Raw genomic sequence first — 72,089 nt, forward strand, 5'->3', positions numbered from 1 at the left:
CTCGGCAGGCAATACCAACCGGTGTCTCTCTGCAACGCCTCCTCAAGCCATCTATCAAGCCGTCTCTAGAGTCCGATTCCATCTTCGTGTCGCCTGACCCCGACGCGGCCGGGTCCGGCTCGAAGAACCAAGTAGGTGACCCGGGGACTTCGATAGTCGGCCCGGGGACGTCAGTAGGCGGCTCGGGGACTTCCATAGTTACGCCCGACCCGGGGACTGCCACACCCGGCTCGGGGACTGCGGTAGTCGGCCCGGGGACTGCACCAACACAACAGGTGGCGGCCGACTCCAGCATTTCACCACCCAGCCCGCCCGCCCTGGCCGCAGTAGCCGTGTTGGCAACAGAAGAAGTCGCAGCTCCATCATGGGCTCAGTCCATCCTCAACTTCCTAATAAACCAAGACCTGCCGGCTGATGAAACAGAGGCAAGACAAGTCCAACACCGAGCCAGAGCATACACAATCGTCAACAGAGAGCTCATCAGGCGCAGTGTCATTGGAGTCTTCCAGTGATGCGTCGAGCAAGAGAAGGGCATTGCAATCCTCAGAGACATCCACCAAGGAGAATGCGGCCACCATGCGGCCTCAAGATCACTCGTCGCCAAAGCTTTCCGCCATGGGTTCTTTTGGCCGACTGCTTTGGATGACGCCAAGGAGTTAGTTAAACATTGCAAAGGGTGCCAAGTCTTCAGCTCCAAGCAACACATGCCGGCTTCGGCACTCAAGACCATTCCCCTCACTTGGCCCTTCGCCGTTTGGGGACTGGACATGGTGGGCCCATTCAAGACGGCACGCGGCGGCATGACACATCTGCTTGTCGCCATGGACAAATTCACCAAATGGATTGAGGCAAAGCCGATCAAGAAGCTGAATGGGCCGACGGCCATGACATTCATCGCAGATATAACAACTCGCTATGGCGTGCCACACAGCATCATCACCGACAACGGCACGAATTTCACCAAGGGAGCATTGGCATGTTTCTGCGCGACGCAGGGCATCCAGTTGGACTTAGCGTCCGTTGCCCACCCGCAGTCAAACGGCCAAGTCGAGCGAGCCAACGGCCTCATCCTTTCCAGCATCAAGCCCGACTGGTCATACCACTGGAACGTTCGGCCGGCTGTTGGCTCGATGAGCTGTCGGCCGTCCTCTGGAGTCTATGCACTACCCCAAACAAGTCGACCGGCTTCACTCCTTTCTTCCTCGTGTATGGTGCCGAGGCGGTCATCCCAACTGACATCGAGTTCGACTCGCCTCGGGTAACCATGTACACAAAGGCGGAGGCCAAGGAAGCACAAGAAGACGGCGTCGACCTGCTGGAAGAAGGCCGGCTGTTAGCCCTCAACCGGTCCGCCATCTACCAGCAGGGCTTGCGCTGCTACTACAGCCGGAAGATCAGACCAAGATCTTTCCAAGAAGGCGACCTCGTGCTCCGGCTGATCCAGCGAACAGCCGGCCAGCACAAGCTCTCGGCCCCTTGGGAAGGCCCCTTCGTCATCAGCAGAGCGCTGGGAAATGACTCCTACTACCTGATCGACGCACAGAAGCCGAAGGTACGAAAGAGAGACGACTCCGGCAAGGAGTCAGAACGACCATGGAATGCCAACCTCCTCCGAAGATTTCACAGTTGAAATGCAGTATGTATCATGCTAACTTTTGTACTAAGTACGAGACAATAGGCCCCCCGAGGAGAGCTCGGGGACTGCCATCTTTTATCTATAAATGAAGAGTATCATGCTTATGATCATGTCATTACATTCACTTTCTTCGTCCGGCACCGGGTTCGACTAGTCGGCCCGGGGACTAGCCGCCTTGAGTTATATTAGAAGTCCTACCCGCGGTCAGACAAGTAGTGTGCCGGCACCCAAGCCTTCTCTTGCCAAAAGTCGCAGTTCGAAGAACCGGCTGTCCGGCTGGCAAGAGTTAAAGGCAGGAAAGGACGCCCACACGAAAAACGGCTAGGGATTGACGGACTAATATAACAAAAGCCAGTTTTTATCCCACCACCGACCGACTACCAGAGTAGCCGGCCGGCCGGCTCCCATTCACCTCGCTTCAATCTAAGAAAGCTCGAGTACTTGCCTTCCCCAAAAAAAATATAGCCAAGTTCTTCCCTAGCCGCAGGCTGCCGAGCAGCTGCCGGTTGGGAAGGCAGCAGCCAGGGGAAGGCGGCAAAGGAAATAGCCTAAAGATAAAAAGCATACGCGAATGGAAGCCAAACACATACACGATCATATTTACACAAAAGGCCTTCGAAAGGCCAGCATTCAACATAGTTTGAATACACCCCCAGTGGGTGGAACTGCGCAAGTTTAATAAAAATTGTTCAAAGAGTAACAAGCAAGAAAAGCAAGGACGGCAGATTAAGCCAAGGGAGCGACTGGCGAGTCGGGCAGGTCGGTAGAGACGGCAGTGCTGGCTAGAGGAGTGGCCGGCTGGCGAACCTCGGCATGATCACCACCTCCCGCAGAGGGCACGCTAGCACGCGCCTCGTTGCTGGAGGCACAGTCAGGCTGGGGCTGGCTGGCCGCTTCACCGGCCGGCTCGACGTCTTCGCCTTCCTCTCCGTCGTCGTCTTCACCTTCATCGCTGGAAGCGATCTCCTCCGCCGAGTCCTCACCCGCTGCCGGGTCCAGCTCGAACCATTCCTTCGGCTGGGCAACGCCGTCGTCATTTATCTCAGGAGCAAAGACGCTGATGTCAGTGCACTCGGCGATCGTCGAGGCACGCTGAGCGATAGCCGGCCGCACCTCCTCCATCTCCTCGTCGGCCTCCAGCCACCAGGTGCGCAGCTGGTCCAGGTTCAGCCCGGGATACCAGGCTCAGACGAACTCCAGCGCCCGCCCAGCTCCAAGCCGGGCCGCCGATGCTTTCCAGGCCTCGAAGCGGCCAACCGCAACCTCCAGCCAGTCGGCAGTCCGACTCGGGGTGCGGGGAATCGCTTCGCCTGGCCAGAGGGCGGCCAACATCTGTGCCCCGGCGCGCTGGAGGCGGCGGAGCATGTGGTGAGCCGGCTGCAGGCGGGCTTGGACCGCCAAGAGTTGCTCCTCAAGCGTCCGGCACGCGTCCGGCACGATTTCAGCCCCCGCCTGCTGGCGCGCCTCGCGGTGGGCCTCGATGGTCTGGGTGGCAAAGACGGAGTAGCCGGGGAAGTAGTTTGCACAAAGAACAAAAAGCAGCACAAGTCAGAACACAAATCAGGGGGCAAGAGGCAAGCAAGGATGAGGAAGGAGGCTTACCATCGATCAGATCCTCAACCCGGCTGAAGCCCTCGCTCAGCGCTTGTTTTGCCTCAGCCCAGCCCGCCGCTTCGGTCTCGAACTCAGCTTTGAGGGCATCCTCGCTGTCCTGCGCCTTCTTCAGGGCCGCCTTGTGGCTCTCCTCCTGGTCGGCCAACTTCTTGGCCAGGCGGTCACGCTCCAGGACCAAGGCGTTGTACTCGGCTTCCTTGGCGCGAAGGGCGGCCTGGGCCCCGCTGAGCTGCCCCCTCAAGTCGGCATTGGCTCTTGCAAGCATGAAGACAAAGGAAAAATCAATAAGGAAGAAGTCATCAGGGAAGATCCGACCCGACTGCTCAGCAGTTGGCCCGAATCTCGGGGACTACAACCAGTGGGTGCGCTGACGCGCCCCCACAGGAGATGAACGAGACAAAGCACGCACTCCGGCTGTTGGTCAGGTCCTCGGTTTTCCGGCCCAGCTCCTGAGCCTAGGAGTTGAAGGCAGCAGCGCGGAGGTTATGGTATTCCTGGAAGATCAGACAGGATGCGAGGATAAGATAGCTGTCAGGACCTAGTAAGTTCCAAGCCGCCTGCTCAGCAGCCGACTCGGAACTCGGGGACTACACCCAGTGGGTGCGCTGACGCGCCCCCATGGAAGAAATCAAAAAAGCAAAACAACCAAGGCCAAAAGACTCACCCGGATGATGGCCCGCGTCATGAGGAACTCTTGGGTATATCGCTGCAGCGAAGCGGCCTGGGCTTGAAGCCGGTTCCGGACCTCCTGGGCCGCCGTGTTCAGCTCGGCCGTCCCCCCGCTGGGCGTCCACTCGGACGTGCTGGCGCTGGCCGCCTCCAGGGCTTCCGCCGTCTGGCTGGCGCCCGCAGCTCGGTGCGGCTCCGGCGCAGAGGTAGCTCCTCCTGCACGCCGGCGAAATGCCGGATGCACCTCGAGGCCGGCCCCTGCCTCCGGCTCGCCCCCGGACGGCTGCTCTGGCGCCACGGCTGGTTCGCCGCTTTGGCCCGCTCCAGTCGGCGCCGTCTGTGGCGCCTCCTCCACGAAGACCATGTGGTCCTCCCTCCTCTCCATCACCGGCGGGTCTTGGTCGACCTCCTCCGACGGGGGCACGGGGATGTTGGGGGCCACGGCGCGGAGGGGAACGACGAGCAGCGGAGGCTAGTTGTGCGAGGCCTCCGCCTCCGTCTCCACGGCTGCCGCCTCCGCCCGGGCCTTGGCCGCCGCGCCGGCCTGCTCCTTTGTCGCCTGGGCGGTCCTTCGCTCCGCCGCCTCCCGCTCCTCCCGCGCCTCCCATGCGTTCCGCTCCGTGGCCTCCATGAGGTCGGCGCGGGGATCCACGCGGCGGGAGCCTGAGGACCCTCCAGTCGGCCCGACTACGGAGCCGCCAGGACCTCGCTCGAGGGAAAGCGGTGCCCTGCCCGGCGGACAAAGAAAGGTTTAGAAGAGCTTCAATCGAAGAGGACAAAAAAATACAAGGCGTTTGACGACTTACGTCGAGATCGCCTGCGGCTGTTTCACCGCCTTGCGGAAGCGGGCCGCCTTCACGGCCGCCTCATCCCGCGTGGTTGCCGCCGTGGAACCCTTGGATTTCTTCGGCCGGCTGCCGAAGTAGGTCGACGCGGCCCGGCGTTTCTGCACGCCGCCACGGGAAGACGGCGCGGCAGACGGGCCCGCGCCTTGATGATCAAGCGCCGGCTGGCGGTGCGGGGCGGCTTCGACCTCGTCATCGTCCGCCCAGTCCTCAAGGCCGGCCCCGAGCCCCGCGCCTCCTGCCTCGTCGCCTTCCCCCACGATGGCATCTTCCATGGCGGCCGCTCCCAGGTCCGGATCATCGACGTCGTCCACCGTGCGGTCGGGGAGGAGCTGGCGCTCTACCCCTGCAGCCCCGGCCGTCGGTGGAAGAAGAGGGTTCTGCTGAGGGCAAACCAATTGATCAGAAGTCGGCCATCATGAGGCTGGCTACAAAAAGGAAGAAAAGAAGAAAAACTTACGACAGGCGGAGGGTTGGCGTGAGAATACAGCCCCTTGCCGTATCGCCAATCCTCGGCGAGCTTGCAGTTGGAGATGTAGTTCACCATGTAAGACACCTCGGCATGAGGCATCTCCCTGGTGCTCAGCCGGCACGGGTCGAAGGGGCCGCTCATCTGGCAAATCATGTGAGGCCGGCCTTGGAGCGGAAGTACTTGGCGCTCCATGAAGGCGGCCACCAGGTCAGCTCCGGTCAGGCCCTCCGACTGGATCATCACCCGGAGCCGGGAGACGGCTGCGTTCCCGGCCTGAGACAACGACCTGGCCCGGTAGCTCCATGAGGGTTGCCTCCCAGCCGGCGGGCCGGCTACGTCAGCCGGCAGGTTGACGAAGTCACCTTGCTGGGCAATGTTCTTCACGTAAAAATAGGACTTCTGCCAGAGCTTCACCGACTGGATCAGCGGGGTGGGCGGGAACGGATTGTTCTCGCCCGTCCGCCTCATGGCAATGAAGGCTCCACAGGGGGCGGGCACGCCCGCGACAACGATGTCGAGCTTGCTCTGGAAGAATTCTCCCTAGAGCTCGAGAGTGGGGAGAACCCCAAGAAAGCCCTCGCATAAGGTGACAAAAGCCGACAGCAGCATCACCGCGTTGGGCGTGAGGTGATGCGGCTGGAGGTGGTAAAATTCAAGAAAAGCGCGAAGGAATCCGCTCGCCGGGAGGCCGAAGCCGCGCAGGTAGTGCGAGCGGAAGATTACCCGCTCGCCCTCCTCCGGTGCCGGCGAAATCTCCCTCGCCGGCGCACGACGAACCCGCACGTAGTTCTCCCGGCAGACGCCGTGTCCAGCGGAGGAACTCAACGTGGTCCTCGTGGACGTTGGAGCCATCCCACGAGCTCGACAACGCCATGGGAACGACGCGGCGAGGAACGAGACGATGCGACGGCGGAGACGCGCACGACCCCGCTACGGCGGGACCAAAGGAACCAAGAAGTCCAACGGCGGAGCGGCGTGGCAATGTGTCGCTGCGGCGGCGAAGGGAAGAAGGAAGGTGAGCAGGGGCGGAGCGAGGGAGAGCGTGCGAGCCTCTGCCGCTCCCTCTCCTCCCCCTACTTATAGACCCGCGCGGCGGAGCTGAGGAGGCGTGGTGTGGGGGAACGTGGGATCAACTGCGCCCACTCCCCCACGTCCCGCGATTATTGCACCCTGATGGCGTAATGAAACTGCCGCGGGAAGGCGAGCGGTCCGTTGTGGGCCGTAGAAGATCCGCGCTTGGGCCGAGGCCTAGGAGTGGCGGGCCCGGGCCTGCGGCGGCGTCCCATCGCGCGCGTGCGTTGGCAGGTTTTCCTTGCCACGTGGCCCGCGGAATGGCGCGCGGTCAGCTCGCAGGCCGACCCACGTTCCCGCCTACAAGAAACGGAGCTTTCCGAAGACGGCGCGCATAAGCAAGGCCGGCTCCTCAGGATAGAAAGCTGACCAAGCTTCTCGTCCCCTTTGTCAGCCTCGAAGCTCGATCAGCTTCGGGGACTACTGTCGGAGTAAATGACCACGGGTAGCCTAGCCGGCTCCCCCTGGCCCTTCTGAAAAAATTATGAGCCGATCCGGCCCTCAAGAATCCAAGACATGGGGCCGCCTTCCCTTGCCGGCTGTCTCCCAGGCCGACTATCGAAAGGCGGCCCGGCTTTAGCCCTCATGAAGAAAGCCACGGGAGGGCCGGCTCCAAGAAGCCGACCGCAAGAAGCCGACTCCCACAAAGCGGTCAAGATCGTACCCTCGAAGTCCGCATCCACATAACGGCGATGTGACGGGGCGTGGCTACAGTAAAGCCTGCCACCCTCGAATCCCGGAGCACGCCTGGCACAGTGCGCCGTACGGGGTGGCCATGACCCATCCGGCGCAGCACTGTTGCCAGGTTGACCCTGATGCCACCCACGACGGGCTGTCAGCGCAGCCCACGGGCGGTGGGCCCCTTCAGGCAGAGAGACACCCGAAGGCGGCCAGGCCTCCCCAAGTCGGCCCAAGACGGGGCCGGCTCCCCACAGCCGGCTTGCTTCATCCCTCGGAGGAGACGCCCCATTAAGGGGACAAGACGAGGCGTGGCTATAGCGATCGCCCGCCGGGCGGCGGCACTGTAGCCACGCTTACCTCGGCGAAGCCCTCGTCACCATGTTTGAGGCAACAGTGACCAGCCACCGACAAGGCCCTTGACAGTGGGGCCTGCCTGTCGACCAAGGAGCCGGCAGCCGGCGGGACCCACTAGCCGGCGGGCCCTAGCAGCCGGAGCAGAAGCCGGCGAGCATAGACACAGACAGCTAGGGCCGACGCCCATCTGGATTGCCATTGTACCCCCGGGGGGTGGGCCTATATAAACCCCCCGGGGCACCCATGCAAAGGGTTGATCTGAGCTAGTTTTAGACACCACATAGAGAGGAGAGGAGAGCTAGCCGTGCCCTTCTTCTTCTTCTCGCCAAACAGCTCAAGGAGCATCTTGTAGCCATTCGTTCATCTAGTGATCATGCGGAGACCCCGCAGAGCAGCAGTAGGGGTGTTATCTCCTCGGAGAGCCCCGAAGCTGGGTAAGATTCGCCAGCGTGCATGTCTTCGCCTCATCCCGCTTCCAGGCACCGGCGACATCTTACTGGCTCCCACAATGATAAGCCACCCATTGGCATATGTCGCACCTACCACCCGACAAGTTGATAAAGCCAAGGTTGATGCTATTGAAAAGATGCCATGTCCCAAGGACATCAAAGGTATAAGAAGTTTCCTTGGTCATGTCGGTTTTTATAGGAGGTTCATTAAGGACTTCTCCAAAATTTCTCGGCCTCTGACTAATTTATTACAAAAATATATACCATTTGTTTTTTATGATGATTGCGTAGAAGCATCTGAAATACTTAAGAAAGCACTGATCTCTGCACCTATTGTTCAGCCACCTGATTGGAATTTACCTTTTGAAATTATGTGTGATGCTAGTGATTATGCTGTAGGTGTTTTTCTAGGGCAAAGAGTTGATAAGAAATTAAATGTTATTCAATATGCTAGTAAAACTCTAGACAATGCTCAAATAAATTATGCTACTACTGAAAAAGAATTCTTAGCAGCTGTATTTGCTTGTGGTAAGTTCAGACCTTATATTGTTGATTCTAAAGTAACTATTCACATGGATCATGCTGCTATTAAATATCTTATGGAAAAGAAAGATGCTAAACCTAGACTTATTAGATGGGTTCTCTTGCTACAAGAATTTGATTTGCATATTATTGATAGGAAGGGAGCTGAGAACCCCATTGCAGACAACTTTTCTAGGTTAGAAAATGTGCTTGATGACCCACTACCTATTGATGATAGCTTTCCTGATGAACAACTGAATATCATAAATGCTTCTCACACTGCTCCATGGTATCCTGATTATGCTAATTACATTGTTGCTAAATTTATACCACCTAGCTTCACATACCAGCAAAAGAAAAAGTTCTTCTATGATTTGAGACATTACTTTTGGGATGACCCACATCTTTATAAAGAAGGAGTAGATGGTGTTATTAGACATTGTGTACCTGAGCATGAACAGGAACAGATCCTACACAAGTGTCACTCCGAGGTTTATGGAGGACACCATGCTGGAGATAGAACTGCACACAAGGTATTGCAATCTGGTTTTTATTGGCCTACTCTCTTCAAGGATGCCCGTAAGTTTGTCTTGTCTTGTCTTGTGATGAATTTCAAAGAATTGGTAATATTAGTAGACGTTAAGAAATGCCTATGAATTATTCACTTGTTATTGAACCATTTGATGTTTGTGGCTTTGATTATATGGGACCTTTTCCTGCTTCTAATGGATATACACATATTTTAGTTGCTGTTGATTAAGTTACTAAGTGGGTAGAAGCTATTCCAACTAGTAGTGCTGATCATAAAACCTCTATTAAGATGCTTAAAGAAGTTATTTTTCCGAGATTTGGAGTCCCTAGATATTTAATGACTGATGGTGGTTCACATTTTATTCATGGTGCTTTCTGTAAAATGCTTGCTAAATATGATGTTAATCATAGAATTGCATCTCCTTATCACCCACAGTCTAGTGGTCAAGTAGAATTGAGTAATAGAGAACTCAAAATAATTTTGCAAAAGACTGTTAATAGATCTAGAAAGAATTGGTCCAAGAAACTTTATGATGCATTATGGGACTATAGAACTGCATATAAAAATCCTATTGGTATGTCTCCATATAAAATGGTTTATGGAAAAGCATGTCACTTACCTCTCGAACTAGAACATAAGGCTTATTGGGCTATTAAAGAGCTCAATTATGATTTCAAACTTGCCGGTGAGAAGAGGTTATTTGACATTAGCTCACTTGATGAATGGAGAACCCAAGCCTATGAGAATGCCAAGTTATTTAAAGAAAAAGTTAAAAGATGGCATGACAAAAGAATACAAAAGTGTGAGTTTAATGTAGGTGATTATGTATTGTTATACAACTCTCGTTTAAGATTTTTTTCAGGAAAAATTCTCTCTAAATGGGAAGGACCTTACGTTATCGAGGAGGTCTATCATTCCAGTGCCATAAAAATCAACAACTTCGAAGGCACAAATCCGAAGGTGGTGAACGGTCAAAGAATTAAACATTATATCTCAGGTAATCCTATAAATGCTGAAACCAATGTTATTGAAACCGTAACCCCAGAGAAATACATAAGTGACACTTTCTGGAATGTTTTAGACTCCGAAAAGGAATAGGTATGTGGTACGGTAAGTAAACCGACTCCAAAACAGTTCTAATGGCAATTTTCTTCCGTTTTGGAATATTTAGAAAAATAGAAAAACAAGAAGCAGTCTGGGAAGGACACGAGGGTGGAGGGTGCTCCCCCTACCTCGTGGGCACCTCGTGTGCTCTTCGGACTCCGTTTTCTTACACGACACGTATTTTGGTCGGTAAAAATTCATTATATAATCTCCCGGAGGTTTTGACCTCCGTATCAGCAAATATCTTGTGTCTTTGTTTGGAGCTGTTTTCTGTCAGGGTTGTCGAGGCCAGGCATTATGTCGTCTCCCTCCTCCTCCAACCATGAGGGTAACGATGCTTGGCTAATGAAGATAGAGCTGAAGAGAGAAGAACCCATGGAGATCAACAAGGTTGAAGGGATCAAGAAGGCCACGGAGGACCAAGTTCCGGCAACAGAAGACATCCTTCAACTTGATCACAATCTTCTTACCCCAACTGAGATCGAAGCTTTCAAGATGATTGAGTTAGCTCGTATACAAAATAAGTATCTCACACATGAAAATATTTTGTTGAAGGAGCATATCATCGCACTCAAAGGCATTATCCACAAGTTAGAAGACCTCCTACGCTCGATATGCGACTATCCACTATCAACAACTCCACCTTCTTCACCATCAAAGAAGAACTGAGCATCGGGAATGGGCACTCCCCTTGGCAACTGCCAAGCTTGGGGGAGTGCCCCGGTATCGTATCACCATCACTTTTATCTTTACCGTTTTTCTTAGTTCGATCCTTTTGGTAATATCTTGATCTAGTAGTATGAAGTTTTTAGTATGATCTAGTTGTGAGTTTTGCTTTATGATCCTTCTATGTAATCGAGTCCATGAGCTATATATAATAAAGATTAGTGTTGAGTCAAGGGCTTGATTGTTTTACCATGATATTGAGTGAATAAAAGAAAAGAGAAAGAATAAAAAGAAACAAAGAGATCATATGGATCTTATGGAGAGTAATGAGCTCACATAGAAAGAGTATGACGAATAAAAGTTGTTGAGAGTTGACAAACATAGTTCTGGTCATCGTTGCAATTAATAAGAAGTAATAAAGAAAGAGAGGTCTTCACATATAAACACACTATCTTGGACATCTTTATGATTGTGAGCACTCATTAAAATATGACATGCTAAAGAGTTGACGTTGGACAAGGAAGACAACATAATGGGTTATGTTTCCCTGCATCTGAGATAAATTATATTGTCTTGGATCATCCAACATGATTGAGCTTGCCTTTCCCCCTCATTCTAGCCCAATTCTTTGCACCAAGTAGAGATACTACTTGTGCTTCCAAACACCCTTAAACCAGTTTTGCCATGAGAGTCCACCATACCTACCTATGGATTGAATAAGATCCTCCAAGCAAGTTGTCATCGGTGCAAGAAATAAAAATTGCTCTCTAAATATGTATGACTTATTAGTGTGGGAGAAAATAAGCTTTATACAATCGTGTGATATGGAAGAAAGAAAAGCGACGGACTGCATAATAAAGGTCCATATCACAAGTGGCAATATAAAGTGACGTTCTTTCGCATTAAGATTTTGTGCATCCAACCATAAAAGCGCATGACAACCTCTGCTTCCCTCTGCGAAGGGCCTATCTTTTACTTTTATGTTCTACCTTACATAAGAGTCATGGTGATCTTCACCCTTCTTTTTTACATTTTATCTTTTGGCAAGCACAACATGTTGGAAAGATCCTGGTATATATGGCTAATTGGATGTGAGTTTTCATGAACTATTATTGTTGACATTACCCTTGAGGTAAAACGTTGGGAGGCAAATCTATAAGCCCCTATCTTTCTCTGTGTCCGATTAAAACTCCATACCCATAAGTATTGCGTGAGTGTTAGCAATTGTGAAAGACTATATGATAGTTGAGTATGTGGACTTGCTGAAAAGCTCTTATATTGACTCTTTCCTTTGTTATGATAAATTGCAATTGCTCCAATGGCTGCGATTATAGTTTGTTAGTTTTCAATGAAGTTTATGATTCATACTTGAAATTGTGATTTGATTGTTACTCTAGCATAAGAGATCATATGACAAGAATTATATAAGTTGATATTCTAAGAATGATCATGATGCCCTCATGTCCGTATTTAATTTTTATCGACATCTCTATCTCTAAACATGTGGACATATTTCTTGATTTCGGCTTTCGCTTGAGGACAAGCGAGGTCTAAGCTTGGGGGAGTTTCTACGTCCATTTTGCATCATGCTTTTATATCGATATTTATTGCATTATGGGCTGTTATTACACATTATGTCACAATACTTATGCCTATTCTCTCTTATTTTACAAGGCTTGCATAAAGAGGGAGAATGCCGGCAGCTGGGATTCTGGGCTGGAAAAGAAGCAAATATTATAGACCTATTCTGCACAGCTCCAAAAGTCCTGAAACTTCATGGAAGTCAATTTCAGAATATAAAAAAAATATTGAGCACAAGAAGTTCACCAGGGGGCCACACCCTGCCCACGAGGGTGGGGGCGCGCCCCTCTACCTCGTGGGCCCCCTGGTGGCCCACCGATGGCCATCTTCTGCTATATGGAGTCTTTTGATGAGAAAAAAATCATAAGCCATCTTTCTGGACGAGACTCCGCCGCCACGAGGCGGAACATTGGTGGAACCAATCTAGGGCTCTGGCGGAGTTGTTCTGCCAGGGAAACTTCCCTCCGGGAGGGGGAAATCATCGCCATCGTCATCGCCAACGCTCCTCTCATCAGGAGAGGGAAATCTCCATCAACATCTTCACCAACACCATCTCCTCTCAAAACCCTAGTTCATCTCTTGTATCCAATTCTTGTCTCCAAGTCCGAGATTGGTACCTGTGGGTTGCTAGTAGTGTTAATTACTCCTTGTAGTTGATGCTAGTTGGTTTATTTGGTGGAAGATCATATGTTTAGATCCTATATGCACATTAATACCCCTCTGATTATGAACATGAATATGCTTTGTGAGTAGTTACGTTTGTTCATGAGGACATGGGAGAAGTCTTGCTATTAGTAGTCATGTGAATTTGGTATTCATTCAATATTTTGATGAGATGTATGTTGTCTTTCCTCTAGTGGTGTTATGTGAACGTCGACTACATAACACTTCACCATTATTTGGGCCTAGAGGAAGGCATTGAGAAGTAATAAGTAGATGATGGGTTGCTAGAGTGACAGAAGCTTAAACCCTAGTTTATGCGTTGCTTCGTAAGGGGCTGATTTGGATCCATATGTTTCATGTTGTGGTTAGGTTTACCTTAATACTTTTGTTGTAGTTGCGGATGCTTGCAATAGAGGTTAATCATAAGTGGGATGCTTGTCCAAGTAAGGACAGTACCCTAGCACCGGTCCACCCACATACCAAATTATCAAACTACCGAATGTGAATCATATAATCGTGATGAAACCTAGGTTGACGATATTCCCATGTGTCCTCGGGAGCGCTTTACATCATATAAGAGTTTGTCCAGGATTGTCCTTTGCTACAAAAAGGATTGGGCCACCTTGCTGCACTTTATTTACTTTTGTTACTTGTTACTCATTACAAATTGTCCTATCACAAAACTATCTGTTACCTATTATTTCAGTGTTTGCATAGAATACCTTGCTGAAAACCGCTTATCATTTCCTTCTACTCTCTCGTTGGGTTCGACGCTCTTACTTATTGAAAGGACTACGATAGATCCCCTATACTTGTGTGTCATCATGACGCGGCTACGACGATTACTATCTCATCACGGTGTTCGAGATAAGGATTGCCATCAATGCAAGAGGCAGTAACGGCAGAGGCTGGCGCATGTTGGCCACGGCAGATTTGTAACCCTATACGTTCGAAGACGCCGTGCGCCATCTAGGCCGCATCTTCGCGGTGACAAGCCAGGGGACTTGTTTTATCTGGTTGCCATCCTACGGTACGGGAGATTACAAACGGAATGCACAAACCATCATTTGCATCCCTAATGGCACTCCACAATTTTGCCGGGACCAGTCATCCCTCGATCAAAATAAGATCGCCGTTCCTAGATGTGCATTTGCATCCACAATTCGGTCTAACCTGGAACCTTGTAGCTGACTTTGGCATATTGGGATCAACTATTTAGCAGTCGTTACCCATGGCACCACTGATGTGCAACATGGTCACACAATCTACCACGATCGGACCGTCACCATCTACCCAGGTATTCCATTTAGTATTATATTTTTTAACTCTCTCGCCTTATCTTTCGTTGTTGTACTACTTACTAGTACTAGTAGGAGTACTTTTTACCTTGGAGGACATGTATAGCTAGCTAGGCCCTTGAAGACTTGAACCCACTACCTGCCACCATTTTTGTTTTTCCATGTCTTACTATCTCATCCATGTAGCCAAGAGTGGCTATATATAATAAGCCGATTATTTTACTTCCTCTATACCGGAGTAGTACTATTTGCTGCATAGTATTACTGACTGCCATATTTGAGCACAATACTATTATGCATGGACCTTGACTGTCTACGTCACCATGTGTCCAGATCTGAGATGCCGCGTGTATCAGATGAACGACACTGAGTTCGACCCCCGTGATGCTACGTGGGTGCCGAGGAACACTCTTGGAGAGTACTCGCTCTTCATTGGGGATAGCTACCCCATTGTGAAGCGGATGCCACCTTCCGTGCACGACACCGAAGGCCTGCCATTCATGAAGCATGGTTGTGTCTTTAGTGCGCACCATCGGATGAACGACATGCTGGGACATGCTATCCCTGATTTATGTCGCTTCAGCTTGGATGAGTCTCCATCGTGTGGAACCGGACTAGAAAGCTGTGACAATGATTCCCGTTGCCCACCGCTATGGATCGTGCCATCCATGAAGAACGCCTGGGACTGGAACCCGGATGAGGACATGTAGCCCATCTATAATGTGTAAGTGGGGTATGGTAAATTGTGAACGGTAGCACTGTGAATATATGTAGACTAGTCGTGCACAAATTTATCACATGAATTGGAGATGAACTTGTGTGGCATACTGGCATTTGTCCTTTAGAATTTGTTACTAGTAAATGTGTTATGTGTACGTGCAATTTGTGTGGTTGTTGCACGGGATCCAACATGCTCATTGAGAAAAAAAGGTGGCACAACTTTGGATATAGGTGACGTGGCGCCATCATACAGTAGCATCGTTCGCTATAGTTGTAATACTCCTACTAGGACGACAACTCCTATAAAACCTTGCGCTTGGCTCTTTGCCTCTTCAGGAGGTTCAACAATTCATACTCGTGTGAAGCTTGCACTTGGCTCTTCGCCTCTTCAGAAGGTCCAATAATGATGATACTACAGTACAATATGCTTTTGGCAATCTGACACAGATTGAACCGTTGCACGTCCACCGCGAGGGCGAGGGCGAGCGAGAGCGGGAGGGAGAGGGTGCTGTAGTCAAAACCCTCTCCTCGTCCTGCGAGCCACCGCGTGCGGGTGCGAGGGAGAGGCGTAGTAAGCAAGCTTCTCCTTGTTCAGTGAGTTGACGGGACACATCAAAGCACTACAAGTACTGAAACTTTCCGGTTAAATATGTCTTAATTTGAAATGAGAAAAATACACTGGCGGTCAACGTATGTAACAATACGCTCTTTACAGTCACTATATATAGTTTTGCGGTGATTATACGATCACTAGCTCATCGTAGAGCACTGTATTGCACCCTACTGACTGGCCACATAGTCGACGTGGCACTTTGTTGACTGGTTAAATTGTCACCTGGTTTCTAGGTCCCACCTGTCAGTTGGCAGAGCAAAGAAATCAGTTGAACAAAACTTTACGCAGGCGCGACAGGAGTCCAACCCTTGCGCGCGAACCACCCTGGTTGTGTATGTGAGTGCATGCACGTGTACTCCCTCGGTCTTCCAGCGAAGAGTGTACATCGGCTAAAAAACAAAGAGTGTACATCTACACTTCCAATGCATTTAGCCTTTAATCTAAAATCGATATTGATTGACTAATGCACCAACTTGTGCTCTAGCTATAGGCTACATGTCTATCCTTAATTACAGCATGCAACAACCTTCATTTAATCTTCTTCTCTCAATGGTCGCATGCACACATAAATCTGCTATTTTTGGGCGTTAATTATGCCCTGGTCAATGTGTAAATCTCTAAATGTACAGTCTTTCACAGACGTAGGGAGTAGGTTGAGCACTTGAGCGTGAGTGTGTGTGTTGCGTCGCATGCTGTGTGCGGCATGGGTGTTTGAGTGTTGCGTGCGTCCATGTGTGCGTGTGAGTGTTGCATGTTGCATGCATGAGGCTTTTACTCCCTCCCATTGACATGTTCATATTTCAAGCTTTCTCTGTTCCCTCCATATTGTGATACTCCCTCTGTTTCTAAATACGGAGTAAAAGCCTCCCTCTGTTCCCACGGAGTATTTGTCTCTCTAGAGATTTCAACAAGTGACTACGTAAGGAGCAAAATGAGTGAATCTACACTGTAAAATATGTCTACATACATCTGTATGTTGTATTCCATTTGAATGTCTAAAAAGACAATATTTAGGAACGGAGGGAGTAGCAAATAAACATTAAGTTCTCTTGTTTTTCCCTCCTTGGTTACGGTGCACAACCAAAGATGACTCACCTGGATGGAGGGAGTAGATGGTCAAAGTTTGACACAAAATTAATGCATTGGTAAACATAATTTTTTGAGGAAAATGAGTGCATCAATTGAGTATTTTTGCAAACTACAAAAATTATTCCACCACTCATCATCTACCTTGGTTTATGAGATTTTTGAATTGAGCTCTATAAACCCGAAAGGAGGTAGTACTAGTACTCCTACAATATTGGTGACGGGTGCCTTGGCCAATGCTTCATCTTGTTGGACAGGATGCATCGATGCTTATATGGGGTGCTAAGCACATTAAAAACTTTAGCAACTAAAGATCCCAATGCTTACATGTACAGGTGCTTAACTTGTTGGTGCTAAGCATCCTTTATTTAATGATTTTGTAACTAAATTTATTCATGCATTGGTGGGATTATTCCATTTAAGTCTTTTGTCTAGGTTCTCGCACTTAGTACTGGGGTCACCACACTTATCTCTCCTCCTAATTACCTTGCCGCATCAAATTTTTTTGCCTACATGGTAGCCTTAGCACATGTACAAGGCGGAGCATTGGGAGGGGCCCGAGCGTATAGGCATAGGGATACTGTAGATAGTAAGTCTTCGCGATCCATTATTCCCCATCTCGGTCAGAGAGAACTATTCAATAGTCTTCACAGTGAAGTGACAATACACGCTGCAGTAGATGGGACACTTGATTAATAAGCTGAACCAGCGTGTTGGTGTTACTAAATCAGCCTTACCCAGTACTGCCATCATGTTTCCAGTGGAGCACGCTTCCGCAAATACGACTACGCACCTCTCTCCTCCATTAACTGACATATGGGCTCTCTTGAGGTACACCCACATGTCATCGGTGTAACTATTTACACTCCGAAGGACGGTATATCCTGGTAGTAGTACTAGTAGAATTGAGATTTAATGCACTTTCTTCACTATCTTTCACTCTTCTTCCTCCTCTCTTCTTCTTCCTCCTCTCTTCCCCATCGTCGGCCGCACACCATTTCCCCCCGCTCACTGCTCGCCCGCCCATGCCATCTTCCTTGGTAGCTCGCGCATACCATATCCCCCCGCTCACTGCTCGGCCACACACGCCATCTTCTTCGCTTGCCCGCCCGAATCCACTTCACCGCCGGCTCGCAGGCACCGAAAACCCCAGTCACTCAGCGCCCTAAAAAAACCTATGGCAAAACTGACTGACATGCAGAGCCGCGATTAGAATTCCCTCCCCGATGTTCTCTTGGAGCAGATCTGTAATGGTATGGACCTGCTCAGCACCGTCTGTCTGGCCGCATGCTTGGTGTCTTTGTACCTTCTACTCGTCTGCAACCGGCCGACTATTTTCAAGACCCCCTGCTTGCTGATGCCCGATCCTCGTAGGTGGCCTAGACACCGACTTGACGATCCTATGGAGGTTGTCATGGTGCCCCCCGACATGCTACCACTACCCGTCCACCTGTCCTTCATGCGCGGCCACTACTGGGCGGGCATGAAGGCCAACTGGATCATCCTCATCCACCAATCCGGTAGTCAGTGGCATCCCGTGGGTATCTACACCCAGCGAGAGATCACCCTTCCATCGTTGTATACCGCCGCCATCGAGCCTCGCGGCCCGTCGGACACTCTTTCCTACTACGCACGAGACGCGTCGGGCTTTTGGCTCGACCTCTGTTTGCTGAAGGTTGTAATATGCGAAGTGCCCACACCATCACAAGACTACATGGATTACAAGCTCATTGTCATGTTCAACATGGGATTAGTCTATCTAGAATCCAGTCGCCATACATGGTTATGGCTCATCGTCGATCCTCTTCACCCAACATTTTTGTCTGATGCTATAGTGCACGATGGCATCGTTTCTGCGGTCGACGCATAGATTGGCTGCCTATACTAGTGGAATCTATCGTCGTGTAATTATTCTATCTCATCTTATCTTTACCTTAAGAATACGGCTGCATGTTCATTGTTACAAATTTAGAATATATAGTATGTCTATAACCACATCATTGCTATATGTTCCTCTCATTCCCTAGATTTTTATGACCACACATGTTATTGTTAGAGTGGATATGAGAACAATTGGCATCTGATGATTGTTAGAATAGATATTATGAGTATAACCTCATGATTGATATATGATACTATCATTTCCAGGATTTTTATAACAACGCATGTTATTGCTTAGAGTTGATATGATAACTGTAGTAAGTGCTATGGTAGAATATGAGTAGGCCTTGTCATATATGGTTTCCTCTCATTGTTACATGATGTTTGAACCATGATATATTGCTAGAATATGAAAGCCATTGGCTTATTTTTTTAACTTGGGGTATGATTATGACCACGGCATTGCAATTCTCTGTCTATGATATGTGTCACTGTTATAATAATCTTAATTCCACACATACTCTGAACATGATTGTTTATTTTTGTCCTTTTGGTCTTGAATTTGAATTGTTGCAGTAGACGTAAATGCGCTGGCCTTCATGATTCCAGGACCTGGAATCATACCAGCCGATGGGTGGTGGTTTATTGCTTGTTCAGCTGACAGCGATCATTTGATGCTCATTTGCACGTACCAAATTGACCAAACCATTTTATCAAACCACATGCAGTACAATGCCTAGGGCGTTCGTGACATTGATGGCTATGGCTGCTTCGTGTTTGAGAAAGATCCCAGCTACGTTGGGCCAGTCGTATTCAACTGGAGGCGGGTTTACAGCCTCGGCAACCACTCCATGTTCCTCGGGCTCAATTATCCGATCATCCAACCAATCATAGATCATATCACCGGTGATGATCACCGTGCTATGCAATTTCCATTCGCCAGGGGGAACTGAGTTTACACATCATACCATGGGTTTCATGAATCACCATATCCAGAGATTCATCGACATAGCTTGTTGCCAGATAATCTTCAGTGTGTGAAAGGCATCAAGCTTCCATGCGATGGATGGCTTTTGCAAACCCGACATGCGGCGATGTGGTTCATGCCAACAGCAAATATGCACAACTTGATTCGTACTGATATCTAGACTGAGCCATGTGTCCTGCTGCTGAAGCATGACCCTCTTTTATTGGATATTACGTATTGTTGTTAGTTTGAAGCACTCCTATGGTTAGAAGGATAGATACCTTTCTGGGATCAAGTGCATCCTAACTCACCTGCGTAGGATGTACTGATAATGATGATGGAGATATTGTGCAGAAGCCATATATATATATATATATCAATTAGGCTTCAAGTGTGTACTTGTTGGTGAAAGTGTTGTCCAATGGGAATTATATTTTATATTACACATGTAGCCTACAAAGTCTGTCGCACAGCCTTGTAACTTCTTACCCCATTTCTAAATTTGTACTAGTCCTCTATACCGTATACTGCGCTACTCGTACTACTACCTCCCTCCTGGTTTACTGGTCCCCTTCGTAATTTGTGTCAAATTTTGACCATAAATTTCACTAACTAAATGTTAATGCATGTCACAAAAAATTATATCGTTTTATTCGTATTTGAACATAGTTTCCAATGGAATAATTTTCGGTGACATGCATTGACATTTTGTTAGTTAAACCTATGGTTAAAATGTGATACTAAATACGACTAGTAAGTAGTACAGTAGCAGTACTAGTATACGTCGGTCAAATTATTCATCATGTCCACACATTGAATTGACGTGACAACACGCTGCGCGTGAGGTGACACAAGAATCCCGGCGGCGTCTTCGGGTATTGTGGACTTCAGATTTGGAGTACCACTTTTCTGTCGAAATCTTTCATCATCCACTTAAAACAGTCGATTGATTATACATTGAGTACCATATAACTGGAATTAACCGATGAAAGTCCAAGAAGGATTGGCCGGTGCTGCCGGCTGGCGTCAAGTTCAATCCCATGGATCAGGAGCTGATCGAGCACCTTGAGGCCAAAGTGACTGCTGATAGCGTGAGATCTCACCCTCTCATCGATTTGTTCATACCAACCATCGACAGCGAGCACGACATATGCTACACCCATCCTGAGAAACTTCCAGGTAAGACACTGATCGGCCGTCTACTTGCACAAACATATTCCTTTGTTTATAGCTCTATTTTACTTTTTAGACGCAGACCTAGTGAAGCAATTACAATTTGACAGTTAATAAAAAGTGAAACAAGTGAATGCAATATGCCAAAGATGTTATGAAAATGCCAACCACATACACTAAAATCTGTATTCGACAATACTGCAGGTATCACACTAAGTGGCCTAAGAAAGCATTTCTTCTAGTGCAATTTCAGGGCATTCAAAAGGGGCACGTGAACGCGTCGCAAGATATAGTCGGAGTGCGGCATGCACGTGATGTGGCACAAGACCGGCAATACCTTGCCGGTGGTGGTCAACAGCCGGCAGATGGGCAGCAAAAAGGTTCTGGTGCTGCACACCAACAAGAACTTCGACCAGCAGAGGACCAACTGGGTGATGCACCAGTACCACCTCGGGGGCCTGGAGCAAGAGAAGGAGCGGGAGCTGGTCCTCTGCAAGATTTTCTACCAGACGAACACTAGGGCCAGGAGTAAAAAGATTATAAGTTAGTTTGGTATTGGTACTTGTACCACCTTGTCGTCTGCAAGTTGGTATTGTTGTTAACGATTTTTCGGTATGAACTTGGCATTTGCTTCCAACCATCATGCCGAGGGGCGACGTGGATATAAAGCTGAAATCATTTGTTTCAAAACGAATTTTCAGGCACCTGATTTTTATTTGATGGGTAGCATAAGCACCTGCCATTTGAATTCCCAGTTCTCCAAATTTTTCGAAACAAGTGCATGCACTTATTATCACGATGAAAAAACAATATACTTGATGCATCCCAGTTATCAGTCTGTACTTGCAGAATTCTCTCGTTTGTTGAGCAGGTATATTGTTTTTCCAGGTCAAGCAAGTTTCAACTGGGTTGTAGACTGCCCAGGCTTGGTTTTGTTTTTAATAGGCCCAGCCCATAACAACAACGGGGCACAAAGATCCAGCAGTTATCTACTGGCCTCTGGCCCGCCAGTGTTAGTTACATTTTGTCTTACAACATCCGCAGGAAGTTTTTTTTACTGAATCAAACACACAACCCAGTTCTATTTTCCTCTTGAAACGCCATGTCCTACATCCGTTTTTTAATATCTACCTATAGTTTTACTAGTTCATATTCACATATCATTATATTAAAAATACATAAAGTTCCCTTTTCATATTTACATCCTTATTTTTGTTGTTGTTTTCCCTCCTAGCGCTGATTTTTTTTACCACTGGTTTCCCCTTAAACCAGCTCAATTGTCCCACATCTTATTTGCTTACAAAAACAAAACGATTTTTTGGCAAATCAATAAGCTATTAAAAAATTTTATCATTTCTGGATTACAACAGTTCGGACTTCACCGAAATATGCAAAATAAGGTTGAACTTTTTGACCGTGGTCCTGGGCAGAAAATAGGATGTAATAAATTACTTAAGAATTAGCAAATGAGCTCAAATTATATTTTTTTAGCAAATGGGCTCTATGTTGTCTGCCACGATTTGGAGTTTGACTTGTGGGCCTACTAAGTTCATGCGTACACAAGGGTTCTCAAAAAAGAAACTTAGTCAACAATCGACTCTACCAGCGTCAGACCGTTAGATGTCAATCTAACGGCAATTGTGCTTCTTCAGTCTATGATCTTCCTGCTCCAGCCATCCACTCGCGTGGCCGGCTGTGCTGCCGGGCAGGCCTCACGGCCCCACCATACTCGCATCCCTGGCCTGTCTATCCCTCTACTCACCCACACATCCTGTTGTTTTCCGGCGACGACAGCCGAATCAGTCAACCCTCGTACTCCCCACCGCGTGGGCAGCCACTGCCGTGTCTTCCCCGGCTCCGTGTCGTTCCCTTCGTAGGCCTCGCCGTCGTCCACCGTCTAGGCGCTCTCGGCGCGGCGTGGTCGACGAACGACATCCATCGGAAGTGGACTGTACATGAAGAGGCTGACAGCTGGGTCCATGGCCGCACACAAGGAAATGCCTCGTTATTACGCGCAAAATAATGATTCATCCACCTGACATCTGAGACCCATCGGAAGGGCCTCTGTATTTTGCGAAAAAACGTTTCCCCCACTAACAGCTCGGACCCACCAGCTATATCTTCGCACGCGAGGAAGTGCCTCCTTATTACGCACAAAAAATGAATACCCCCTGCGTGGGAGGCTGACTTGTGGGCCTACTAAGTTGACGGGGACGGAGGGCTTTGTCAACTTGGTCAATATGAACAATTCTAGCTCCAGTGACCGTACGATGTCCATCCAACGGCCGTAGTGCTTCTTCAACCTCTGGTCTTCTTGCTCCAGCCGCCCAAACCAGCGTCGGTCGTGTCGCGTGCTCCTGCCTCCCGTGGCCGGCTGTGATGTCACGGAGGCCTCACCGCCCCTACTACTCCCACCGCTAGCCAGGCCATCTACCTCTACTCACCCACACCCCCTGTTATTCTGCGGCGATGACAGTCTCACACCGCAGCCGAGCCAGTGAACCCTCGTACTCCTCTCCGCGTGGGATTCCACTGCCACGTCTTCCACGGCTCCGCGTCGTCCCCTTCCTAGGCCTCGTCATCGTCCACCGCCGTGGTGCTCTCGGCGCAGCGTGGTCAACGTGGTCAAGGAACGACTTCCATCGGAAGAGTACTGTACGTGGAGAGGCTGGCAGCTGGGTCCATGGCCGCAGCAAAGAAGTGCCTCCTTGTTACGCGCAAAATAATTATTCCTCCACCTAACAGCAGGGACCCACCGGACGGGCCACTGTATTTCATGAAAAAAATGTTTCCCCTTGACTGCTCGGACCCACTAGCTACATCTTCGCACGGAAGTGCCTGACAGTCGGGACCCACCTGGTCGAAGCGTATGCAGCGTTGTCATTCTGGTCGCGAACGTGTATGTACATACTGGTCGATGTAGAGGCGCGCACTGGTCGATGTAGAGGCGCGCATGTGTCGTAGTAGAGGCGCGCACGTAGCATGTACATGTACGTACAGCAGCCAGGGTGCAAGAAAGTAAATACGGCCACGTACGTACATATCGGCGGGGTCTCGAACGCCTACTCGCGCATACGTACGGGCAGGGCTCGTGTACATGGCTGGGTCAGAACGGAGAAAATGCGTCGTCGTCGTGTTCATGGGGAGCCAACCGGCTGGGTCGGAACGGAATGCGCCGTCGTGTTCATAGGGAGCCAACCGGCTTGGCGTACCGCAGAACGGAGGAAACAGCCTTGTGTTCGACCGGCCACGGTCGAAACGGAATCCTGTTCATCGAGAGGGGTCTGGCGTACCGCAAAACGGAGGAAACAGACTTCTGTTGGGCCTCCTACGGTCGAAACAGGGTCCTGTTGACCGGGAGGGGTGTGGCGTACCGCAAAACGGAGGAAACGGACTTGTGTTGGAGCGCTACGGTCGAAACGAGGGTCCTGTTCATCGGGAGGAGTGTGGAGTACCGCAAAACGGGACTCCACGGGATACTGTTCATCTCCATCGTTTTCCTCCTCCAGCCTCCACGGGGTACTGTTCATCCACCGTTGACCTCCTCCAGCCTCGACCTGCGACTATTCATCCACGGGCTCCTGTTCATCCAGCCTCCACTGGCTACTGTTCAACCATCCCTCTTCACGGGGTCCTGTTCAACCACCCCTCCACGGGCTACTATTCATCCAGCCCTCCACCGGCTATTGTTCAACCAGCCCTCCATCGGCTACTGTTCATCCAGCCCTCCACGGGGTCCTGTTCATCCACCGGATCGATTGATCGGGGTACTGTTCATCCAGCGAAAACGGCCTCTACTACCACAGGTTCCTGTTCATCCAACCCCCACCAGGAACTGTTCATCCAAACCTCCCAACAACGCTCACTGTTCACCTAGAGGCAGCATCGATCGGCTTCAGTTAGCAGCAGTAGCGAAGGAATCGCTCGATCGGGTTCAGTTAACAGTCATCGATCGATCACTTAGGTTCAGTAACGCGTAGCCTGCAGTGCAATCGCTCAGGTTCAGTTAGAGCCCAAAACGCCTCGCTCGGGTTCAGTTAGAGCGCAATGCCTCGCACACATGCGCGTGCGTACGAGAGAAACGCGCATCGCTCGGCCCCCGACCAGCCACCGTAACCGGGAACTCCCCGATATTTTCCTCGCCCTCGCTTCTACCACGGTTTTTTCCATCATGGATAGCCCAAAGAATGTCATGCAGCTGCGTCTCCGGTCCGCCCAGGACGAAAAGCCCATTTTCTGTCATGATTTTTTGTCATAGAAGTAGGACCCCGCCGCATCTATGATAATACCGGGGTTTTTCACAATTATTGTCATAGAAGTGTCATAAGTATGACAGGAAAAAAAATCGTTCGGCCCAAAATATCACGGATGTGTCTTTTTTTGTAGTGCCCCTTTCCTTCTCTTCTCCTATTCCTTCCCCCCTTCTCCTTGTGGAAGTAGGAAAGGGGGGTGAATCCTACTTGGAGTAGGACTCCCCCTGGGCGTGCCACCCTTGGCCGGCCTCCTCCTCCCTCCCCCCTTTATATACGTGGGAGGGGGGCACCCCATAGACACACAAGTTGATCTTTTAGCCGTGTGCAGTGCCCCCCTCCACAGTTACACACCTCGGTCATATCGTTGTAGTGCTTAGGCGAAGCCCTGCGTCGGTAACTTCATCATCACCGTCACCACGCCATCATGCTGATGGAACTCTCCCTCGGCCTCAACTGGATCAAGAGTTCGAAGGACGTCACCGAGCTGAACATGTGCAAATTATGGAGGTGTCGTACGTACGGTACTTGGATCGGTTGGATCGCGAAGACGGTCGACTACATCAACCGCGTTACTAAACGCTTCCGCTTTCGGTCTACGAGGGTACGTAGACACACTCTCCCCTCTCGTTGCTATGCATCTCCTAGATAGATCTTGTGTGATCGTAGGTAATTTTTTTGAAATGTTGTGTTCCTCAACAATTCTTCTGTGCAGCAATGAGGATAATCCTCAAGTTACGGACCCAGTCCGTGTAGTTTCTACCATCATCTTTCAACTTAGCTTTGTCTAGGAACGCATTAAAATTCAAAGGAACAGTAGCACAGGCCATTTATCTACAACAACATAGACATGCAAAATACTATCACGTACTAAGTTCATGATAAATTAAAGTTCAATTCATCATATTACTTTAGAACTCCCACTTAGATAGACATCCCTCTAGTCGTCTAAATGATCACGTAATCCATATCAACTAAACCATGTCCGATCATCATGTGAGATGGAGAAGTTTTGAATGGTGAACATCACTATGTTGATCATATCTACTATATGATTCACGCTCGACCTTTCGGTCTCAGTGTTCCTTGGCCATATCTGGATATGCTAGGCTCGTCAAGTTTAACCTGAGTATTCTGCTTGTGCAAAACTGGCTTGGACCCGTTGTATGTGAACGTAGAGTTTATCACACCCGATTATCACATGGTGTCTCGGCATGACGAACTGTAGCAATGGTGCATACTCAGGGAGAATACTCGTACCTTGAAATTTAGTGAGAGATCATCTTATAATGCCACCGCCGTACTAAGCAAAATAAGATGCATAAAAGATAAACATCACACATCTCCGGTCTGTAACCAATAGCGGAACCTGGATGCTCATATTGGCTTCTACATATTCTACGAAGATCTTTATCGGTCAAATCGCATAACAACATACGTTGTTCCCTTTGTCATCGGTATGTTACTTGCCCGAGATTCAATCGTCGGTATCATCATACCTAGTTCAATCTCATCACCGGCAAGTCTCTTTACTCATTCCGTAATGCATCATCCCGTGACTAACTCATTAGTCACATTGCTTGCAAGGCTCATAGTGATGTGCATTACTGAGAGGGCCCAAAGATACCTTTCCGATAGACGGAGTGACAAATCCTAATCTCGATCAATGCCAACTCAACAAACACCATCGGAGACACCTTTAGAGTATCTTTATAATCATCCAGTTACGCTATGACGTTTGATAGCACAAAAGGTGTTCCTCCGGTATTCAGGAGTTGCATAATCTCATAGTCTGAGGAACATGTATAAGTCACGAAGAAGCAGTAGCAGAAAAACTAAACGATCATTATGCTAAGCTAACAGATAGGTCTTGTCCATCACATCATTCTCTAATGATGTGATCCCCTTCATCAAATGACAACACATGTCTATGGTCAGGAAACTTAACCATCTTTGATTAACGAGCTAGTCAAGTAGAGGCATACTGGGGGCACTCTGTTTGTCTATCTATTCACACATTTACTAAGTTTCCGGTTAATACAATTCTAGCATGAATAATAAACATTTATCATGATATAAGGAAATATAAATAATAACTTTATTATTGCCTCTAGGGCATATTTCCTTCACGTTTCCCCTTTCTTCTCCTTATCTCTTCTTTGAACGAGCGTACCCAGATGTTCCTAGCAACACAAAGGCACGTCTGCTTTGATTCCTCTACTTCCTTTCGTGATCGCCCGATCTCAGCGGTGAGGACATCAACTCCCCCTGCAGCAGTCTCCACCCACACGCCTCCTCCCAAAACATTGTTGCTCCACTCCGGTGGTCTGCATCACTCCACAGAAATATGAGAAAAGAAGTGTCCCTTCCCCCATGGTCGTGACCAGCGCTACAGGGTGTTGTTGGTGCTGCGATGGTCGGATGTTGTAAGGATGGTCGTCAGGCGCCACAAGGTCGGGCATGAATGGCTTTGTCACAAGCAACGGCGATGTTGCCACGGCATGTTTCTACATCGATGGGTGCCCTTTGGCAAAATTGGCGATGTTGCAAAGACGACAACAATGTTGCACTAGGATGCTTCTGCTACAATGATCCTGCCGTGATGTGCTTCTGCAATAGTGATTGTACTACAATGACAAGATGTTGCAACGACGGTCATGCTGCAATGGTGCAACAATGTTTCCGCTACTATGATGATGCTGTGAGCTTTTCTTTGCAACATGCACCATGTTGCAAAATAGTTTCACAACACGTGCCATGTTGCAAAGGAGTTTCGCTATGGCTGACCGTGGCATGCCCCTTGAGATAGCCGATGAAAATTTATTGTGGTCTCTCAAGGCCTGAGTAAAGTTGCAACTTTGTTGGGTCTCGGCATCGCGTTTGGGCGGCAAGTTGAGTTAAGCGGAGCTGATTTGGTGCATTCTATCGGTTTAGTTTTTTGACACAGTACAGACGCATACGCTCATGCATACGCATATACACTCACACATATGAATGCACACACGCAGACCCTACCTCTATGAGCCACCCTGAGAGACTAAGCTGACACATCATCTTGAAATTGATGAAATCGCCACAAACACCTTCGTGGTCAACGGGAATGTCTCCTCTCACTGAACGCACATCACCGAAATGTTTGAAATAAATCTAAAAAATGCAACCACCAATACCAAGTCTAGAACTTAAAACATGATGGGTTGGTTCCACCATAAAAAATCTAACCATCTGAGCTATGCTCAGTTCACTATCGGTTTACCAGGTTTCATGGATGCGCGCACCTTGCTGCTTGGCCTATTTGATAGCCGGCAAGTGCATCAAAGATTGGCTTACTGAAATACGAATTCTTTTGCATTTGCATGCCTCAATTAGTGAGTCGGGAAATGCCCCTGTGCCGCCCGAAGGGCAACACGTAACAAAGAAGACATTCCCACACAAATACTGAGGTCTATTTCAGTCCGAATATTTCTTTCCTTTTTTAGATGATCCTCTTTTTTTGTACGAAGTGGTGATGCTTTTGATTCTTATAAGCTTGATCATACCTTTAAGACTATCTCCTGAAATTATTCATGGGTGGGTGCAATTAAAGACACAAAATACTTCATCCAAACATCTTTACAGTGCAGAAAATGTGTTGCCAAATCTATAGTGTTTTGAATGAAGTATCTTAGGGGCTGTTTGTACTTTAAAATACCATAAGAGAGAACGAATGGTGTCCGGTTGTAAGAAACATGTTGCCAAAATCAATAATAATCTGGTTGTGTTGAATAGAATGACGCATGGCCTCTTTTGTACTTTAAAATAATAATCTGGTTGTGTTGAATGGAATGACGCATAGCCTCTTTTTGTACTACTTTAAAATCTCACAAGTACAATGAAATAGTGTCTGGTTGGAAGAAATGTGTTGCCAAAATCAATAATAATCTGATTGTGTTGAATGAAATGACGCATGGCCTCTTTTGTACTTTAGAATCCCATAAGAGAGAAGGAAACAATGTGGTTGTAAAAAATCAGAAAGGTGCGAGTGCCAGGAATGAACAATCCAGGTACTGGCGCGGTAAAAGAGAACATCTTTAGACCAAAACGAGAAATGAGAAGGGGGAAATATCTTGTGATACGGTGCATGGCATGATACCGTGCTCCGAGCTTGCATGGTACGTCCGATCTACATGGACGGCGTGGGATCAGCTCACTTGTGTTTTTACACATACCTCCCTGTATATTTCCATCTTGCCTCCCAAAAAAGCTACGCGTACTTGCAAAATCGTAACAGTTCTGCACGTCTCACTTTCTCAGCAACAAGTCTTCGGTCATGTCCGCTGCAATTCATCAAGATGCAGCCCGGCTGGTAAAGCGAAGTATTTTAATCCCATTAACCCAAGATAGAAAGATAGAAAGACCGAAACTCGCACTAACATTGAACGGTGCATAGTACACTGTTGCTCATACATTTAGCGGAAAAGTAATCGTATATTGTTAGATCAGGATGTATGGGTTAATCAGCACATGCATGCAGTAATTATATTTGCTACTTCCTCTGTAAACTAATATAAGAGCATTTAGATCACTATTTTAGTATTCTAAACATTTTTATATTAGTTTACGGAGGGAGTATTAAATAACGAGGTAAGTAAGGGGGCGCGGCGTTTTGGCTCCCGGGTGAACAGCACCCCTTTTTTTTAAATGTTTTTGAAAAATTCCGAAAAACTTTGTAGATGATCGTGTTGGTGTCGCAAGCATTCTTGACAATTTTCTTGAGAAACGGAGCAGCGGTGTTTCGTCAGTGAAAAAATAAAATTAGGATGACATTTGGTCTTCGATTCGTTTTTTCTTTTGCAGGCCAAAATGCTTAACCATTTTTCCTCAAAATTTGCACGTGGCATTTGTATGGGACAAAGATCACAAAAAATGGATCATACTAATCTTCTCTGTATTGTTCCAATTTTATCGGATATCTCCGAAGGGACAGTTGGCATGCAAGCGTTTGCTTATAAGCTGGTTGTTTGTTTGCTCGCTGAGCGTGGTGGGACTTTTTTTTGAGTAACCTCGCCGGTTTTATATTGATTCAAAGTAATGTTCATAGGTACAAGATGCGCGAGGTGGGACTAAACATCGTGTCTGTTGCTCACCACAGCTGTAACGCCCTTGATGCGGCTATATTTCCCACGTGTCGAAACACGACTTAGAGGCATAACCGCATTGAAAGCAATGTCGCAAGTGAGGTAATCTTCACACAACCCATGTAATACATAAGGGAAAGAGATACATAGTTGGCTTACAATCGCCACTTCACACAATACATAAATAAAGCATTACATCATCCAGATACAATTAAGGTCCGACTACGGAACCAAAATAAAAGAAGACTATCGAAAATGCTACATAGATCCCCGATCGTCCCAACTGGGCTCCACTACTGATCAACTGGAAATGGAACAACGTAGCGAACACGATCTTCATCGAGCTCCTCCTTGAGCTCGGTTGCGTCACATGCACGGTATCAACGGCACCTGCAAGCTGATTTTGGAAGTATCCGTGAGTCACGGAGACTCAACAATCTCACACCCTCGCGATCAAGACTATTTAAGCTTATAGGTAAGGTAATGGTATGAGGTGGAGCTGCAGCAAGCGACTAGCATATATGGTGGCTAACATACGCAAATGAGAGCGAGAAGAGAAGGCAAAGCACGTTTGAGAAATCTATGATCAAGAAGTGATCCTAGAATAACCTACGTGAAACATAACTCCAACACCGTGTTCACTTTCCGGACCCCGCCGAGAAGAGACCATCACGGTTACACACGCGGTTGATGCATTTTATTTAACATAAGTTTCAGGTTTTCTACAACCGGACATTAACAAATTCCCATCTGCCCATAACCGCGGGCATGGCTTTCAAAAGTTCAAATCCCTGCAGGGGCGTCCCAACTTAGCCCATCACAAGCTCTCACGGTCAACGAAGGATATTCCTTCTCCCAAGACAATCCGATCAGACTCGGCATCCCGGTTACAAGACATCCTTGACAATGGTAAAACAAGTCCAGCAAAGCCGCCCGATGCGCCGACATCCTGATAGGAGCTGCATATATCTCGTTCTCAGGGCAACACCGGATGAGACATCCTACGAGTAAAACCAACCCTCAAGTTTCCCCGAGGTGGCCCCGCAGTCTACTCAGATCGGACCAACACTTAGAGAAGCACTGGCCCGGGGGGGTTAAAATAAAGATGACCCTTGAGTCTGCGAAACCCAAGGGAAAAGGCTAGGTTGTTAGTGCAAATGGTAAAACCAAGGTTGGGCCTTGCTGGAGGAGTTTTATTCAAAGCGAACTGTCAAGGGGTTCCCATTATAACCCAACCGTGTAAGGAACGCAAAATCAAGGAACATAACACCGGTATGACGGAAACTAGGGCGGCAAGAGTGGAACAAAACACCAGGCATAAGGCCGAGCCTTCCATCCTTTATCAAGTATATAGGCACATTAAAATTAACAAGATAATATTGTGATATCCCAACAAAGAACATGTTCCAACAAGGAACAAACTCCAATCTTCACCTGCAACTAGCAACGCTATAAGAGGGGCTGATCAAAGCGGTAACATAGCCAAACAACGGTTTGCTAGGACATGGTGGGTTAGATGTTTGACATGGCAATATGGGAGGCATGATAAGCAAGTGGTAGGTATCGTAGCATAAGCATAGCAAAAGAGCGAGCATCTAGCAAGCAAAGATAGAAGTGATTTCAAGGGTATGGTCATCTTGCGTGCAAAGTTCTCCGAGAAGACGAAAAGCTTGATCCTCGTAAACGTACTCAACGGGCTCCTCGATCACGTACTCGTCTCTCGGCTCTAGCCAAAGCAAGAACACAAGCAGAGGGAGACACAAGCAACCACGTGCAATGCACAATCAACATGATGCAAAACATGGCATGATATGCTGGACGCGATATGTGATGCATATGCAAGATTTGGAAATGAATGATTGAACCTGGCCTCAACATGGAAATCCAAGAGTGCCACTGGAAAGAGGAGTTGATTTCGGTCGAAATCGATAGAAGGATCGCCGGAATCGGATGCACGGTTTGAAAATGGCAAGCAAAAAAAATATGGCACCGGTCTGCAATAATCAGCACGAGACCACCTAAATGCATTAAGAACAACATGCTAGAGCAATCCAACATGACAACAAAATACATGGCAGGGATCCACTCAAGATGCTTGACAAAAGATGAACACTGAGCTACGGCTAATTCACTCATTAACAGGTTCAAATAAGCATGGCCAAAGTGCAAATAATAACAGGTTTCAGACTTGGTGAAAATAACAAGTCAGGAATTTAACATCAGGAAGCAATGTTTAGAGCATGATAACTACATGCTACAGGAACATATCATGGCAAAGAAAAGCATGGCATGAAGCTACTCAAAGCATACAACAAAAGTCCATTAGTGACCATGAGCCAAAAGGGATCAGAAAAAACAATTGCAAGCATGTGAACATAGCGAATAACGATAACAGATTCAGACTTGGTGAAAAACTGGAGCATGACAAAACAGACATCAAGTAGGCATGTTTACGAGCTCGATGCACTCACTACGAGGCATTGCATGAAAAACTAAGCATACACCCAGCAAGTAGACATGGCATGGAAGCAATACATGGCAAGAACAACATCATAGCATGCATGGATCAACAAAACAAGCTCGGCAAAATTGCTAAACATGTTAACAATCTGCCATGAACATTTTATAGCAAAAGTAGAGCTCGATTGAGTCAAGCTAGGGCGCTCCATAAATGCAAACAAAGACATGGATGGATAGAGCACCATAATATCTACAAAACATCCCTACTGATCATGCTCAAAAGATGCACGGATCACTCAGAATCAACATGAACATATGGCATAAAAATAAGGACAGGGCAGAGACTTAGAATATTTTGAAGTCCCTGAAATCAGCAACATTGAGTAAGCTACTTTGCATGCTTGTGCTAGTCACCACAAAGATCACAAAAATACATGGCATACACCTTTGTAAAGATGGCATGGCATACTACAAAACACATGTAGAGCTCAAGATCATAGCATGCACACATTAATCATGGCAAAAATGACAAAAGTGCATATGCTGATAACAGATCTGCAACTAACATCACATAGCCCTCTTCCAACAGCATTTCGGGCATCAAGATGAGCTCAAATGAAAATGATGCAATGGGATTAAATGGAGTACTCGACGAGACGAACATTTTGATATGCTACACGCACGAATCGGAGCAACGGGTGATGAGTTATGATGCGATGAAAATGCCAAAAAAAAATACTGGGGGGAAAGGACTTAGAGATATTTTACCCATCCAGATCTATGGTTCTTGGCACGGATCCCGAGGTTGGCCGGATCCCTCGCCGGAGTTGGGCCGGAGACAGAGAAGAAGACGCCCGGGGAGGTGCAGGGGTGCGGGATCGGGCGGAGGAGGTCGGTGGGAGGCCCTGGCAGGTGCAACGGCGAGCTCCCGGGCACCGTGCAGGGGCGGTGGGCGCGCTCGCCGGCCGGTGCGGTCTGCCGGCGTCGAGGGGCGGCGAGCCTGAGCCGGATCCGAACCGGGCGTGGGAAGGCGCGGTGGTGGCGGCGGAGCTCCTGCGGCGGAGCGGCGGCCGGTGGTGGATCCGGGGTGGTGACGTGGTGCCTCGGGACGAACGCCGGCGAGTCGGCGGGGGCTCCGGCGGAGTCCGGCAAAGGGCGCGACGGCGGCGCGCAGACCGGCGACGCGGGCTCTCGTGGGTGCGGCACCGGGCCCGGATGGGCTTCGGTAGGCTTGCCCCGGGCCTGGGCGGGCCGAGGAGGAGAGAGAAGGCCGGCTGGGTGAGGTGGCAGCACGGGATTCGCCTGGGCGGCGGCTGGACATGTCCGGGCACGGTGGGGATTTCGTCCGACGGCGCGAAGAGGACGAAGTTAGGGTTTGCACCGCGAATATTTCGGAAGGGATCACATATATATAGGTAGAGGGAGCTAGGAGAGTCCAAATGAGGTGTGGTTTGCGGCCACACGATCGTGATCGAACGACCTAGGTGATGGGAGAGGTTTTGGGCCACTTTGGAGGGGTGTTGGGCTGCAACACACACAAGGACTTTTCGGTCCGTCGGTTAACCGTTGGAGTATCAAACGAAGTCCAAATGACACGAAACTTGACAGGCGGTCTACCGGTAGTAAACCAAGGCCGCATGACAAGTCTTGGTCCAATCCGAAAACGTTTAACACCCGCACACGAAAAGAGGTAGAAAGGGATACCGGGTGACATAGGAGCGCCGGATTGCAAAACGGACAACGGGGAAAATGCTCGGATGCATGAGACGAACATGTATGCAAATGAAATGCACATGATGACATGATATGGCATGCATGACACGCAAGCAATGACAAGGCAGCGACAGCGAATAACTGGAAGACATCTGGCACATCGGTCTCGGGGCGTTACAACACTCCACCACTACGAGAGGATCTCGTCTCGAGATCTAGAATGGCACCGGAGGAAAAACGGAAGAGAAAAAGAAGAGGTAAAACTAAGTTGCTTCTTTGACAAACGAGTGAAACCACGAACCTTGAGATGTTGAACAATTGAAAGAAAGAATGCAACGAAGAAGAACAAAGTTGAAAACACTCCGGTAGGGAAGAGTAACAAGGAAGAACAAATTCGGGCAGCACTCCGATTGAAAAGTGATACAAGACTTGATAAGATGAAAAGAACTTGAGCAGAGGGAATGACACTCCGGTTGAAAGGATAAGCACGAAAATAACATGATCTTTTGACAAAACGAGATGATGGGTGAATATAGCAACAATACAATGCCTCCGGGATGAATGAGAGGATGGAATGGAATGAACGGAGGAGAAAACAACATCTTCTTCCTCGAAAGAGCTTGACAAGCATCCTTAGGAGAAGGGGCGAACAGAGTAGTTGGGAAACCCACAACGAAAAGAATAAGCTTACAGTGGGCTTATGGGAAACTTCTCAAAACTGACATGAAATTCTACCACTATGGAAACAAAAGATTGGATTGATAACACCAAGGAGACGAGAAGATTATTTCACCAGAAGGATAAATGAAGAACTTGGGTCATTTATGAGCACCATAATAGCAACAATCCTTAGGGAAAGCTTTAGGTGAAATATAACCCAAGATAAACTCCAATGAAGAGATTGATGGGTTTAAATATCTCATTCCTGACAACTTGTGAATCACGGAACACGACGGGAAATTATCACGAATGACATAACACCACCTCAAAGATAAGATAGGATGAATTGGACTTCGTTATGCAAGATGAAGAATGCTTGAGCTCCTTTGAAAAGAATCTTGATGAACACTTCGAGAAGGAAATTAAATCCTTGATGAATCATCATGTAGAACCTTGATGAAGAACTTCGGTAACAAAAAGGATAACGAAAAGAAAGAGAAGTTGAAAACATAAAGTGAAACCTTGTAATGATTTAGATGGATCTCCGTGATGATGAGAGCTTGGAACTCCGGGAAAAGAAAAGATAAAGCATCTCGAACTGAGAATGTGATATGATGGACCACTCCGGAAAAAGAAATTGAATGAACTCAATGAAACAAGAATAAGAATTACATTATGCTTATCCTTCACCAATTCAAATTGATGACAAGCAATGGAATTGGCATACTACTTATTCTCGTAGAAAGGATTTAAGGTAGATATAGCGCAAACTTGAGAAGGTCTTCAACGAACCACCAGTATGATTGGAACAATGAATGAATTGATATGATAACAGTGGAAGAGAATCCTGGAAGAGCCACCGTAAGAATTGAACAACGAATGAAGTAAAAGGACGAATCACCGGTAAGGATTAGCAAATGAACGAACATACATTAAAGAGTTAAGATACATGAGAACGAAGAGGTCACGAACTGATAAGAGGATATTTGAAAGAAGCACCGGTAGGTTGGAGAATGATGATGAGAAACACCACCATGATAATTGATGAGACACCCCGGGAGAATGAAAGCGAAGAGGTTGAGCCAACAATGAAAAGAGTTTGAAAGATCTTGGGGAAAGACATTTGACTGATGATAATTCATTCTTACGTCAAACTTCGAAAATAATTTTTGAGGAAAGCTCCGGGAGAATTAGAAGAGTCAGGTAAGATCCTGGAAAAAGACATGTGGGTTAGGGCCCACTCAAAAGAAACACCGCTGAATGATTTAAAAGATAGATTGCGCCGGTTGAATTAAATGGCTTGAATGAGATAACATCCTCGAAAGATCTTAAACGACTGCAGAGTGTAAACACGAATCTTCTGAGCTATCTTCGGCACTCCGAAACAATTGAATAGCGAGAAATGAATGAATATGAGGTGCACCGATATGAAAAACATTGAAACGAATTAAAGGATATGATCAACACCAAAAGCTTGAATTGAATCCACCGGGGATGAAAAGAATGAAGAATGACGAACTTGAAACTCCATTAGAATCTTCATGACAATCACCGGATAAGAACATTGGCGAAAAAGAATGGAGAGACTTCTCATTAATAAGATGATACTTGATTAAGAAATCTGAGTCCTCGAAGAAAAAAGGATGGGTGGACGGGAAAACAAAAGACAATTTGGGACGAATGAAACAAACACCGTTGAGAATGCTTGAGTTGATCTTGCGGATGTTGAAAATGATGGGATCCACTTGAAGAGACGCACACCGGTTGAAAAAGGGTTGATATGACAATCTCGATTATGATGAAGGATTGGTATTTACATCGGAGTATGAGAACACCATTTAGGAAAGGTATGGAATCAACATTTGACTTCGAAGCAACTCGAATACCACAACTCAAAACAAAACAAAGGATTGGCTTGAAAATAAGCCGGAACAAACATATGATAAAGATTTCGTCCGAAGTTTTCGTGGTGGGGCCTACACGGGCTCGATCGTACAACACCACCATGTACAAGGCAGTGCACATGACATACGAAACGTCCCCGAGTCAGCATAGCCAAGGACTATTTAAGACACAACAAGACCACTGTAAAACCAACTTTGGATAGGCGGACCACTAGACGTCGAACCCCAATTTCATATCATACATCTGTCGGAAAGATATCCTAAGAGCTACTTGAATTCCCACTTATAAACTCCCGAAATTTTCCGGTTATGCAATCAGGTGTTGGGGATACAGGGGAAGCATAATATCTCACCCAAAACTAACAGATCCTACATCTAGCTGTATCCATCCTTCAACACATAACCAAGAAACCTTCGGAAATCATTTACCTCAACCTTCGAAAAGCATCCGTTATACGAATTATGGTAATACTCCCGAACTCCCGCCCCAGTACTGGGTGGCGTCGAGGTTATCTCACCAACAACTGCATAAAAGAGATTTTCGATGTCGGTGAAAAACTCAGATATTCCAGAACTTCAACGATAAAATTGTGACGACAACACCTCGGAGCTCAACTCCCTGGGACACTGCCACAACCCCTAAATGTCAGGAGGCACCAAGAACAATGTTCTCGTCACAAAACCATCGGAACGATTCCAAGAAACCCGCGTGATCCTAAATTTTTTTAGTGAAATTTGAGAAGAGAAGAGTCAAAACTCTACGTCAGGATGCCTCACCAGAGCGACAAAGGGACTAAGGAGTAAAAAGAATCCTACTCTCCGATATATATAATCCTAAATGACTCAAAACATTTTTCTAGACTCAACAACGCCAGCGATTCGATCAAGCAGGGGGCTCCTAAGGTCGGGGAAGGCTCTGATTACCAACTTGTAACACCCTCGATGCGGCTATATCTCCCACGTGTCGAAGCACGACTTAGAGGCATAACTGCATTGAAAACAATGTCGCAAGTGAGGTAATCTTCACACAACCCATGTAATACATAAGGGAAAGAGATACATAGTTAGCTTACAATCGCCACTTCACACAATACATGAATAAAGCATTGCATTCATCCAAATACACTAAAGGTCCGACTACGGAACCAAAATAAAAGAAGACTACCCCAAATGCTACACAAATCCCCGATCGTCCCGACTTGGCTCCACTACTGATCAACTGGAAACGGAACAACATAACGAACGCGATCTTCAACTAGCTCCTCCTTGAGCTTGGTTGCGTCACTTGCACGGTATCATCGGCACCTGCAAGCTGGTTTTGGAAGTAATCTGTGAGTCACGGGGACTCATCAATCTCACACCCTCGCGATCAAGACTATTTAAGCTTATAGGTAGGGTAAAAGGTATGAGGTGGAGCTACAGCAAGCGACTAGCATATATGGTGGCTAACATACGCAAATGAGAGCGAGAAGAGAAGGCAAAGCACGTTCAAGAAATCTATGATCAAGAAGTGATCCTAGAACAACCTACGTCAAACATAACTCCAACACCATGTTCACTTCCCGGACCCCGCCGAGAAGAGACCATCACGGTTACACACGCAGTTGATGCATTTTATTTAAGATAAGTTTCAGATTTTCTACAACCGGACATTAACAAATTCCCATCTACCCATAACCGCGGGGACGACTTTCGAAAGTTCAAATCCCTGCAGGGGTGTCCCAACATAGCCCATCACAAGCTCTCACGGTCAATGAAGGATATTCCTTCTCCCAAGACAATCCGATCAGACTCGGCATCCTGGTTACAAGACATCCTCGACAATGGTAAAACAAGTCCAGCAAAGCCGCCCGATGCACCGACATCCTGATAGGAGCTGCACATATCTCGTTCTCAGGGCAACACCGGATAAGACATCCTACGAGTAAAACCAACCCTCAAGTTTCCCCGAAGTGGCCCCGCAGTCTACTCAGATCGGACCAACACTTAGAGAAGCACTGGCCCGGGGGGGTTAAAATAAAGATGACCCTTGAGTCCGTGAAACCCAAGGGAAAATGCTAGGTTGTTAGTGAAAATGGTAAAACCAAGGTTGGGCCTTGTTGGAGGAGTTTTATTCAAAGCGAACTGTCAAGGGGTTCCCATTATAACCCAACCGTGTAAGGAACGCAAAATCAAGGAACATAACACCCGTATGACGGAAACTAGGGCGGCAAGAGTGGAACAAAACACCAGGCATAAGGCCGAGCCTTCCACTCTTTACCAAGTATATAGGTGCATTAAGATTAACAAGATAATATTGTGATATCCCAACAAAGAACATGTTCCAACAAGGAACAAACTCCAATCTTCACCTGCAACTAGCAACGCTATAAGAGGGGCTGAGCAAAGCGGTAACATAGCCAAACAATGGTTTGCTAGGAAATGGTGGGTTAGAAGTTTGACATGGCAATATGGAAGGCATGATAAGCAAGTGGTAGGTATCGTAGCATAGGCATAGCAAAAGAGCGGGCATCTAGCAAGCAAAGATAGAAGTGATTTCGAGGGTATGGTCATCTTGCCTGCAAAGTTCTCCGAGAAGACGAAAAGCTTGATCCTCGTAAACATTTGTTTCCTGGCTCTACCCAAAGCAAGAACACAAGCAAAGGGAGACACAATCAACCACGTGCAATGCACAATCAACATGATGCAAAACATGGCATGATATGCGGGATGCGATATGTGATGCATATGCAAGATTTGGAAATGAATTATTGAACCTGTCCTCAACTTGGAAATCCAAGAGTGCCACTGGAAAGAGGAGTTGATTTCGGTCGAAATCGATATAAGGATCGCCGGAATCGGATGCACGGTTTGGAAATGGCAAGCAAAACAAATATGGCACCAGTCTGCGATAATCAGCACGAGACCACCTAAATGCATCAAGAACAACATGCTACAGCAATCCAACATGACAACAAAATACATGGCAGGGATCCACTCAAGATGCTTGACAAAAGATGAACACTGAGCTATGGCTAATTCACTCATTAACAGGTTCAAAAAAGCATGGCCAAAGTGCAAATGATAACAGGTTTCAGACTTGGTGAAAATAACAAGTCAAGAATTTAATATCAGGAAGCAATGTTTAGAGCATGATAACTACATGCTACAGGAATATATCATGGCAAAGAAAAGCATGGCATGAAGCTACTCAAAGCATACAACAAAAGTCCATTAGTGACCATGAGCCAAAATGGATCGGAAAAAACAATTGCAAGCATGTGAACATAGCAAATCTAACCTATAAATCCCGCTAGACTACCCGCCATTCTGGAGGCATTGCACGCGCTGTGCATTTGTAACCACCCGATCGATTAACTACAGTGATTTTTTGGCTGCTGGCGGCTGGTCAACCGTCCACTGTTTTCCACATTCATGGCCGCTTCAAGAGAGGATGACGAGTGGGGTCGTGAGGCTGCGGGGGCCAGCGAGCAGAGGGTGGGTTTTTGTCAAGGCACGTGAACATTTGGGTGAGGGTGGGCTGCTCTTGATTGGCCGAGGGCCACGTGAGGAGGTGGATTCCCGCTGGTCTACCTAGCTGATACCTACCCTGCTGCATCGGTGGTCCCGGTTACCATTTGAGCCCACATTTCAGTGTGTTGAGTAGATGGGTTGGACTAGAGGAGCGGCGAGGAGAGCCAGGACCAATTCTCTCTCGAAAACCTAGCGCACCAGGACCAATCCTCTTCCTCCTCGAGCCCCACCCCACTCCGCCCCGTCTCGCCTCCCCTGCTCCTCTCGCACCGCCGCCTTCTCACCCGGCCCTCTTCCCCGGTGCTCGAGGTGCAGCAGCGGTGCTCCACCACGTTCGATCCAGCCCCGGCATCCAGCGGATCAGGCGCAGGTCACCGGCATCCGGCGCCGCGCGCAATGATTCTGGATCGGGCTCATATCTCCGTCAGGAGAGTAGGAGCGGCTGCTACAGTGAGGGCAGCAGAGCCGCAGAGGAACCCACCCGGCTAAGCTCCAGCCCCGGCGGCTACCTGCAGAGTCCCATCACCCGTCACAGGTGAGATTTTTCTTCACCGTTTACTCATCTTTGCATGGTAACCTGAGCTCATCTCCTAATTCATGGCTTCCTATTTTTTTGTTCAGTGTTAGCGAAGAGGAGGTTGTCCTCGAAGAGGCAGCATGGTGGCTTGGCGGCCACGTACCTCTCCTCATCTCCTCCCAACAAGTGCAGGCTCGATTGTCCATGGCGCCGTCGCCGTCGTCTTCAGCCTCCTCCTCAGGTCGTTCTTGTCTCTTCAGGCAGGTGAGCTCCTTCCTCCTCCCCCTCCCTTCGATTTTGTGTTGGTAGATGTGTTTGTTGTTGGTTCTGCTGCTCCCAGGCCTGGCTGCTGCTTGTGCTGCTGCTACGTGCTGCTGCTATGTGCTACTATATGTTGTTGGTTGCCTCCTTATTTGGTTATTTGTGAATCTGAAAACACTGTGTGAGAAGCAAGGATTGAAGAGATGGCTATGAGCCAATGAGAAGAGCTTCATTTTCAGTTTTTTTTTAAGAATTGATGAAGGACATGGCATATGTACAGTTGTTAATATTCTCTCTATGGAGTATGCACTTGATGTTCATTGCATTGGAGGGAGAGGAAAACTCTTTGTGAGAAGCAAGGATTGAAGAGAAGACTATGAGCCAATGAGAAAAACTGAACTTTAGTTTTTTATTTAAGAATTGATGAAGGATATGTCATATGTTCAGTTCCTTACATTTTCTCTCTGGTGTATATACCTGCTATTCATTGCATTCGAGGGAGAGGACAACAAGAGTAAGAAAGCCAGTAGCACGCAGCGCCAAGTCAAGCGCATTGGCCTCGATGGCAAGAGACCAGTACCATTAGGTTCGCTTGACTGCTTGGTAGGTTAGTGGTTCATCTCTTATTCTTCTTCATATAGGAAATATAAGGTGCACATATAGAAGACCCCATATTGGGCATCGCTTTCTTTTCAGTTTTTGGAATCCTTGGCAAAGGGTGTTATATATTTTCATAATTCTTACCACTTATTTTTTAGCAGCATAGATTTAAATGTAGTAACATGTGTTTATGCTTTGCAGCCCGACATTGAACAGTACCCTTAATAAAGCTATGCGGTGGAAGCTATTTGTCGTATTTTGACCGATGAATCTGTTTGAATTGATTATATAGGATTAATGTGATTATCAGATGATTGCAGTCTACCCCAAGGTGAGTTTATCCTTTTGGTTTATGCAAAAATGCTTATTTGGCTTCATGTTTAACATGATTTCTCAGCATCTGATATTTGTTCTGTCCAACATGAGTACATGAGAAAGAAGTGCTACTGCTACATTACCGCCGCTTGCCTAGGGAAAAGAGAGTTCCACTGTAAAATGAGATGCCAGGTACTGATGGCCAGATTGTACATGACAAAGATTAATGTGTTATGATGAAACCAAAGCTTTAGTGTTTGGCTGTCATCTTTGTTAACTTATTATTAAGCATATCAACTATGTATTTTGTCCCACATGAATGATTGAGAAAAACTCTACTTTTTATGACATCATGTCTCACTTATTGTCATGTCTAAATATTTTAATTGTATGTTGATGTTTTGACCTTGGATGCCAAATCATCACAGTTTGCCTGATAGAGTGAATTCCATTATAAAATGAAGTTCCTTCCATCAATTAGATAGCTTTTATTAATTTATTTATTTTCTATTTTGTAGATACATATTGGTTGTTTAGATGCTTTCATTTAAAGATTTTCAGAGATCAATGAGGATTCGGGCAGCAGGGAGGGGACTGGTGATAGGAAACATGGGTCCACCAAGAAATCAATGAGCATGGTGAGTTGTTCTCCCTTTTCAAATTTGAAACCTAGACTACATTCGGTCAATATTTATTTAGTAATATGATTAGGATAGCATAATATTTTGCTACTACCTTGCTAATAGCTTCACGAGGTAATTATGTCAGCTATATATGTGTATATACTTTTAGATGACACATGATCAGAAGTCTTTCCTATGAAAATCATGCGGCCTTGTGACGCCCCGACCCTTTTCTTCAGAAATTTGTGATGTGTTTATGCATGTCTGTGTTGTGATGTGCATAGGAGCATGATTTATTCTGGCACTTTAGGCATTAGCACACCTATAATAGAGGTCTTGAGTCTACAAAGTGTCCTATACATTGTGTGTGTGTGTGTGTTTGAAGTGTCAGTGCTTCTGTGTAGGAAGTCTAATAGGCCATTTCTTTTGCCTTTCTGATCAGCACAATTGGCCCGGGATATGTGTCACCTTTGTCCCGATGAGGAAGCTGACTATGTGCGTCATCGGTTTACCACCATCAGCTGGATCTTTGAAGCCATCCAATGCTCAACTTTAGTGACTGTTGTAACAATCCAGGATTTTATCCTAAACTGCTATTAAACTCACAAGTGGGAGCATTTTAATAACAAAAGAACTCAAGCCATGCTTTTTGATATAGTGCGTATATGTATGTTGCACTAACAGTTCCTATTTTAAACTATTGCATACCAGAAAATTGAATTGGCAATATCTGCATAAATATGATGTATTAAATTATGTTTTGAGAGGGATTTGTTCATTTTCAAAACTAGAGGAGGTGGATGAGCTTAAAGCACCTATTCACCAGTTCACTAAACTTTTCTAATTGTATTTTAAATCCAAAAGTGGGCAACATCATTGCTCTTTCCCAGATCATCTAAATCAGATGGACGGGCTCCAAACTCCCAGTGCCACTTGTCGTTTTTGTGTTTTGATTTTTACTTGAGTACCTTTGTACCGATGGTACTATGGAGAGGTGACAGTAGCACGATTGATGGTTGCTTCTCTCCTGTCGACTACATCTCCTTCCTCTATATGTCAATATATCAACAAAACAAGAGATCTATAATATCATTGTTTTATACAATTCACAGATTATTGAAGATTTTTGCTGCCATGGAATTGTGAATTTGTGACTATACATTCTTCTGTCCTACATGTGAATTGAAGATATATTGGACATGTATGTGAATGTAAATATCCAGGTATGTAAGCAAGTCCTAACTTTTATTTACATATTTATCTATGAAATGCATGCAAGCAAATCACATCTTACAGACAATTGCCCCCTTATAGGTAAATCTGATGATTCATAAATTAACCGGTTGGAGATCGGTAGACAGTCAAGTATATTGATAACTGGAGTTTAGTGCTCAAAATCTTTGTAACTTTTCTATGACTGTATTTTCTTGATACTTTTAGAGAAAAACAAGTACTGTTAGTCATTCTCTGTCATGTATAATAGTACAATACTGGAGATGTGGATGGATAATGTTCATTTAGTAGAGTATTAGTAGATGATAATTTCTTTTCTTCAGAGTCAACTTGTGTATATCCTGATATGTTCGGTCTATTCCCAAATCAATTTGTGCCTTAACAATTATATAGTCTCTCTGTGTATTGGTGCTCTGTTTTCTATGGTTTTTGGTCAGCTGGAAGAAATCAGTTTGTCATAACATGTGAAAATGAGTTTATTTACCTGCACTGTTGCTTTTATCAGTTAGCAAAGATGTTTGTCAAATAGTAAGTTAGGCATCACAGTGAAGCTTGGCAAAGGGACTTCTGGTGAGGCCTACAAGGCTGGAACACTGTCTGTAAGGTGGTGTCCTCTGATGGATATTCATTTGTCAACTAATACATGACCATACTAGAGAAGCACACACTGTGCACACACAAGGACCCTAACAGGTTGTAAATATGTACGTGGACGATCTTTAAATACCTGGATGATAATCATTTAAATACCTGGATGATTATTCCGCATAAACAAAGTCATATTGTCATTTTTAACACAAGAACAAAGCAGTGTCCCATAACACAAATAGCTACTGTTCGTGGCAAATTGTTTCATTAGTTATGGGGCATCAAGAAGAGCAAACACCAATGCGTTGAGACATACCTGTTCCATGTAAACATGTGGAAAGTAAATCCTTTCACCTTGGCGAGGCACTGTGATCAACGGCCTAGCACAAGCATGCCATAGCTCCTTGTATAATCTGTCACTAGAACTCCCTGCACAAAGGATTCATTATGTGAACTAGGCATGCAATTCAAGGGACCTTTATTTATAGCAGCAGATTCTAACAGTTGATCATGAGTTAATTTAACCAGTATTGCATCATCTTTTATTTCTAAACAACAATACTGAATATGCTCATTCCTATGGCTACAGTACAAGTTAAACCATCCCAACTCCATAGCAGTACTACTCCAAACAGAACGGGAATGATTATATTTTTTTTATGGATTTTACAAATTCAACAGGTTGAGCATTTTCCTGTGATTTTCTTGATAAATCAAATATTAGAGTAAACTTTCATACTCAGCGACAACTTGACTTAGCCTAATATATGTTGGTTTCTGAACTTGGTAGATCAAATCAGCCAGGAAAGCTACGTGTGTGCAAGCTAGCTAGAGAAGCACACAAGGAAACTGCTCGATTGATGAACAGTAGAGTTAAACATAATATAGTACTCTGTATAGCAAAAGGCTTTCTCTTTCTCTCGAGCAGCAGCAAGCAGAGCAATAGCGAGCAGTCAACAAACAACAGAAGTAGCAGCGGCAAGAAGCAGTAAGCAGCAAAAGCGAGGGGCAACAAGCTCGTGGCCTAAACATGTTGGCCCGGACAAAAATGGTCACAGGAGGCAGCGCCACAACCATCTCCAGCGACGGTCTGAATGAGAAAAAAAAGACGTTGACAAAGAAAAGAAGGCACGAGAAGGCAGGGCGGCTTCTCACCCTACTGTTTGTAGCGAGGCTGGACGGCATGGGGACGAACGACAGCGAATTCAGGATGGCAGCAACGGGCAAGGAAGAAGTAGAGAGACCCGCGGCTTCGAATTCTTGGTCCAGAGGAGACGCAGGGCCCGTCACGGTCCCTGGAGTTGCTCGGGGAGGAGGACGACCGTGACAGCGTTGCAACGGCGGCTGACGGAACAGAGGAAGGCGGCGTCGGTCCAAAAGTTTGCTGCATGCTCGGTGTCCATGAATAGCATCAGAACGACGGCCGGAGCTGAACAGAGTTAGGGAAAGTACCTAGGATCAAGGACTCACTGGAAAAATGAGGCAATTTGCGGCGGCGTCCAGCGGGCCTGCATGTTGGACCCTGGGGCGTGGACGTCGAGCCGGACGGACGGCTGGTGGATCCCGCCCGTTCCTATGGCTGGCGTTCCAGCGGCGAGCGGCAGCGTCCCCGGCGAGGTCGACCAGAAAGAGGATCCAGGAGGAAGAGGACATGGATTGAGGAGGGAGGTAGTGGAGTAAGAGTAGGAGTAAAACGTGAAGGGGCAGGGAGTTGCGGGCGCGTGTCCCGTGAGCTGGCGCTGCTATCCTGACTGGTGGGTTCACAAGAGGGACCCATTAGTCAGTAGCAAAGGGAGAGGTTGAAAGAAAAAAAATCAAAAAAATGAAAATGACTGTAATATCTCTTCCTCCTCTACTCCCACATAATCTACTCGGTATTAATTCCAATGCTCAAAACTCATCAGAAATATCTTGAAAAAATTCACATATGCTACTACTTATATAACTATGTGAAAATGTCCAAGACTTTTCAGGAGTATTTGACTGCCCTTTTTCAGATGTGAATTCAAATATGCCCCGAGTTTGGGTTTGAATTGTAAGCCGGTGATATGAAATTCCAAAATTCATTAATCTTTTTATTAGAGTTTGTAAATAACACACAGCTCCGAGATATATCATGGAGTATGACTTAGACTTGTCAAACTATTTTAAAATTTTGTTTGCAGATAACTCTTGGTTTGGATCAGTTTTTTTTGTTTTAGAAAACATCAATCATCATGAACCATCCATCTATCATCAATCCGTACTTATTTTCATATGTTACATTCTGTGTCTACATATTTTAATGCATACTCTTTCAATACTTGACTTGCACTCGGCCTTTGCGCCATTGGCGCAATGAGTCATCTAGTAATGATAACAGATTCAGACTTGGTGAAAAACTGGAGCATGGCAAAACAGACATCAAGTAGGCATGTTTACGAGATCGATGCACTCACTACGAGGCATTGCATGAAAAACTAAGCATACACCCAGCAAGTAGACATGGCATGGAAGCTAGACACGGCAAGAACAACATCATAGCATGCATGGATCAACAACAACAAGCTCGGCAAAATTGCTAAACATGTTAACAATCTGCCAGGAACATTTTATAGCAAAAGTAGAGCTCGATTGAGTCAAGCTAGGGTGCTCCATAAATGCAAACAAATACATGGATGGATAGAGCACCACAATATCTACAAAACATCCTTACTGTTCATGCTCAAAAGATGCACGGATCACTCGGAATCAACATGAACATATGGCATAAAAATAAGGACAGAGCAGAGACTTAGAATATTTTTAAGTCCCTGAAATCAGCAACATTGAGTAAGCTACTTTGCATGCTTGTGCTAGTCACCACAAAGATCATGAAAATACATGGTATATACCCCTATAAAGATGGCATGACATACTACAAAACACATGTAGAGCTCAAGATCATAGCAAGCACACATTAATCATGGCAAAAATGACAAAACTGCATATGCTGATAACAGATCTGCAACTAACATCACATAGCCCTCTTCCAACAGCATTTCGGGCATCAAGATGAGCTCAAATGAAAATGATGCAATGAGATGAAATAGAGCACTCGACGAGATGAACATTTTGATATGCTACACGCACAAATCGGAGCAATGGGTGATGAGTTATGATGCGATGAAAATGCCAAAAAAATACTGGGGGGAAAGGACTTAGATATTTTACCCATCCAGATCTAGGGTTCTTGGCACGGATCTCGAGGTTGGCCGGATCCCTCGCCGGAGTTGGGCCGGAGACAGAGAAGAAGACGCCCGGGGAGGTGCAGGGGTGCGGGATCCGGCGGAGGAGGTCGGCGAGAGGCCCTGGCAGGTGCGGCAGCGAGCTCCCGGGCACCGGGCAGGGGTGGCGGGCGCGCTCGCCAGCCGGTATGGTCTGCCGGCGTCGAGGGGCGGCGAGCCCGAGCCGGATCCGAACCGGGCGCGGGGAGGCACGGTGGTGCGACGGAGCTCCCGTGGCGGAGCGGCGGCCGGCGGTGGATCCGGGGCGGCGACGAGGTGCCTCGGGTGGCGCGCGGCGCGATGATGAACGTCGGCGAGTCGGCGGGGGTTCCGGCGGAGTCCGGTAAAGGGCGCGGCGGCGACGCACAGACCGGCGACGCGGGCTCTCGCGGGTGCGGCCCCGGGCCCCGATAGGCTTCGGCGGGCATGCCCCGGGCCTGGGCGGGCCACGGAGGAGGGAGAAGGCCGGCGGGGTGAGGTGGCAGCGCGGGATTCGCCGGGGCGGCGGCTGGACATGTCCGGGCGTGGTGGGGATTTCGTCCGGCGGCGCGAGGAGGACGAAGTTAGGGTTTGCACCGCGAATATTTCGGAGGGGATCACATATATATAGGTAAAGGGAGATAGGAGAGTTCAAATGAGGTGTGGTTTGCAGCCACGTGATCGTGATCGAACGACCTAGGTGATGGGAGAGGTTTAGGTGGGGTTTTGGGCCACTTTGGAGGGGTGTTGGGCTGCAACACACACGAGGCCTTTTCGGTCCCTCGGTTAACCGTTGGAGTATCAAACGAATTCCAAATGGCACGAAACTTGACAGGCGGTCTACCGATAGTAAACCAAGGCCGCATGACAAGTCTCGGTCCAATCCGAAAACGTTTAACACCTGCACACGAAAAGAGGTAGAAAGGGACACCGGGTGACATAGGAGCGTCGGATTGCAAAACGGACAACGGGAAAATGCTCGGATGCATGAGACGAACATGTATGCAAATGAAATGCACATGATGACATGATATGACATGCATGACATGCAAGCAATGACAAGGCAGCGACGGCGAATAACTGGAAGACAACTGGCACATCGGTCTCAGGGCGTTACAGCAGCGCCCAAAAGCCAACTTCAGGTCCTCCGGTGCCCCAAGCAAAGAGCATGTTGGGCTTCTTTCCTGATGCGGCCCAAAGCTACCAGAGAGCCTCTTGGGCTTCTATCGTGGGTCTGAATTTATTTCAGAATTTTCGGCGATGCACATTCAGTAGGATGAGATGTTCCCGTCGAGGACGAGGTGCCTACGGTGACTTCGTAAATTTCAAGATGATATGTCGGTTCAGTCTTTCGGAGGTGCTCATAGAGATAGGGTGTGTGTGTGTGCGTTCATAGAGGTGAGTGTATGCGCGTGTATATGAGCGCTTGTGTCTGTACTGATGTTCGAAAAAAAACATACTCCATAAACCAAATCTAAAAAGAACATACTCCACAAATCTCATCATCGAAAAGAAAAAAATGCCCTAAAAAATAAAAAATAAAAAAACTACTCGCATGCACAGTTATATGTAATTGCTAGCCTTTCTAAGAAAGCTATACTAAAAACAAGAGCTGCAGTGCGTAACGTGTATATGCTCTTCACAAAAACATAAAACAAAATATGTGTACATGCTCAAGTTGTAACTACTAGCAAAAGAGCCTGTGCATTGCAACGGAACAAAAAACATAACAGACGCCCTTAACTCAACAATCATCACTCAAGACCACAATAGGTTCATCTTCTTTATTTTTGTGAGGCATCATATTTGTGTTGCCGCTTATCCTCCTTCTCATCCTCGCCGGCGATGGCCTCGGTATTCACACAAAACAAAAAAAACGTGTGTTGAATATGGTTAATCCTAAGGCGTCTCTCTCTCCCTCTCTCCTCCCTCTCCCCCCTCTCTCTCTCGCTCGCTTTCTCTCACTCTCGCGATGAGAAATCTGTTGTTTTCCCCTACGACATTTTTCAGAGGTATGCATGTGTATCGATGTTTCCTTTTTCCTATATGGTTATAGTGGGGTGTTTATTTGCAATCTGGATCGCCGTCGATATGAAAAAAAGGAGCTTGCGCTATAAATTTTAAATTTGCTTTCATAACAATATTTTAAAAATATTTAACAGGTAAAATTAACATCATATTTAGATTCCACACATTTTTCTAATAAAATTTCATATATAATATGTTAAAATCGAAGTTACGGTTTAAAAGATACTGATAATTTAGAAAATCATTTGGTTTGACTTAAATATATTCTAAAATAATATTTAAAAATACTTAACAGGTAAAAATAATCTCATATTCATATTCTACATATTTTTCTAATCAAATTTCATATATAACATGTTTAAATCGGAGTTACGGTTTAAAAGATATGGATGATTTTAAAAAGTATTTGTTTGACTTAAATATGATCCACGGACGAATTATCTAAAACATCAGGGGGGATTTTGAAAAATGTAAAATAACGGTTCGGGTGTGATTTAAATCCGGACAGTGGGTTGATCTCAAGAAAAGACAGAGACTTTTGCGTAAAATATGAAAATAACGATTCGTTTTAACTTAAAACAGTACTGCGGGTTGAATTCTTTAAAATAAAAGGACTTAAAAAAAATGCTATGACAGACGAAAAAACCTAGTTTGCTTTATTACTAGATAAAGATAAAGATAAAGACTGTGTGACGTACAACATGACAAGGTTTTCTATGTACCAGATTTTTAAGAGGTAAACATATTTGATTTAGGACCCCGATAACTCCCGACTGTTGGGAGACTCCCATCCCAAACGAGTCGTTCGCTAAGGGTAAGCGATCCATTCCGTTTGGAGGGAGAGACCGGGACTTCCTATTGACCGCTCGTCGCGGCAAAGTGCCGGCGTATTGCATAGGACGCCGCTAACCTGGGCCGGCCCAATTCCGGTGGCACGATCGCGATATAAAAAAACGTAAAAATAAGAGCGCGAATGAGCTGTGAATCGAATCGAACCTGGGACCTCGTGGTGGATGGCGTGCTGAGCTAGCCACTGCGACAATTGACTTGTCATGTTAAGATCAAAGCGCCATGCTTAAAGAAACATACAACAGCGGCAGGGATCAAACAAATAACCTATTGCAAGTGAGCGATCCTGATAGCCACCATAATTCCTGGGATTTCGTACATAAAATGGCAGTCCGCCTTATACGAACATAAGCCGCAAACATTTTCATATTTCACAGAGAAAAAAAAATTAAAACTTGAAACATTTTTGGGAATCTCAAAGAAAAAATCAAAAGAAGAGAACAACATGAAAAACACCTTTTTCCGAATTCAAGAAGAATTTCTTGAAAATGCAAAACATTTTCTGACAAACAGGAACAAAAAACTGCCATTTTCTCTGCAAAACATTTTTTGAATTTGTGAATTTTTTTTAAAAACATGAACAATTATTGAATTTGTGAACAAATTTGGAAAGCTGGAACTTTTTTTCAATTTCCAAACATTTTTTGAATCTTGAGAACAAATTTTGAAATGTGAACAATTTCAAAAAATCATGAACAAATTTGGAAGCGCGAACAATTTTTTAAAGCACGAAATTTTTTTGAATCTTGAGGACATATTTTGAAACGGAGAGAAATTTTGAAAAATTCCGAACAAATTTGGAAGTCCGAACAATTTTTTAAAGCCTGAACATTTTTTTGAATCTTGAAAACATATTTTGAAACGGAGAGAAATATTTAAAAATCCCGAACAAATTTGGAAGCGCGAACATTTTTTGAATATGTGAACAAAAAATTGAAATTCAGTACATTTTCTGAATTTCAGAAGTTTTGTACTTTTTTGTGTAACGAGAACAAATTTTGAATTTTGAGAACATTTTTCCAAAAACTGAACATTTTTTGAAAACACGAACAAAATTTAAATTTTTGATTTTTTTAAAGGAAGAGAAGAAAAGAAAAGCAAATAAAAAATAAAATCATAAACATTTTGTAAAACTACAAACATATTCTGAAAAAGAAAAATAAACTTGAAAAAGAAAGTGAAACAAGAAACAAAAAATGAAAAAATGAAAAAGAAACAGAAATGAAAAAAAGAGAAATAAAAAACAATAGAAAGCTGAAAAAGAACCAGAAAGAAACGATACAGGAAAAAAAACCCGGTTCAGGGAACCTTTTAAAAGGTTTCCAAAACCGGTTTGGACGCATTATGTGTGGGACGGCCCATTTCTGTCGCTCGCTGCGCTGCCCCTTGTGCGATCGCTCGACAGTTTACCGCAGCGAGCGGCGAATAGGATTTTCCGGAGAGACCCCCCAGCGCGAACCCTGTGGCACTACGAGCCTTTTCAAATGGGCCTCCCCTCAACCAAATGCCGTCATTAATCCAGAAAAAAGACGTTAAAAAGGCCCAGTTTCCTCTGGGCTACTTTCAAGCCTTATTAAACCCAGAATTTGGACTTGATTTTTATTACAATTTCTTTTTTAATTACCAGAATGTGTAATGAACTGCCATCATGTTCAAATGTATCAGAACTTGATGAAAAAAATATTTGGCATGTGATGTCCATGTAAATTGCCGTGGTATACAAAAACAAATTACCATGCTTTATTCCACAAATTTGTCATGTTTCAAAAAATAATGTAGAAACAAACAGAATTTATTATAGTTGTCATGGTTGAAACAATAAAAATGTCATGGCTGCAGGAAGTTACATGATATATTTTTGCTATGGTCTAAAAATACAAAAAAAAATAGCCATTGTCCAAACAAGAAGAAAATAATTGCCATGGTTGAAAAGAAATCTACCATGGTGCAAACAATAAAGTTGCCACGGTTCATTTTTTTGCCATGTATGAAATATGAATTTACCATGGTCGAAACAATAAAATTCCATGGTCATAGAAACAATTTTCCATGGTCCATGATATAATTTTGCCATGCTCTAAAATAAAAAAAACATCCATGGTCCAAACAAAAATAATAATTTCCCTGGTTGAAAAAGAAATATGCCATGGTGCAAACAATAAAGTTGCCATGATTAACAAAAAATGTTGCCATGGTTCAAACAATAAAAATGCCATGGTCGTAGAAATAATTTTTTCATGGTTAGGGAAGAAAATTTGCATTGGAAAATAAAATAAAAATTTTCATGTCTTTTAATTGGAATGTGGGAATAAAAATGTTTGAACTTGCCATGCCAACACATCTTAAAGTTGCCATGGAAAGCATTATATGGCGTGTGAAAGACTCATAACTTGTCCGGGAAACACAACTTAATTTGCCATGGCAAAAACACATTTTAAATTGGCATGGCAAATATATATTTTTTGGTTTCATGTCAAAACACACCGTAAAAAGCATCTAAACTTGCCGTGGCAACATATCTTAATTGCCATGGCAAGTGTTAAATTGGCGTGTGAATCAAACTCCAAATTGCCATGGCAAAACACATCTTAAATTGCCACGGCAAAAAAGTGTTTTTTTACTTTCATGTGAAAACATACCGTAAAAAATCTAAACTTGCCATGGCAACATATCTTAAAATTTGCCATGGCAAGTATTCGTTGGCGTGTGATAGTGTATTTTAGTTTCACGTCAAAACACACCATAAAAATCATCTATACTTGACATGGCAACATATCTTAAAAGTTGCCATGGCAAGTGTTAATTGGCATGTGAATGAACTCGAAATTGTCATGGCAAATAGTGTATGTTAGTTTCATGTCAAAGCACACCGTAAAAAACATCTAAATTTTCTATGGCAAGGACGGAGGTGTGAATCGATGAAATGGGTGTGTGGGGGGGTGGGGTGGGGGGGGATTGTTCGTTGTTTTACATGAAAATTTTGATTTTCAATCTTGGAAGGGGCCATGACTCCTGCTCGCCCTCCCCCCTCCCCAAACCCACTAAGCCTCGTCACTAGTTGTATTCCTCCTCACGAAGTCATGCATGCCACACATGTTTGTCAAAATGCCTCAAAACCGCTAGGTTGCTACAAATTATTTTGATTTTGAGGTGCAAAAATAATGTTTCATAAATACATCTCTTTTAGTTTCTACGCAGCAACGCACGAGGACAATTAAATAGCTTAACACGAGCAGAGAATGTATCGGAGACAATGTGGGACGTCGAGATGACACGCTGGATTATACTCCCTTCGTCCGGAATTAGTTGTCGCTCAAATGGATGTATCTAGTATATACATCTATTTGAGCGACAAATAATTTCGGAATTAGTTGTCGCTCAAATGGATGTATCTAGTGTATACATCCATTTGAGTGACAAGCAATTCCGGACGAAGGAAGTATTATTTAAGGGAAAAAAAGTACAAAAGAAATATCATGATCTAGGACAGCTGTCCTCGCTCTATGAAAAGACCATAAGAAAACTTAGAAGTACATCTCATCCCACAAGACAATACTTATAAATTGGATCCGCCACCACTCGCTTCGTCGTTCTACCATCTTCGAGGAGAGAGCGAAAATAAGAAGAGTAGCAATTGTGTCGCCCGCATAGGCCTATAGATGTAAACCTCTTGTTGATGTTGCCGCAGTAGCCACCTGCCGTGTATGATGGGACATGGGGACGATGCCAAATCGACGGGGTGCGAGCCTCGATTTATGTCGATAGTCAAGTTAGTGTCATCGGCGAGAACTCGTGACCTAGTCCGTGATCGCCCGTGCGTGGGAACAACTTGCACAAAAGACGATGCCGCCAACAGCAAGCAAAAAACCAAACCAACACCAGCCGATGTGGAAGCACACATCCGACGATGACACTGGCCCAAAGGCTTCTGGACGTCATTGACCATGTCGCCAAGATAGGGTTGAAGCTGGGGCGCCGTTATTTAAAGCAACGTCACCACCTCCATCCGAACAACGTCATCATGGAACCAAAACCTAATCCAAACAACATACCAAACACGTAAAACTAAGGTTCCCCCTCTCTCGCCGCCGGTGAAGCAGATAGAGGGGAGGGAAACCACCGACCTTGACAACAGGAGGAGGTAGAGATTCGGAGAGGGAGCAACGTCACCACCTCCATCCGAACAACGTCATCATGGAACCAAAACCTAATCCAAACAACATACCAAACACGTAAAACTAAGGTTCCCCCTCTCTCGCCGCCGGTGAAGCAGATAGAGGGGAGGGAAACCACCGACCTTGACAACGGGAGGAGGTAGAGATTCAGAGAGGGGAGGGATTTGAGGGTACCGGCTAGGCGAGAGTTGAGATGGATTGCTGCTCCTCTTGTGTTTTGATGCTTTTATGAGTTTTTTTAGGGATTGTGTCCTGCTTAGAGAAACGAGGCGGCAGTGGCTCTGTGAAGATGGAATAAGGTACTCCCCGCCTAGCTCCCGTCCCAGTGGTGTTTCTAGCGTCATCGGAGGGCATGTGGTGGTTTGTCTCCGGTGGATCTCACGGGATTCGGTCGGCGTTTGTCTTCGGTGGATACACATAGATTCGGTATTTGTTTGTGTGTCTACAGGTGGGGTCCTTCTGATCTAAATTTCTCTTCAACGGCGGCGGTTGCTGTTCTGGTTCGCTGGTCTTATAGGGCCTTAGCACGATAACTTTCTGACTGTCTACTAGTACAATAAGTTTTGCCTGGCTCTAGTGAGGAAGGGGCGACGACGACGGCGTTCCTCTGACTCACTTCAGTACTTGTAGTCGTCGCTAGGTGTTCTACGGATCTAAATATAATTTTTATTATTTTGATGATGAAAAAAAAGATTCTGCAGAAAATGAAGAGAAAAAAACGAAAAATAGAATACCCGCTTCTCCTGCCTTCAGCCACTGTGCGTCTGTGCCCCACCTGGATCCCTCCACCGCCGTCACACGGACACGCCTGCACCACCCATCCGAATCCCGCATCTCTTCCTTCTCTTTCAGCGTGCCACCGCCCGACGTCGTCACTGCGCAAGAAGCATCTCGCCGTCCTCTTGCTTTCTGCGACTGCGCGAGCGATGGCCGTCGCCCAGGCCGCAGCGGTCGTCACGCCGGTGGTGGCCGGGGCGGCGCCATCCATCTCTCCGCGGCCGTCGTCCCGGGGACCGGCCGGAGCCGGAGGCGGGCTGGGGTGGCGCCGCCGGCCGAGGGGGAGCGCCCGCCGCGGCCTGGTCATCGCGGACGCGTTCGGCGGACAGTACGAAGACGGGTTCGGGGACGTGGAATTGGTACGTACGTACGGTGCGCTTGAATGGTCACTCGACTAACTGGTATCCTCATTAAGTCGGTGGGCGCGTACTGATTTGCGCAAAGAAAATATTGATACGTAAGGAGTATATATCAGAGTAGCAGTAGTTTTTGACGAAACGATAGTATTCGTGTGTCTCCCCTTTTTCTTTCCGGGGAATATTCATGCGTATCCTCGAGAGCGCAATTGAACCTCTGAACTTGTTTCATATATTCTGTTTTTCGCGTGATTCCCATAAATATTTATATAACGAGTAAAAACCTTAACACGTTCGCTGGTTCTTAGGTGTTTTTTTTTTGTTTCTAAAAACTAATTCAGATAGAACAGTGTACTATTAAGTCTAAAAAATTGCAATCTTTGAACATGCACTATTATAGTGCAGATTTTGGTTTGTGGGTTACATATGAAGCGACTTTGGACGTGAGAGCAGTTGGATGTTGATCCAAAGGCTTAGAAATATGAATGAGATTTTAAAAGATCCCAAGCAACTTTTAAAATTTACCGAGAAAAAGCAACTTATAAATAGACAATCCCTTTGAAGATAGAGAAAGTCCATGCAAAACATGAAAAGCAAATTCAGACGGGGAAATGGCATCTTGCCAAAAATCATACAAGAGTGAGAAACAGTCCATAGGAATATCGATGGCCTCATTTTCTCATCCAAAAAGCCTATATATGGAAAAGAAAGTAGGGTGTATCAAAATCATACAAGATTCTTATGGGAGTTATCTGATCCAAATAGGCCCTTCGAAAGATGGCTTGGATATCCTTTCAAACCAGGCAGCTTAGGTGTAGGCCGTCCCCTCCGTGGTTTGTTTCACTGTGTCTATGCCATATTTTTCGATAGCCGTCCCCTTTGACATGTCTCCATTTGCAGGAAATCATGAATTACTTCACTTACAAGGCCACACAGACGGTTCTCTATCAGTTGTATGAGATGAATCCGCCGGCATACACTTGGCTTTATAAGTAAGATCTTTTCTCCTTGGCCTCTTGCATGCAAATGGGTTTCCCTGTTGGACAGTTCGAATACTTCAAAATATTTTTTCAAATATTATACTTGTCCTTTGTCAGTTATCTTGTCGTCAATGACGCAAAAGAGGGTATACATTTCCTGCGAGCACTCTCGAAGGTATCATCTTCGTCTCTTGCTCCCCGAGGCTACCGAAACGAAAAACGAGGAAATACAACAGTGCATTCCTGATCATTTCTTAACCTGTTACGTACATGTATACCAGGAGAGGCAAGACCTGGCAGAGAGGGTGATGGTCACGCGCCTTCACTTATACGGCAGATGGATCAAGGTAAATGCAGGCAGAGAGCCATTTCACCGGTTCTAAGATAAGCATAGGATGCAAAATGCAGAAGAAAAATATTTACCTCTGTTTTTTTTTCATATGATCAGAAATGCGACCATACGAAAATGTATGAGAGGATTTCGAATGAGAACTTGGAGCTCATGCGTGAGAGGCTAATGGAAACAGTGGTGTGGCCAACTGATGACACGAACTCCAGCGACAAGCAAGATTGACGGTTACATATTGAGTAGGATAAGACTGCTTCACTCGACAATGTACTACACGTGGCAGAATCCCTGCAGATTTTGAGTGTCGATTTGGGTTACTCATTTGTGGATATAACCCTGCATGAATAGAATAGTCGGTGTACATTCTATCGTAGGGGTTTGTGTGAATGTCACTTAATGATTTTTGTCCTGTGAACTCGAAAAAAATATCACAACGTGTGATAATTTTGTTTGTTCATGTTTGACAGTGTGCCTGTGTTCTCTATACTAAGATTTGTATTGAGCATTCAAAAAATATCAGAACGTGCGACATTTTGTTTGCTCATGTTTGACAGTGTGCCTGTGTTCTCTATACTAAGATTTGTATTGAGCATTCAAAAAATATCAGAACGTGCGGACATTTTGTTTGCTCATGTTTGACAGTGTGCCTGTGTTCTCTATACTAGGATTTGTATTGAGCATTCGGGTTTACTGAACTTCCTTCTCTCTTCCTTTTTTTTACTCTTGGGGATGCACAGCATGAGATTGCTCGATTTAACTAAATATGAAGAAAACAACACGTCATGATCAAGATTGCTAAGGGTAAACGTCATGTCGAAGAGAGCCTTCCTTCAGGCCGAATGTCTGAACCCAGGCAAAGCCTGCCACATATACTATACTTATACAATAACAATACCTGTTGCAATCTGCTGAACCAAGCGGCCGTAATAGCTTCCTGTCTTCGACCATCGGAACAACATTTGGGCGGAGATATCCTCGAGCACTGTGGCCTCTTTTCGTGGTGGTGCCTGCTTTTGTCCCTAATCTTGGCCGGCCATGGCGATGCAAACCAAGCCCCGTCTCACCTGTTGGGAAGCTCGATTCATTGTTCATTATTTTAGAGCTTCAGATAGCTCCACCTCCACCAATGTTAGAGCTCCAAACCTGAGCTGCTCCTCTTCTTGTCTTACATCTGTCTTCTCAGGAATTGGCAGGCCGGCAGTATGACAACCCGAGTAAAATGCAAGGCCATCGAGAGTTGACCAAGTTGATGCCCTCTTGGTTATTTCCAGCAGCATGCATATGTGACAACTTCTAAGCTCTGCAGAAGTTGTTTCTGTTCCTCTTCTTCCTTCCAGGCTTCCACCCCCCACCACGGCCACTGCTCTTTCTCCAGCCATGAGATCGAGAACCACGGGAACTTGCTTCCTGGCTCTCCAGTTCGTGCTATCCTTCACTCTCAATATTGCCAGCGTCAGTCCTCTGTCCTTCAAGCTGAATTTCACCGAATCCAACTATAGTGCGTCCACCGCAATCCAGTTCCAGGAGGACGCCTTCTACAACAAGGGGATCAAGCTCACCAAGGACGAGCTGAAAGGTCAGATCACTAACAGTGTAGGCCGAGCAGTCTACACCAATCCAGTGCTTCTCTGGGATACCACCACTGGTCAGTTAGCCGACTTCTCAACCCACTTCACCTTCAGGATAACTGCCACAAACTTGAGCGCAACCCACGATCCATACGGTGAGGGCCTAGCCTTCTTCCTCTCACCGTACCCTTCGGTGGTTCCCAATAGCTCCACTGGTGGTTTTCTTGGCCTCTTCAGCAATGGGAGTGATCACAATGACCCATCCAATGAGCTCGTGGCTGTTGAGTTCGACAGCCACAATGACACATGGGATCCAAAAGGAGACCATGTGGGCATCGACATCCATTCAATTGTATCCGCAACCAATGTGTTGTGGAATAGTAGCATTAATGATGGTCGCATAGCCAATGCGTGGGTAAGTTACCAGGCCAGCTCCTTGAACTTGAGCGTCTTCTTGACGTACCTGGAGGATCCACAATTCAGTGGCAACTCCACCTTCTCTTATTCAGTTGATCTCAGAAAATACCTCCCAGGCAAAGTGGCCATTGGCTTCTCAGCAGCCACGGGTAGATTTGTTGAGCTCCATGAGATACTTTACTGGGAATTCAATTCTACGGATTTGCAGCTGATGAAGACTGAGAAGATGAGAAGTGTACTGGTCATAAGCTTGGCTACTATAACAAGTGTCGTGGTCTGTTCTATGTGCTTGGTTTGGTGCCTTCTTCATTTTAGGACTAGGAGATCAAGAAATGAGAAACAAAAGAAGCTAGGATACCATGAGTCCATTGATGGTGAATTTGAAAAAGGGAGTGGCCCAAGAAGATTTCGGTACAATGAACTTGTGGCCGCCACAAGGAACTTTGCTTTGGAGAGGAAGCTTGGAGAAGGAGGATTCGGCGCAGTCTACCAGGGCCTTTTGAAGGATCAAAACCTCGATGTTGCCATAAAGCGAGTGGCAAAAGGGTCTACACAGGGAAGGAAGGAGTACATATCTGAGGTCAAGATCATCAGCCGGCTGAGGCATCGCAACCTCGTGCAGCTTGAGGGCTGGTGTCATGAGCACGGAGAGTTCTTGCTTGTCTATGAGTTCATGCCAAACAGGAGCTTGGACACACACCTCTATGATAACAGTAACTTGCTAACATGGCCATTGAGGTTCAAGGTCACCGCAGGTGTTGCATCCGCCCTCCTGTACCTCCACGAGGAATGGGAGCAATGTGTCATTCACCGTGATATCAAACCGAGCAATGTCATGCTTGATTCTGCATTCAATGCCAAGCTTGGTGATTTTGGGCTCGCGCGGCTCATTGACCACGACCGAGCCTCGCAAACTACAGTGTTAGCTGGGACAATGGGTTACATGGCTCCAGAGTGTGTCACCACTGGCAAGGCAAGCAAAGAATCTGATGTCTACAGCTTCGGGATTCTTGCATTGGAGATTGCATGCGGAAGGCGACCAGTTGTGCTAAAGGAAGACGATGACAAGATCGTATTGGTTCAGTGGGTATGGGATCTCTATGGAAGAAACAAGATTCTTAATGCAGTTGACAGCAGGCTTGATGGCGCATTTGAAGATAGAGAGGCAGCATGCTTGATGGTTGTCGGACTCTGGTGTGCACATCCAGATTACAATCTCCGACCTTCAATTCGTCAGGTCATAAGTGTACTGAAGTTTGAAGCACCATTGCCAAACCTTCCCCCAAAGATGCCAGTGGCCATGTACTTTGCACCGCCAATTTCTCTGTGCAGGTTTTCATACACCTCATCTGATGGGACACTCAAGCAGCAGGGGCTGGAGAGGTCCAATGGTTATGGAAAAACAAGCTCATCCACTGCAACCAATGCATCCAGTTCACCTCCTTCTGTGCGGCTGCCAGAGGTGGGCTACTAAGTCTGGCAGTTCCTTTCTATATGTTCAACATTTTAACACTTTCGCTTTTGTTTGGTGCTGATTGTATTAGAATGGCACTAAAGTTAAACAGCAGAGATGTTGTTATTAACTCTGGCTGGATGCTGCCAACAGTTTAATTCAGTTACTACTTGTGTATAGATTGGCTACCTGTAGAACATAAGCAATGAAATGTATCCTGAGTGAGTACCTAGAGTGGTGTTGACAGTTGTTGTCTTGTTCATTTTTATTCAGCAAGACAATTGCGGATTTGTATTTGGATATTTCATCACATGACGATAAAATTTAAAATCAATTCTGGCACTACATCAGGTGAAGGCCTACTCTCACAACCTACTAACCATAAATACAGTGAACAAACACCACTGAGCATATGTCCTTCCTGCTTATCTTCAGTTACCTTTTTGTTGAACTATGTTCCCTTTCACTCTCTCAACTGCGCATTGAGATACTAGATGTAGATGTGTCCTATTTGAATCGACCTTACACCGAACTATTCAAGTGTTGGGACTGTTACCATAATGCAAACATGTTTATACCCCCATAACGAAATGAAGTAATAAACTACGTAATTATATCTGTACCCCATAACAAAAGGGAGCAAATTACCAAATAGATAAACCACTAAAATGAAAAATAGTATGTATAGAATATTGTTTCTGACTCATACCAGAACACCAAACAAAAGATGCGGAACACTGAGTAAATTAAGGTCAAGTAAAATAAGATCTTACATGCCCATATTCGTTATTAATACACAGAGGCACCATGTCATTGAGATATTCACTGGAGGTCCATCATATTGAAGTAATAACAGTATTAAACCACGGTAACGCTGAATAAAACAAACTTGACATGCCCAGGGGTGGAGACAGGACCCGGGCACCTAGGGCCCAGGCCCGGTGCGTGGGAAATTTGTTTTACGCCCAACTACCTAGATTTCAAGTTGGGCCCAGGGTCTAGCCCAGCAAGCACTGTACGCAACCACGGAAGAGGTGGTCTCGTCCTCCGTCCTCCCAGTTTCCTTCGACCCGCGAGGAGCGGCCTCGACCTAACTCATGCAACGAGCGGCTGTGAACTGGCTCTACTGCTTCCCGGCCAGCCGTCCCTCCCCTCGCACCGGTGCAGTGGTGCTCCCCTCCCGGCTCCCTGCTCCCCGCTCCCCAACGCGTGCCGTGGAGGCCGCCTCTCCTGCGCCGCCGGGGCGTCGCCCCGCCCTTCTGGACAGATTGCTCCGGGCGACTATTGTGTTGACCAGTTTGATTATATGATGGTGAAAACTCGAACACCTTTCTGAAGATTTATTCTTCATACATTCAATGCATTTGCTGGTTCAGACTTCAAACTGATGTGGACACAACGATGTCTAAGATCCGCTCAATTTTTCTGCTTCAAATTGAAACAGATTTAATGTATTCAGTATATGTTCGTTTTCTTCACAGGAGCTGTTTGCTTGACCTTGTGTACGGTACCAAAAAGCTGCAGCAGCAGAATTTTTCGTCCGGGGAAATCAATACACTTGAGAAGAATTCTGACATATTTCTTTCAGGTAAAGCATTACTAATATGTTAAGTACACAAGTGAAGTTTGTTTTCTTTTGACAAAAAGGGTGTAATGCAAAAGGTTAATTATACTATGTAGCATGTAGCTTTACAGATTTAAGGATCCATAAGCATTGGGTTTAAATTCTAGATCGATTGTGCAATTGAGCCATATTGTATGCTTTCACATGTGGTATTTTTTTGCGTAGATATGAGGTACTTTGAGGGTAGTTATAGGCGGTAAAGATTTTCAATCTCGCCAATATTTTTTGGGCCCGGGGTTTGCTCCAATCCTGGCTCCGCCACTGGACATGCCCAAAGCTCAAACTACAAAATTTGCTATGCCCCGTTGCTTGCGAAGCAACTGTGTAAAATGTCAACAACCATAGAGTTCAGGCAATGTATTATTTTAGGCGAGGGTTCATGAAATTTGGAACTACAATCCAACACTTTGATCATGTACCACGAAATCAACTATAAATTGGGCCAGCAGAAGCACCCGAACAATCGAAACCAGCATACAACTAAATTCTCGTCCTCAGTTGCACAATGTGATACTGTTCCAAGCTCGGAAGAAAGATTTCCTGTTTAATTTTGTCTTCGGTTGCACAATGTCACATCGTTTGCAAGAAACATTTTGTGTTTAACTCTAGCAGTACAGTAGAATCAGCATGGGCATAAGCAAGCAAACATTACATCCATTACCTTTTGGAGAAGCTGCTTCTTTCACTTCTTGTCACGCTGCTTCTTCGCTGTGAAGCGGTAGACCACCGGACCATGGCGCCAGCCTTCGGGGGGTGGATCCTTGTGCAAAACCTCAATGTCGAACACCTTCCTGGCCTTCCCGAAGAATTTCTTATCCGTGCGTTTCCACCTCCTCATGTGCGCCATCAGGAACACCACATCCCCCTTCACGAAGAACCGCAGCGTCTCTATCAGGGGGTCGACCAACTCCTCGTAGTAGACCACGTCCGACGCCACGACGAGGTCAAACCGAGACGCCGGCGCTGGGGCCACCACGGCCCCCATCGCGGCGGCATCGCCCCAGGGGAGCGGCACGACGGAGACGGAGCCACCGCGGGAGTCGAGGAGGGGCGCGTTGAGGGAGGCGTTGTGGCGGAGATTGGGGAGCGCGGCGGGGAGGTCGGAGAGGACGGTGTGCGCCGGGAGGGCCGCCGCCAGGGCGAGGCCCGCGGCGCCGGTCCCGGAGCCGAGCTCCATGATGCTGAGCGGGCAGTGGGCGGTGGGCGGGCGCGGGAGGAGATGCGGGGAGGCTGGGAGGAAGCGGAGGAGCGTGGTGGCGGAGGGCCAGAGCTGGAAGGTGAGCCCGAGGGAAGGGATGGTGCGGACGGTGATGGGGGACGGAAGCGCGGGGAGGTGGAATTGGTGGAGCTGCCCCTCGGATGAGGGGGCGGCGGCGGCGGCGGCGGAAGCGGGGAGGAGGTTTGGGAGGAGGAGTCGGAGATCCTCGGAGTCGGAGTCGGAGTCGGAAGCAGAGGATATGGCGGGTGTGTTGGAGGGAGATGCGTTGGTGGCGTCGGAAACAGAGACGTTGGACGAACATGCGGCGGCTGCGGCTGCGGCGGCGGCGGTGGCTGTGGCGGCGGCCGCCATTATAGTGGTCGAACAGAGTTTTTTTTTTTTTTTTTGAAATGCGAACAGAGTTTGTTGGTTGCCCGTTTGGGCGGTTTTGCTAAAACTCAGCTATCACAGCCATTGGATTAAAAAATAGCATCACGATGTGTGCAGGTTGCAGCTGAGGCCCGTGGCAGCCTGTTTCGTCTTTTGTTTTGTTCATTGTTTGACACGATTTAGTATCCTGTCCCGGCCCGTCTCAGCCTCCCTTCGGCCTTGTTTGGATACACAGTTTTACCAGTACTAGTTTTCCGCAGACTCACATAACCGCCTAACAAACTAAAACCATGTTTGGGCTTTCCACCAAAAACATGGATAAGCAGAATTTGGTTTCCACAAAACCAGGAATCTGCGTTTTGTGAAAAATGACTAATAGTTGTTTTTGAGAAAACACGATCGTAGAAACCCACCGCAACTGATTTTTTCCAGTTCCACTTTTTTCGCAACAAATCCATTAGCGCTAATTTTACATTCATCGCGAGCTTGGATGGCCGGCGTGCATGCAAATTGACCCTGAGCATCAGCTCTCTACCGTCGGCCTGTATGTCCATGGAAGCGGATGCCGCCGTCCGTGCGGGGTGAGTGGAAGCGTTCACTGCCGTGCGCGTGCCGTGTTGGCGAGGGGAAGTAGCCACCGCCATGCGCGTACGCCGGAGTCGTCAAGAAGAAGCGGTCGATGCCGTCGTCCGCGCGCGAGTCGTCGACGGAAAGCGGCTGCTGCCGTGCGCTCACGGCCAGCCCCCAGATGAAAGACGTTGCCGTCATCCACAACCAGCAGCTGAGCTTATCAAACATAGTTTCTATAAACCGGTTATTCACAAAATAGTAGATAAAACTGGTTTTCCTAGAAATCAGCTGAAAACGCATTTTCTATAATCTTATCGCTTATCTTCATTATCCAAACAACTACTTCGTGTCTTTTCTGAAATCAAACAAGGTCCGGATTCTCTAACCCTCCAGATGTCGGTCAAGTCTAACCCTCTTTACCTGCACAATATATATGCAGGAGGAGTCGAGCTGCAGCTCTCCAAGCGAGCTACGAGGGGCATCCAACTGATCGATACCTTTTATTCAAGAGAAAAGGCAACAGATTGATACATCGACAAGGAAAAAAGAGAGAACCAAGGAGATCGAGGAAAGCAGATAATGGCCGACCTCGAGAACGCTATCGACGAGGGCCTCCTTGCGACGGCGGAGCCTGACGAGGAGTCTATCCGCCGTTTCCGGCGCAAAGTCTTAGGCTTGGTGGGCCTCGTGAGTAGCGCCATGTTCGCGGTCGAGTGGGTGGTGTGTCTCTATTTCGTTTTAACAAGGAATCCGACCCTTCCGTTCTGGGGCGTCGCTTACGTCCTCGGGATTTCAGCCTTGACCGTTGGAGGCTCATTTTACTCCGTCAGACATTTTCTTTGGGAAATTGTTTGTGAAATTTGTAGCCGTGAGAATGTAGACATTAGACTCGTATAGATAGGTTGCCCTAATTCTGTGTATCAGCGTTCACATGCAATGCCAAACTGTTGGCTTTAGTTGCACTCATATGTGTTGAATGTCATATATATTCGACTTGTTTTGATGATTTTTTTTAATTTCTAAGGGCAACTCTAACTGACCCCCTATAACTAGTTAGAGGAGTAAACATTCGGTTTTACTCTTCTAACCGCACCTAACCGATCCCCAATAGCTGATGGCGGGGATAAATTATTATCCTCACTCGCCTCCGCCGTCCCTAGTTTTACTCGGCGCTCGGGCTTGGAGGAAAAACTCTCCTCCACTCTATTGTCTCCCCCGCCGTGCTCCCGCGCCGCATCTACGCCGGTGCCGTCGTGCCCAACCCCCGTCGGCCACCGCTCGCCACCGCGCACGCCTGTAGGCTCCGCTGTTGTCCTTGACCGCCCGGATTTGGGCCTCTCCTGCCCCGTCGCTCGCGCACAACCAATAAATCTGAGGCTGCCGCCGTCGCCGCCAGATTTGACGCACCTGGCTGCCCGGTGCGCCTTTGCTATGAATTGGCTGAGTATGAGACCATACAGCCCCGGCAATGCCTCCACACCACATGCAAGTATTGAATCGGCCTCTAGCCGCTCGGATCTCTGCCGTCGATGGTTCACCAGCAGAGAAACGCTCGGCCGTCGCCCGGGGTGCAGCGGCTGCCTGTGGCAGGTGGTGCGCCGAGTTTCCACCACACCGGAACATCCTGGATGGGTGTTATTCAAGTGTAAAAAAGATGGGGTATGTGCTTCTTTGGATTTGGTTGTTCACCGGATTCGGCGCAATTCCGGTAGCTCATTGTTTGCTCAAATTTGTGTGGATGAATGCAAGTATTGATATTGGGAAGAAGATTACGTTGATCTATTGATACCATGGAATTTGTTAGATGCTCGTGCACTCGTTGCTAGAATAGAGGCTAGAGATGAGACTATCACTACAAAAAAATACACTTCTGTGATGATACGTGTTTGTCACAATAGGTCACGTTTTCTGTCATGCATGTACATCCATGACGATTTTATGACAGAATCAAGATAGTCATACATGTGCTGTCGTAGAAGTGTTCCATAACATTACCAAAATTATCATTACGGTAGTGTCCACTTCCATGACGATAAATCACGCGTCATAGAAATTCTTTCGTCAAGGGTGACCGACACGTGGCATCCACCGTAACGTGTCGTTGTTAAGCTATCGGGTTCCGGTTTGGATCAGATAACCCGTTAAACAGCCCAGACCAATGGGGATTTTCCACGTGTAAAATTATCATTGACTGGAGAAAACACGTGGCGGCTCACCGTTGGGACAGATGTCATCCACTCATTGGACAGAATGCGCCAATGATACATCGACACGTGGCACGGCCTAACAGAGGCCCATTCTTGTGAAAAGGCCGGCCAGTTTGATTTGGTCAAAAGATAGCGGGCCGGCTCACGGAAAGCCTGTTAATGGCCTGTTCGCACATAGCCCATTTACAGCCCGCTAACCTAGGGCCCGTTACGGCCTATCCGAATTAGGCCCAATAGCGTCATCTGGTCCGTCCAATATGATTCTAGCCCGTTGTAACTTCCCACCCATGTCTGGCCCATGACGTCTTTCGGCCCATATGAGGCACTTTGTAACTCTTGGCCCATTAACGGCCCGTGACGAAACTGGCCCGTAATGAACAGTATATTGCTTTATACCCATTAATGGTCCATTATTCCATTGGGCCGTTTTCAAGCCCGTGTTATCTTTCGACCTTCTCAGGGCTCATTTATTCTTGGGCTCATTTTCAGCATCCGGTTACTTATGGGTTGTTAATGACCTTTTCTGATTATGGGCCAAATTCAGTCCGTGGTTACAATCGGCTCGTTTGTGGCCCGTTAATCTGTTGGGACATTTTCATAGCGTCATCAAATACGACCAATTAACGACGGCCCATTATGGTCGGCCCATGAACGGACAATTCCAACTCTAGCCTGTTTAAGGCCCATAACGCGGTCCGTTATTGGCCCATGTTTGGCCAATCGATCATACGGCCCGTAGAAGGCCCATTGATGCTACTCCCCGTAGAAGGCCCATTGTTTCTACGGCCCGCAGGAGGTCCAGGGTCACTACAGTAAATATGTAGCCCATGGTCATTGTGGCCTAGTTTTAAAAATAGGTTATTGCGGCCACTAGCAAATGGCAGAAAAAGAACTAAACTGACTACAAGCAAACAAATAAACAAGACAACAAGGAAATAAATAAGCAAGCAACTTACGCTAGGCTATCACGACTATTACACATATTACATCCACTGGGCATCAAAGTTCGCCACCAGTGCAAATATAGGGAACAAAGCAGCATATCACAAACACTGGTTGTCAGAGTTGGTGACTAGTGCAAATAAATGCCGCAGCAAAACAAGTCCAGAACTGAAACCACTTCAGAAGAGCTCAAGAAACAATATCCTGGGTACCCATAATGCTGGCAAGATGCTTAGCAAGCTTATTAAATTTCTCTTGTTTGGCGCTTAAATCCTCCAGCGCTTGCTGTTGCACAAGAAAGTATGCGTCTGAATTCTGCAAGGACTTCCCCAGTCCTTTGGCTTCTTGCCCCAGCACAGCTAACTGATGCCTTTCAGCTTGTAGCTGAGTGAAGAAGCCGAAGTGATTCAGGCAGCGAGTTCGAAGAGCTTGTGCCAGCGGTACTGGCCAGTAACTCGAACACTCCACCAACGCAGGACTATGGGTTTTTCTCACTATCTACAAGATCATTTTTATCACCTTTCTTGGAGACCAACAGGGTTGTCTCACTATCTTGAACCTTATCTGCATTACTTTCTCTACCATTGCATAGTGGGGTGCTCTTCTCCAATATTTTGTTTGCATACTACAAGAGAAACAAGCAGACACATCACAGGTTTAGCATGTAGTATACGAAACTCATTTTGGTAAACTGGTTCTGTAGTAAGGTGGACAGGATAACAACATGAAACAAACATATACCTATGTACTATGGTCACTATATTGTCCATATCATTCTAGTTTATGTTGCCAAATCAAGATAGAGACACAGTTCAACTTATATATTTTGAAGACACAACAACATAGACAAAATATAAGTGTGAGAAACTACACAACATTGGCAACACTTGTAATGTGCATCACATGAGAACATAACTGTTTATACAACTGAAATTGAAATCAACATAGAGCAAGAAGTTAGAACAGCAATCCAGTTAAAGAAATAGGTTTAAAACATACTGGTTGCGCCATTGGAGTTTCAATTTGATCCTTCAAATTCGAAAGTAGTTGGTATGAGTAAATACAGTGATGCAACAGCAAAGGAGCATGGACTATAGCTACGGAATCTGACCTGAGAATAGTTTTTCTTCTGCTTTGAACATGGAGTTTGGGTTCGATGTGGTGGTCTTCGTGCTTTGGGCACTGCAGTTGTGAAAGATCGTCGATGTCGCCTAGAGGGGGGGTGAATAGGCGTTTTAAAATAATTATGGTTTAGGCTTTAACAAATGCGGAATAAACCCAGCGGTTAATTTGTCAAGCACAAAACCTAAAACAAATGCTAAGCAAGATAAGCAACTATGTGATAGCAAGATATATGACAGGGAACAATATGGCTATCACAAACTAAAGTGCATAAGTAAAGGGGCTCGGGTAAGAGATAACCGAGGCACGCGGAGACGATGATGTATCCCGAAGTTCACACCCTTGCGGATGCTAATCTCCGTTTGGAGCGGTGTGGAGGCACAATGCTCCCCAAAAAGCCACTAGGGCCACCGTAATCTCCTCACGCCCTCGCACAATGCAAGATGCCGTGATTCCAATAAGGGACCCTTGAGGGCGGTCACCGAACCCGTAGAAATGGCAACCCTTGGGGGCGGTCACCGAACCCATACACTTTGGTAACCCTTGGGGGCGGTCACCGGTACCCGTCAAATTGCTCGGGGCGATCTCCATAACCTAATTGGAGACCCCGACGCTTGCCCGAAGCTTTACACCACAATGATTGAGCTCCGAACAACACCAACCGTCTAGGGCGCCAAGGCACCCAAGAGGAACACGCTCTAGGGTGCCCAAACACCCAATAGTAATAAGCTTCTCAAACTTCACTTCCACGTAGCACTGTGGAGAGCTCAAACCGATGCACCAAATGCAATGGCAAGGGCACACAGAGTGCCCAAGTCCTTCTCTCTGAAATCCCACCGAAGCAACTAATGCTAGGGAGGAAAATGAGAGGAAGAACAAGAAGGAGAACACCAAGAACTCCAAGATCTAGATCCAAGGGGTTCCCCTCACATAGAGGAGAAAGTGATTGGTGGAAATGTGGATCTAGATCTCCTCTCTCTTTTCCCTCAAAAACTAGCAAGAATCCATGGAGGGATTGAGAGTTAGCAAGCTCGAAGAAGGTCAACAATGGGGGAAGAACACGAGATCAAAAGATAAGGTTGAATGGGGAAGAAGACCCCCTTTTATAGGAGCTCCCGAATCCAACCGTTATGTGCTCAGTCCACGCATGAGCGGTACTACCGCTCAGGGGAGCGGTACTACCGCCCGGGAGGTAGAACACGGAGAGCGGAGCGAAACAGAGTGCGTGGCGGAGCCGTATGAGCGGCACTACCGCTGGAGCCAGCGGTACTACCATTGGCCGCATCGGTACTGCCGCTTGGGACAGCGGTACTACTACTTGTGGCGATAAGCGGTACTGCCGATCCGGCCCGGCGGTACTATCGCTGGGACCGCGCACAAACGCCTACCACGAGCACAGGGAGAAGGAACAGAGAGGAGGGCCATTGAGCGGCACTAGGGGTGGTGGTAGCCGCGGTACTACTGCACATGAGTGGTACTACCGCTCCTACGGCTGCTCCTACTGCCGCTGAACCCGACACGAGAAAACCACGTCTCGAGTCGAGGCGGTACCAGCGCGGAACTGGAGCCGTACTACCGCTTATGGCCATGGGCGGTACTACCGCTGTGGGACAGCGGTACTAACGCTTGTGGCGATAAGCGGTACTGCCCCTCCGGCCCAGCGGTACTACCGCTGGCGCCATCCTTAAGCCACTTCCACGAAAGCAAGTAAACTCCACGGAAAACCAGAACTGCCATAACTTCTGCATATGAGCTCCGAATTGAGCAAACTCAAGCTTGTTGGATACAAGACGATGAGTAGCATCAAAACATCGACTGGTTATAGTAAGAAGATGCAGGGGAGGTATGCCAAAAATAGAGGAGAGAAACCTCCAACCGAGAAGAACCGGCAAAAACCTCCAACATCGAAAACATCATAGAAGATGCGAGTGGACTCCTTTTTCGATGAACTCAAGCTTGTCACCAAGATGACCATAAGCTCCAAAACTCACAAATAGAAGAGCCAAACAAGAACCAATAAAGATGATGCAAGGATGCAATGGTTTGAGCTCTCTACGAACGATACGATCAAGCTACTCATCGAGAGCCCCCCTTGATAGTACGGCAATCGATCCTATAACCCAGTCTCCCAACTACCATCATGAGACCGGTAAAATAGAAAACCTACCAAGGGCAAACCTTTGCCTTGCACATGGTCCATTTGAGCTAGATGATGACGATCTTGACTCCCTCAAGTTGGACCACCTTTCTTGATTGGGTTGACTCGATGAAGACTAGTTGATTGCTCCCCCATACTCCACAATGGGTGAGCCACTCTTCCGCACATCTTCACAAGTCCATTGTCACCACAAAGGACGGCAAGCTTCAAGCATTTGATCTCTTCATGATGCTCCACTTGAACTTGCACACAGCAACCTTTCTTGATTGTGTTGACTTGATGAAGACTAGTTGATTGCCCCCCATACTCCACTATGGGTGAGCCACTCTTCCGCACATCGTCACAAGTCCATTGCCACCACAAAAGGACGGCAAGCTTCAAGCATTTGATCTCTTCGTGATGCTCCACTTGAACTTGCACACCGCAACCTAACCCCACAAAGAACCCTCACGAAGACCATGGGTTAGTATACAAAGCGTAATTGACAATGCTTACCATACCATGGAATCACTTGATCCCTCTCGATACATCTTCTACGCTTTGTGGGTTGATCAACTCGATTCACTCTTTGACTTAGTCTTGATCAACCTCTCACAAGACCAATCTTTAGGTAATTCCTTGAATAGCACCTTGGTCAACACAAACTCTCCTTGAAACCAACACATGTACTCCAAGAAAAGCCTATGGACAAAACCTTCAAATATAACTCAAGGCAACCATTAGTCCATAGAGATTGTCATCAATTACCAAAACCAAACATGGGGGCACCGCATGTTCTTTCAAGTTGCTTTACAAACTGCTTGTGTGGGGGTACTCTGTGGTGGACATGGTGCTTTGTCAACTAGAAGTGGGTTACTATCCGCTGGGGTTGGGGTTAGATGGATTGTAGCTGGTTCTCTGCCCAACGGTGTAAGTGTGCAATCTGGAAGAGTCTCGATTATGTGTGGTGGGGATAGTTTGTGGGCCAGTACAACCACAGTTCTATCTGCATCGACGGGTAGCACTTTCTTTTGTGAAGAACGGGTTTTTTGCTCCCTTAGATATTGCCATCACCCCCTCCAATTCAAATGGCTGATAAACAAGAAAAGAAATTGAACGTACAGACATTGTATGATAGACAGATGTTGTAATTCACATATATGTTGTCTAACCAAACATGACAGTATGACACAATTTCACATATATGATGCCTAACTAAACAGGATAGCATGACACAGTTTCAGATATATGATGGATAACTTAACAGGATATAATGGCATAATTCAACATATGATGAGTATCTAAACAGGATGACATGACAAAACTATATGATGTATTTCTAAAATAGGTTGGGATGAAATAGTTTACATAC

General features: G+C 46.5%; 2 protein-coding genes, 1 long non-coding RNA gene and 1 pseudogene across 3 annotated transcripts; 2 read left to right on the forward strand and 2 right to left on the reverse strand.

The window, feature by feature from the left end:
• Positions 1-30,105: 30,105 nt before the first annotated feature.
• On the reverse strand, positions 30,106-46,088 carry LOC147984433 (uncharacterized). The gene is made up of 4 exons (XR_015616000.1): positions 45,822-46,088; positions 45,507-45,735; positions 44,668-44,780; positions 30,106-30,361 (listed from the first exon to the last, which is right to left on the reverse strand). It is a non-coding gene; the product is annotated as an uncharacterized LOC147984433 (long non-coding RNA).
• Positions 46,089-55,410: 9,322 nt separating this feature from the next.
• LOC147984434 (chaperonin-like RbcX protein 2, chloroplastic) lies at positions 55,411-57,546 on the forward strand. The gene is made up of 5 exons (XM_087543550.1): positions 55,411-55,763; positions 56,661-56,752; positions 56,858-56,915; positions 57,022-57,087; positions 57,189-57,546. Exons 1-5 carry the CDS (start codon positions 55,554-55,556, stop codon positions 57,312-57,314), a joined length of 552 nt encoding a protein of 183 aa, XP_087399676.1. The 5' UTR covers positions 55,411-55,553; the 3' UTR covers positions 57,315-57,546.
• A 155-nt stretch (positions 57,547-57,701) lies between these two features.
• LOC147984435 (L-type lectin-domain containing receptor kinase IX.1 pseudogene) lies at positions 57,702-62,507 on the forward strand (annotated as a pseudogene).
• A 155-nt stretch (positions 62,508-62,662) lies between these two features.
• LOC147984436 (uncharacterized) lies at positions 62,663-63,736 on the reverse strand. Its single transcript, XM_087543548.1, has one exon. It carries the CDS (start codon positions 63,719-63,721, stop codon positions 62,834-62,836), a length of 888 nt encoding a protein of 295 aa, XP_087399674.1. The 5' UTR covers positions 63,722-63,736; the 3' UTR covers positions 62,663-62,833.
• Between the last annotated feature and the right edge of the window lie 8,353 nt (positions 63,737-72,089).

The sequence above is a fragment of the Triticum urartu genome, chromosome 2A (assembly GCF_056163025.1).
Source record: "Triticum urartu cultivar PI428250 chromosome 2A, HENAU_Tu73, whole genome shotgun sequence".
NCBI lineage: Eukaryota > Viridiplantae > Streptophyta > Magnoliopsida > Poales > Poaceae > Triticum > Triticum urartu.

Coding starts and splice junctions, on each gene's coding strand:
- LOC147984434 (XM_087543550.1), top strand. CDS start 55,554: ATGGCCGTCGCCCAGGCCGCAGCGGTCGTCACGCCGGTGGTGGCCGGG. Junction 55,764..56,660: donor GGTTCGGGGACGTGGAATTG/GTACGTACGTAC, acceptor CTCCATTTGCAG/GAAATCATGAATTACTTCAC. Junction 56,753..56,857: donor GCATACACTTGGCTTTATAA/GTAAGATCTTTT, acceptor GTCCTTTGTCAG/TTATCTTGTCGTCAATGACG.
- LOC147984436 (XM_087543548.1), bottom strand. CDS start 63,721: ATGGCGGCCGCCGCCACAGCCACCGCCGCCGCCGCAGCCGCAGCCGCC.